The sequence below is a fragment of the Rattus norvegicus genome, chromosome 4, assembly GCF_021556685.1.
Source record: "Rattus norvegicus strain SHRSP/BbbUtx chromosome 4, alternate assembly SHRSP_T2T, whole genome shotgun sequence".
Classification (NCBI taxonomy): domain Eukaryota; kingdom Metazoa; phylum Chordata; class Mammalia; order Rodentia; family Muridae; genus Rattus; species Rattus norvegicus.
In genome coordinates this window covers 181,781,197-181,833,503 of record NC_141537.1, presented here as the reverse complement: position 1 = coordinate 181,833,503, position 52,307 = coordinate 181,781,197, and the positions used below count along the sequence as shown (strand labels likewise).

Here is a 52,307-nt window from a genome sequence, read left to right as displayed (position 1 = left end):
CACCAGACCTGATTATAGATGGTTGTAAGCCACCATGTGGTTGCTGGGAATTGAACTCAGGATCTCTGGAAGAGCAGTCAGTGCTCTTAACCTCTGAGCCATCTCTCCAGCCCAACTACTGGATTCTTAGACTTTCTGTTTACAGCCAGTCTGTAAGTCATTCTAATAAATCCCCCACCTCTCTTTCTCTTTCTCTTTCTCTCTCTATATATTTACACATATCATAATATATTATATTACACTACATGTTATATATAATATTATAATATATTAAATGATATGTAGTAATTATATGATAAAATTATACATTTCATATACATTATATATGCTATATGTTATTTATTCTAAAAAGTTCTGTTACTCCAGAGAAACTCTGACTAATACAGACAGGGTGCTAAATACATTGAAACCACTCCTAGGAGCAACCCAGTGTAGTTAACTGAAATGTCATATTATGTAACTTAAGAAAATGAAGCTTACAAAGCCACCACTTCTTGTTTTTATATTTTATAAAGAAGGACCTACAAACAAATTATAAATTTTAAAAAAGTTCCAGAAAGAAGAGATAAGAAATCACAACATCATGGCTCAGTGGGAAACCCAGCATCAAATTCTCCTCTAAATGGTCAGGCACTGACCAGTACATGAATGTGGACAGATGCTGTGCACTGCTTGCCCAGAGATTCAGATGCCGACCCTTTCCTCAGTCTTGTTCCTACATTAGAAACTAGTTCACAGGGGCTAGAGAGATAGCTCAGTGGTTAAGAGCACTGACTGTTCTTCCAAAGGTCCTGAGTTCAAATCCCAGCAACCACATGGTGGCTCACAACCATCTGTAATGAGATCTGATGCCCTCTTCTGGTGTGTCTGAGACAGCTTACCATGTACTTATATATAATAAATAAATTTAAAAAAATGAAACTAGTTCACAGCATCAAGTGGAGAAAGTCTATTAAATTAAAAAAAAACCCACATACTAGTAATTCATATAAATATAATTTAATTTTACCTCTTCATTATTTGCCAGAGATACTTAAAAATAGCAATATATACAAACAAGAAAGTCAGAAAGGGCAGGAAATGAATACAAATCCTCACTCAAGAAGTTTGGGCAATGACAGCTTCTCAGAGGTCAGAGGGCACCAGCCTGCTAGGCTCTCTGAGGTTTGCACTTAACTGACATATCTGGGAAGTTCTCTGTACAGCGTGAGAAGAATCTTCAGGCTCCTTCGGCAAACATCTCTCACTCGACAGTCAAAGGGTCACTGCCTTTCAGACAGGGGGGCCACAAGTGCCTCTCCCAGGCCCCAGGGAGTGGGAATTAATCCAAGGAAAGCCCCTCAGAAAAGGGCGAGAGGTGCCTAGTAGCCACTCCAGCACTCTCTCTGCATTGTCTCTGGAGCATTCTAGACATCAGCCCTGTTCTAAGGCTGGGCACGTCAGCTCTCCATCTGGGTCTGACGTGGGCCCCAGGGACACAGTAGGCTCAGGAGATCCTGTCTGGCTCACGCCCCAGTGCTGAGCTTGCCGACTGGGACTGCCGGTTTGTTATTCATTCTGGTTTCAACAAGGCAGAGCCTCATCATGTTGCTCAGACCAGCCTCAAACTCACAGTGATCCTTCTGCCTCAGCTTCCTGAATTCTGGGACTGCAGGTACGGCTCTGTAAAGGAGACTATAAACAAACCCCTCCTCCTTATTCCACCAGCTCCCGCTTCTTCTATATTTCCTGATGTCTTCCTGTCTCTCAACAGGTTTCTGTATTTATCAGCCATATGGCGCCAGTATTGAACTAAAGCTTCATTTTGCTTCAGGCTATGATAAAATTCATGGCAACTTTGAAATCTCACTCTGCAGCTGGGGTTGGCCCAGAATTCTCAGAGATCTTTTTCACTCAGTCTCTGAGGACCAGAATCCCTCAGCCTTTCCTCTCTGTTTTTTTTTTTTTTTTTATAACATCCCTAGTAAAATGTCGTAGTGTGCTGCTGTCCAGGAGACACCACACTTAAAAAAATTAAAGAGGGCAAGGTATGGATGTGATCCCAAGACCTGGGAGAAGGAGCCAGGGCTGTGAGTTAGAGCCAAAAATAACATAATGGCTAAAGACTACACATACAATTAATTTTTTTTTTACTTAATCCTGTATATTCCAAGCACTCGGACAGTTGAACCTGAACTTGTTAGTATATTTCATGCCTTTTGGTGATACCCTGCTTGAGCACCAGCGTCAGCCACAGGTACAGGTACAAAACCCACACATGGCAAATGGCTGCAGGAATGGAGCCTGTGTCTACCACGGGCTCCACACTGTGGGTCAGAGTCATAAGATCGAAGCCAGGACCATGAGGAAGCAGGCACAAGGATTCTCCAGACAGAAGTTGATGGGATGTTCTGCCCAGGCTCTTCCCCAACTCTGCTATGTTGTTATAGTTGTAATTCTTAGGGTCGACAAATCCAAACCTGAGCCATTGCTCAATGTGTAATCCTCGAACCAGCAGCTGGGGCAGGAAGATTGCAGAAAGTTTAGGCTACCCTGGGATAGAGGCTGAGTCCAAATCTAGCCTGGGATACATTGTAAGGCCTTGTCTCAAAAACTCCATATGTACACACACACACACACACACACACACACACACACACACACACACAGAGACAGACACACCAAACTACAGTGCTGTCTTATGACACTTTAACACAATTTTTGGACAATTATTTCTTACTAAAATTTTATCAAACACGGGAGAAAGAAAGTAATATTGTGTAAGCTATGAAAACCTGTCCCACCAATGCAATGGAATCGACCAAACAGACACAGACACACTGGAAGAGGACACTAAACATCGGAGGTCGGAGTATCACAGGGCATGGGGGTGGGGCTGGGGAGGGTGGACTCTGGGCCCGGGCTAGTGGGATTTGTAGGAAAGCATTTCAGTGGACTGAAAAGGGGCGAGGATATCCACAGAGCTTGAACACAGCCATCTGCTCACGAGTCTCAGGAGTCGTCTGTCCTCTGGCTGAGAGAGGAACTGCCATTGTGAAAGGTGGTCCTGGCCCCCGAATCCCCTCTCAGACAGTGAAGGCTGTTCCACCTGCTTTTGTTTTGAGACAAGGATTCACACTATAGTCCAGGATGACCTAGACAGGCAGATTTCAGACTCACAGGTCCTCTTACCTCAGACTCCTGGTGCTGGGATTACAGATGTGCAACATCAGGCCTACTTCCTCTTTAGGACACATCACCAAGACATATTTTCCTCTAACACGAGATTCTAGAAACCTGCCTGACTATGTGCTGTCCCCTCATGAAGTATGAGGGCAGACCCTCTGCTGGACTCGGGAGAATGGTATCCTTCATGCTTCTTCAAGGTTGAGGCCTCCAAATCCCCTGACCCTCGGGCAGGGCTTCTTCAGCTTATGCTGAACCTGGATGTCTCGAGTGGAGTCCAGGAGGGGTGCTGGCCCCTCAACACCAAGGACATGTGTCATCTCAAGCAGTGTGCCGACACACCCTTAGGCACCCAGTCATTGCAAAACTGCACACCAGGACCCCAGCATGCTGGTGACACTTGTCAATCACAGGTCTGACAGAAGTTCTGCTTGATCTTCTATAGCCTGAGTAGTTGGCACAATGCCATTCCAGGGGCAGGGGAGGAGGGCAGATGTAACACCACAAAGGAGAGAGAGTGGGTTTGAACCTGTGTTGGACCAAGGGCTTCCCCTTTCTATCCTAGCTTATCTAGCTTGCATTTGTAAAGCACAGAAGAGAGCCTGTGCATGTGTACTCGCCAAAGGCAATTAAATTAAAATACAAGGTAATCGGTGTGACTTGGGGGCCAGAGGAAGGACCCCGTGGTTAAGAGCACTAGCTTCTCCAGCTTCTCTTCCAGAAGTCCACACTGCAACTCCCAACTGTCTGTAATTCCAGTTCCAGGGGATCTGATGCCCTCTTGTGGCCTTTTCAGGTACAGGCATGTAAGTGGTGGTACACAGATATGCATGAAGGGAAAAACCACTGGCACACAAAATAAAATAACGAATGACTCTTCAGGCAAATAGGTAGAAATTTAAATAATCTTTTTATTTTATTTATTTTTTTAAAGACAGGGTTTTGTGAATCCCAGGCTGGGCTCCAATTTGCTATGTAGTCAAGGCTGGCCTTGAACTTACGAGCCTCCTGCGTGCTAGGATTACAAGTGTGCACCCCCACATCTGGTTTATAGTGCTAGGAACTGAGCCTGGGGTTTTGTGCATGCTAATGTCAACTGAGCTGCATTCCTCGGCTGGAATTTTAAATCATCCTGACTCTTACACTCCGTTTGAGCTATCGCTGGGTTAGTTGCTGTCTTAAAACGCCTTCTACAATCTAAGTTATTACTAGAAGGTTGGCTCCTAAGTGATTTCTCATTGCCTCATGACTTCAGGGGCTGTACTTAAGCTGGAAATTGTGATGCATGGCTTTAATCTCAACACTTAGGAGGCAGAGGCAGGCAGGTCTCTAAATGAGAGAGGCCAGCATGGACTACAGAGTGAGGTACAGGTCAGCCAGGGCTGCACAGAGAAACTCTGTCTTGAAAAACAAAAACAGAAAATAAACTGAACAAAACAAAACAAAAGTCTCAAACTCAAAAACAAAAGTATACAAAAAAATGTTTGGTAGCAGTTTCTGGCCAGAATATTTTAGCAAAACAAATATGGCAGCCTGACCCCGAAGGTGCTTGTTCATTGTGTGAAGAGGGATTGATAAACTTGGCTGTTTCTCTTTGGAGAAAAATGTCTGACTCCTCCACATCTCTGTGAGAGTAAAGTGCAGATACATAAAAAATCAGTAGACTCTTAATAAGAGATACAAAGTATCAATCAATACAGTGCTCAAGAGTAAAGCATTTTGTAAATGAAACACTCTGGGGTTGATCAGCTCAGTGTTAGGGCGCTTGCCTAGCAAGCGCAAGGCCCTGGGTTTGGTTCCCAGCTCTGAAAAAAAATAAAAAAAACACTCTGAAATGATTCTCACATTAGAGTTCAAAGTCAAAATGCTAGAGTGTCCACTGGATGTCACTGAAGTCCCCAGGGTCACCCAGGCCACCCTCTGCTTCGAGGTAATTCATGAATGTAGCCATGGCTGTGTCGTCGCTGTCACACAGGGCATCAAAACCCAACTGGGTACTGTCACCTGTAAATTAAAACGCAGGGCTATGTAAGTACAGGGAGGTCGTTGATAAATGCCTGTGGTCAGTGAGGCTGGAAAGATGGTTCAGAAGTTAGAAGCACTGGCTGCTCTTACAGGGGCTCCACCGGTGGGGGAGGGGGGGCTCACAACCATCTGTAACCCCAGTTCCAGAGGATCGAGTGTCCTTTCTTGGCCTCTAGATGTAGGCACTAGACATGCGTGTGGTGTGCAGACATACATGTAGGCGGAACACTCGTGCACATAAAATTGATCTAAAAACTTAACTGTAGTTAAGAACAGCTAAGCCAATGGCAGGGTCCAAGGGTCTGTTAGTGAAGTGCTTGCCTAGCATGCACGAAGCCCTGAGTTTGATGCCTAGCACTGTATAAACCATGCACGGTGGTGTCCACCTGCCATCCCAGCATGAGGAGGGAGAAGTAGAAGGTCCAGTTGATCCTTAGCTACCTGTGTGAGCCCAACCTGGGATACAAGAGGTAAGCCTGAGCGAGGCTCAGCCTTTTATTTTATTTTATTTTATTTTATTTTATTATCTGCATTGGTGTTTTGCCTGCACATACGTCTGTGTGAGAGAGTCAAATATTGGAGTTACAGACAGTTGTGAGCTACCATGTGGGTGCTGGAGATTGAACCCAGACCCTCTTGGAAGAACAGTCTGTGCTCTTAGCCATTGAGACATTTCTCCAGCCCCCGAGTCTTAGCTTTAATTGTCAACTTGCTGCAACCTAGAATCTGGGAAGAGAGCCTCACTGGGATTGTCTGGACCTGTGGGAAGGTCTGCGAGGGAATTTTACAAAAGAGCCCCCTTAACTGTGGGTGTTAGCACTTCCTGGTCTGTGTCCTGAACTGTGTGAACCCACAAAAGCAAGACGAGCATGCGAGTGTGAGTCATCTCTGTCTGCTCTTGACCTTGGCTTGACTAACAGCTCCCCCTCGGTGATGGACCGTGACCCGGAACTGCAAGCTTTCTCCCCTTTCTCCTCTAAGCCGCCTCTCGCTTCATCACGGTGACAGGAACTCAGAACGGTCTTTAAACAGTCTTTAACATCAGGTAAAGCCAAGGAGAGGCCACATGGTGCAGTTCGGGAAGGTGAGATACATGTCTTAAATTGCAGAAGTGGGTTTTTTTCAATATCATTTTATTGTACATGTATGTGTGTCTTGCCTGTATGTATGTCTGTGTGTCATGTACATCCAGTACCAGAGGAACTGCCATGTGGGTGCTAGGAATTGATCTTGGGTCCTCTGCAAGAGCAGCCAGTGTCTTAACCACTGAGCCACCTCTCCAGGGCCCTGACAGGTTCTAAATGAGCTAGTCTTATGTATTTCCTACATACCACATTGCTGAATGAAGGGCAGACCCCCCCGCCCCCAGACTATTCTGAGTTGGAGCCGAGAAGACATTTGCCTGCCTACACTGTGGACAAAGATCTCAAGTGGAGCCCTCGACAGAGCAACAAATTCCAAAACTCCGAGAAGCCAGAGATTGACAAAGGAAATGAGGGACCGGAAAGATTGCTCAGTGGTTAGAGGCACTGTCTGCTCTCCTAGAGGTCCTGAGGTCAATTCCCAGCAGGGTTTGATACCCTGGAACTGGAGCTACAGATGGTTATGAGCCAGCATCTGGATGTTGGGAACTGCACCAGAGTCCTCTGCAAGAGCAGTAAGTTCTCCTAACCACTGAGCCATCTCTCCGGTACTCCTACACTTTTACTTCATTTTATTTTACTTTTTAGCAAGAGTCTTTTAGAGTTTCTTGGTGGTTCTTAAAAATGGACTTTTTTTTTCCTAGATGGAAATACTTTCAAAGTTTTATTTGAATTATGCGTACTCAGCAAAAGCCCAAACTGGCTCAACGGATGGTGCCTGACTCCTTTGTGACAGGTTTAGTGAGTGACACGCATCTTAGTAACAAGAATAACTGACTGGGGCAGGAGAGAGCTCGGCAGTTAAGAGTTCTTCCAGAGGAGCCCTGTTTGATTCCCAGCACCCACGTGGCACCTCAGGTTCTAGGGGAGACAATGACCTTTCTGAGAATACTGCACGCATGTGGGGCACAGACAGGCATGTAGGAGAAAACACTCATACACATACAATAAAAATAAGATAACCATAAAAAGACAGTGACCACTGACCATTGTATTAGGACCCCAGGTGCTGAAATCCTAGGGATGTTTTGGGAGGAGGCTTTTTGAGACAGGGTCTTTCTATTAGCCCTGGCTGGCCTAGTGGTCACTACGTAGCCCAAGATAGCCTTGAACTCACAGTAGCGCTCTGCCTCAACTCCAAATGTTGTGATTACAGGAATGCACTCGCTGATGGGGAAAAAAAATTTGTTTTAAAAACAACTTGCTTCTTCCAAAGCCCCCTGTGTTTAAGAATACAGTGTCAAAGACGGAGGCTTTGGGAATGTCTGGTGACAGGGACCACTTACTGAGGAGTGGTTTGTGACAGTGGGCGGGCTCAGAACTCTGGTGTTGCCTGGCAGCCTCCAGGCCCTCTGTTTCAGGACTCAGTGCAAAGAGCTCCCCAGTGGACACCTGAAAAGACAGGACAGAGAGGTCCTACCTGAGCACAGTGAGACCCATTGGGTGCTGTCAGAGAGGCCAGCACCAGTACCTCCATTAGCCGTGGGTGAGTACTCTGGTACCGCACACCCTGCGCTCCACTCTGAGTGTATGTGCATGCCTGTGTGTATGTGTGTGTGTGTGTGTATGTGTGTGTATGTGTATGTGTGTATGTGTATGTGTATGTATGTGTGTATGTGTATGTATGTGTGTATGTGTATGTATGTATGTGTATGTGTGTATGTGTGTGTATGTGTGTGTGTAGATGTGTCTGTGCGCGTGCGCACATGCATACACATGGGTGTATATCACAGCTACGCACATGTGGAGGCCATAAGATTTTATTACAATGGCTTATATGTCCATTCCTATGAGATTTCTGTATTTGCTAAATGAATAAATAATAAGATAGGAAGACGTTATATTTCCATTCAAGTTTTATCCATATCATGTGATGTTTGTATTTTCCAGCCTGTATTCCCCATCACGTCTCCTCCTCCCCTCCTCCCTCCTCTCCCCCTCCCCCTCCTCCCCTCCCCTTCCCCTCCTCCTCCCCCTCTTCCTTCCCCCATTCCCCCTCCCCCTCTCCCATTTCCTCTCCCCCTCCCTCTCCTGTTCCTCCCCTCCCCTCCCCCTCCCCCTTCCCCCTCCCCTCCCCCTCCTCCTCCCCCCTCCCCCTCCCCCTCCTATACTTTCAGAGCTGACTGGCCACCTCATGCTGTTTACACTAGGATTGTCATGCATCTTAGACTTCCAGACAGCACTAGGCTTAGTGTCCTTGACCCCACACGGGGATCAAACCCAGGTCCTCCCATGTGCCAGCCAAGAGCTCTACTACTAAGCTATCCATCCATCCCTTTACACTTCTTAATTTTTAAACCCTTTTCATTTTGAGACCGGGTCTCAGTAAGTTGCCTACGGTAGCTTTGAGGTTACTCTTTATGCCTGAAGGGTCCTGATTTCGCCAGTCTCCACCTCTCGAGCTGCTGTACGGCAGTGTGGCCCACCAGCCCGTGGCATAATTACTACACATACGATGAGCATTTCAGTTAGCTGTGTTTATCCATCTGACCAGGTGGCCTCCGGTACTTGTTCCATGGCCTATTTAAATCTTTCAAACTACATGAGTACTCTTAAGCCACCAAGTTAGCATCTGTGATGATCTTAAAAGCTCCCACTCTCTGAGCACCTGGCAGACACCATTTGGAGAGTTTTGGTTTTAAGAGGTATGGTGGGAATGCCTGTGATCCCGGCACAAGGTAATCCTCAGTACACAGTGAGTTGGTGGTCAGCCTGGGCTACATGGGACCCTACCTCAAAAAAATGTTTTTGGTTTACATTGATCATCTAATCTATGCTATTACCACACCTGCCTCGCAAGTGAGGAAACTGAGGCAGAGCTCAAATTCTGAGCCCACTGTTACAAAGACTAAGTTTTCGAGCCCCGCTCTGGAGCCCTTTCGTGTGCCTCTGACCATGTCTCCTGTGACCACTGACCTATACTGCCCCTTAAGATGGCCAAGTCAGCAGAAAGGTCCGTATATCTTTATAGAATGGCCTGACAGTGCAAATGAAAGTTTGCTTCACTCACGGGCACAGGGGCGCTCCCGAAGTTTACACTGTGCTTATCTCTCACTACTCCTGAAGGGTTTGCGTCTTCTGGGGATGAAGAGTGTGACCTGAAAAGGGGGAGACAAGCGATATTTATTCTTCAGACAGGATTTTAGAAAGAAATTCTCTCCTCTGAATGCATCATATGTCATCCATAAGCAATGACAAGGAACCTCAGACTGAATACTCAGTGTTCAGTACTCAAGACTTCTTAACAAGGCACTTATTTTTGACCCTGGAGTGCTGAAAACACATGCATGCTGTTCATGCACTGACTCACACATACAAACAGTGTATGCACTGACACACACATGCATGTTTTGTATGCACTCACACCACACATGAATGATGTGTGTGCACTGACCCACACATGTAAGCTGTGTATGTACTGAGACACACACATGCATGTTATGTATGTACTCACCCACACACATGCATGATGTGTATGCAATGACACACACATGCATGATGTGTGTGCAATGACACACACAAGTATGCTGTGTATGCACTGACACATACATGCATGCTGTGGCATGTACTCACCCTCACACATGCATGCTATCTACACACTGACACATATGTATGCACTGACACACACATATACATGCTATGTACACATGGACACACACGAGCATGCTGTGGCATGTGCTTACCCACATATAAGTACATACACAAAGTAAGTAAACGAGATGTAATAATTTTTTTAGTAAGATACACAAGCAGACCCCTGGCTGCAAACCACCACTGGAGGAAATTCAGAAACTCAGCTGAGGCCAAGATGCCAAGCAAGCAAGGTGTGGGCTAGCTCTGACTACCTTGTTCGCTATTTCTCCACTTCTGCCTTTTTCTATACCATAAATATAGACTAATGTGTGAGTTTCTCCTTGCATATATGTCTGAGCACCATGTGCATGCCTGGTGCCTTTGGAGCCCCCGAGAGGGAGTCAGATATCCCAGGACTGGAAGAACGAATGGTTCTGAGCTGCCATGTGGGTGCTGGGAATTGAACCTGAGTCCTCCTAACTGCTGAACAATCACTCCAGCCCCTCTGTACATGGCAAAGTTTTCTATGTGGTTGCATTAGAGGGAATCACTTGGTAATTTAAAACCCTCTTCAGCAGCACAGCCAACACAGTATATATATGTGTGTGTGTGTGTGTGTGTGTGTGTGTGTGTGTGTGTGTGTATATGTATGTATGTATGTAGTATGTATGTATGTATGCATGTATGTGTGTATATATATGTGTGTGTATTATGTGTATGCATATATGTGCATATTGAGACAAGGTCAACTGTGTAGCCCAGGCTGGCCTGGACCTTATTATGTAGATCAGGCTATCTTTGAACTCATTGAGCTCCTCCCGCCTGTATCTCTCAAGAGCTGGAATTAATGGAGTGCACTACTATGTCCCACCTAAATATATCTTGTTTTTATAGATAAGGCCTCTGAATGTAGCCCAGGCTGGCCTCAGGCTCAGAAGGTTCATCGTCCTGCCTGAGCACCAGGATGACAGATGTGCACCACACCTGGTTTTTTCTTATTCTTATGCATTGTGTCTAATTTCCATCCAAAGTTATTTCACTAATTTATACTTTCTAAAGAACTGAGGGATCTGTTTTTTTTCACTCTCTTCAACATAGAGGATTATCAACATAGAGGATTATCAAACTTTCAAATCTTTCATACTCTCCTAAGTGAAAAAGATCTGGACTCATTGACTAATTGTGTGTACATCCGTTTAAATATGGAGATGAACAATTTCTAACGTTTCTTGGCCATTCTCTCTATATTTGTCGTGCCCACAATTTAGCATCAAAACAATTCAGCTATTCTAAGAAATTGTTTTATTTTATTTATTTTAATTTTATAGCTATGAGTGTTTGCCTGCACTCATGTATGTGCACATGTATGAAGTGCCTTCAGAGACCAGAAGGAGTTGGTTCTCCTGGAGCTAGAGTTACAGACTGTGAGCCATTGTGTGGGTGCTGGAAGGTAGGTTTCCTACAAGAGCAACAAGTGCTCTTAACTGCAGAGTCATCTCTCTGGCCACCCACAAAACTATTCAATAACTCTTCTCTATGCTTTACACGAAGTTTAAAGTCTAAGTATATAAAATTTAATGTACTTGTGATGTAAAATTCTTTATCCGTTAAAGATGGTTATTCTACAAAGCACACACCTTCTGGTTCATGTCTATTTATTTTAACTTTATTGTAATAGTGTAGTTTATGTTTCAGTTTTGAACTTTTGTGCAACTGAATTTATCACTTTTCTTTTCCTGAATTCTGGATTTCATATGATGTTTAGAAATAACTTGTCAAAAATAAGATTATAAAAGTCCTGTTGGGGATTTAGCTCAGTGGTAGAGCACTTGCCTACCAAGCACAAGGCCATGAGTTCAGTCCCCAGCTCCGAAAAAAAAGGAAAAAAAAAAAAAAAGATCTAAAAGTCCTTATCTGGGTGGCCCGCAACTACTTGTAACGCCAGTTCCTGCGATCTGATGCCTCTGCCCCTGCAAGCAAGCTACTCACAGGCACATCCCCAGCCACCCCGTTCTGTGCTACCACATGCTGGTACATTTACACACACACACATTCACACACACACACACATGCATACACACACACATACACACACACATATACACACACAGACATACACACACAAACAGACAGACAGACAGACACACAGACACACGCATACACACAGACACACACACAGACACACACATTCACACACACACATGCATACACACACATACACACACAGAGACAGGCACACACAAGCATACACACAGACACACACACAAACACAGACACACACAGGCACACACAGGCACACAGACACACAGACACACTTATACACATACAGACATACACACACAGACACACACATACACACAGACACAGACACAGACACACACACAGGCACACAGACACACTTATACACACACAGACATACACACACACATACACACAGACACACACACATACACACATACACATACACATACAGAGACGCACACATACACAGAGACACACACACACAGAGACATACACAGACATACACACACATACACACACACACACACACACACACACACAGGAGAATGACTGATCTATGTGCTGGTTTGTAACTACAGCAGCCATTTATACGAGAATATTTGCAGTAATAAAACTTTACCTCTGTAAACTCAGAACCTCATTTGCAATATCTGTTCCAATACTCCCAGTGCCAAGTAAGGTCCCTGTGGATATGCCCGGCACACTGACGCAGGGTTGTCTAAATGAGTCTAGGCAAAAGCACAAGAGAAAAGTCAGTGGAGGGCACTAAGGAGTGCACAGACCTAGTTAATGGCTTTCTTTCTATGCAGATAATTTCCTAGTCTTCTCCTGAAAAGAAATAGATGGTCCCATACCTTAAAATACCAGAAAACATGTGACCTTTCATTCCACAATTCCCAAAGCTTGAGACACTGTGAGCGGCGATCACAGATGTGTGCAGAGTCACCAAGGGCACAGCCGCGACCTGTGACCTCCAGCCTGGCCAGGGAAATGCCACCTCATATTTCATAGTTCCTCTTGTGTTGTTGTTTATGTTTATTTTGTTGTACGTGTATGAGTGCTTGTCTGTATGTATGTAGGTAGATCAAATGCATATGGTGCCCGTGAAGGTCAGAAAAGGGCATGGAATCATTCAGGGTTACAGGTAACTTGAGCCAAGATGTGTGGAGAACCAACCTCAGGTCCTCTCCAAAAGCAGCCAGTGCTCTGGACCCCTGAGCCATCTCTCCTGCCCCAGGCGTGTGTTTGTCTACCCGTTTGTCTCAGGGTTTCTCTGTCTATCCCTGGCTCTCCTGGAACTCTGCAGACCAGGCTGGCCTCAGACTCAGAGATCTGCCTGCTTCTGCCTCCTGGTTTTCGCTTTGTTTTATTTAGACAGTGTCTCAAGCAGCTGAGGCTGGCCTCTTACTCCTAATCTTCCTGACTCCGCCTCCCAAGTGCTGGGATTACATCCATATGTCACCACCATATTCAGATACAACATACATTTTGCATACAAAGCATGAACAGATCTCTGTAGCTTTAAAAAAACAAACCCTGAGATGGAAAAACAGGCCGTTTGTGACAGTCTCTCATTTGTCTAGTGGTAAGCCATGAACACCGTGGATAAGGCTGGAGGGCCGGTCTGTTTGCGAGGAACTCTGTCCTGTGGGGAACCATCAGGTGAGCAGCAACTTGTGTGTGGTGCCATGTTACTCTACAGTAGAGACATGGACCAGGGGCTCTGACACCTCAAGGGAATATTGTTCCCGGAAATTTCCTATGGGGTCTCTGCACCTTCTGAACATGGTCTCTTGCTCACGATTGTGTGTGTGAATGAAGTATGTGGCTGCCTGCATGCTACAGCATACACTTGGAGGTCAAAGGACCATGTGTGGAAGTCTGTCCTCTCCCACCTGTTAGTCCTGGAGATTGAACTCAGGTTGTCAGTTTGGAGGCAAACACCTTTACCTGCTGTGCCACCCCACAGGCCCTCAGTTTTTAGTGTATGTGAGTGTATGATATGTATATATAATATGTATGTGGTGTGTATATGTGTGTATATGTGTATGTGTTTACATGTATGATACATGCATTTGTATGCATGTCATGTGTGTTTGTGTTTACATGTGTGTATGATGTGTGTATATACCTATGTGTATATGATGTGTGTGTATACATGTGTAGGTATATAAGTATGTTTTGATGTTTATGTGTATAGTGTGTATGTGTTTTTGATGTGTATGATGTATGTGATATATGTATATATGACATGTGTATAATATATGTGTTTTATGTATATATATGATGTATGTATGTGTATCTGATATCCATGTGTATGATATGCATATGTATGATATGTGTGATGTATATATGTATGTATATATGAGATATATGTGTATAATATATGCATGTATGAAGTGCGTATGATATATGCATGATGTGTGTATGATATATATGATGTATGTATGTGTGTATATGTATATGATATGTGTGTATACACTATATGTATGTGTGATGTGTGTGTGATATATGTATGTGTGATGTGTGTATGATGTATGTGTGTAGTGGTGGAGGACAGAAGAAACACTGTAATGTCCGTCCTTTCCTTCCACCTTCATGTGTGTCTTGGGAATTGAACTCGGGTCATCTGTACACAAGAAGTGCCTGGACTTCCTGAGCCACCTCTCCTGCCCGATCTCCTTCTATAGCCAAATGCACAGAGCCTGTCCAGTCAAAATGTTTTCTAACATGCACTGAAAATTGTCTCCTTTCTTAGACAGAAAAGCGTATCTTCATAAAATCCACACTGGATGGTGCATCTGAGTTATAACCCCTGACCGGAAGCTCCAGTTTACCTTCAGAGGACTGGCTGCTGCGGCACTGAGGCACGGATACTGCGGTCTCACTGCGCCCCCTGGAGGTCAGAAAAGCACATGAAATTCCCTGAGGGGCAGGAAATCTGTTAATGCATCCACACTGGCTCCAAGTATTTGATTTGCCAGTTTTCCACTCATTTATATTTTATTGTTCACGTCAGCTAAGATTGGGATCTGTGGCAAATGCCCTACTGGTCTCACTTCCACAGTGATGGTTCACCTAATCGAAGGTCCACAGTTGTATGGGAATGGCTGACAGGGAACATGATGGTACATGCCTCCTAGTACTGTGTAAATAAGCATAAGACAGGAAAAAGTAGCTGGCCAGACAAAACCTTACACCAACTCAAAAACAGCAGGACAACAAAGCTCAGGCCAGGCTGAACGGGCAGTGAGCACCAGGCTAGAGGAGAGTATCCCCTGAGGACGCTGGCGGATATCTACTCGCTCTTGGCTGTACTGGGCACAGCTCCTTTTCACACAGAGGCACAGAAAATAAACTGTTTCTTTTATGTTTTGTTTTTTGTTTCAAGACAAGGTCTTTCCTGGCTACATCCTGGAACATTTTCCCTCAAACTCAGAGAACTACCTGCCTTTTATCCTTAGTACTGGTGTTAAATGCATGTGCCCAGCCTTCCCTTCTCCCTACCAATGCTGGGGACTGAACTAAGGGTCCTGTACATGTTAAGCAAGCATGCTACCACTGAGCTATATCACACCTACCACCCCTCCCGCTTTCTCCTCCTCCTCCTCCTCCTTTTACTCCCCCTCTTCCTCCTCCTCCTTCTCTTCCTCCTTCCTTCTCCCCTTTCTCTTCCTTTCTTTCTAGCTTTCTTTCTTTCTCTTTTTGTTTTTTGTTTTTTTTTTTTCTGAAACAAGGTCTCATACAGTCTAGGCTGGCCTCAAACTCCCGATGTAGCCAAAAATGACTTTGAATTTCTCATCTTTCTGCCTCTGTCTCCTAAGTGCAAAGAACATAAGTGTGCGTGACTATGCTTACCTTTCCCACCAGGGATTATACTAAGTGTGAAGGGTAGATTACAAAAGGCCACAGCTAGTGTTAATGGAGAGTAAAGGAAGTTCTCAGACTGCAGCCACTGCAGCCTCTGGCTCTGTTCTGTGGACTGACAATACCTGGGGAATCCTGCATTTTCCCCAAACACAGAGGCTTTTTTTGCTGTTGTTATTCCTAAATTACCTGGAACAATCACCATTTTCATGGTTTTACATTGTATCAGGGATGGTAACTAATGTAGCCATGATGACTTTACATTGTATCAGGGACTGTAATTAATGTAGCCATGATGACTTTACATTGTATCAGGGGCTGTAATTAATGTAGCCATGATGACTTTACATTGTATCAGGGACTGTAATTAATGTAGCCATGATCAGGGGATGGATATGGGAGAAGCCCACATCGGGTATCTGTGCCCCATCCGGAGAAACTGAGCTGTCATGTAGACAGAAGGCCAAGCAGTTGTAAAGGCTTCCTAAGAGAAGCAGAGCTACTCATATGAAATTAGGTCAGAGGTCTTAAGAGCACAGAAAGCTACTCACAAAACCAGCGTGTTGACAGACACGATGTACTCCAGCTTTTTGGTCCAAGGGTTAGTGAAGCTGAACCACTTGCTCTTCAGAGTCACAAAGGAGCCATCCTTCACTCTGAATTTGTATGAATCTGTAAGTATTTTCTCCTTACTCTGCAGAACTTCACAGGAAAAGCTGCAGTCAGTGGAATAGCCTACATAATAAAGTCTTCAAGCCAGGAGTAGTGGGGTCATGCCCGTAATCCCATCACCAGAGGCTGGAGAGGGTACATGCCGGTTCCAGGGGGCCATGCTGAAACCCAGACCAAAACCAAACACCAAACCCAGACCAGGGCCTTGAGAATCAATTCAAGTTTTAGATTTCATAAGGAATGAGAAATTCAGAGTTGATGGTATAATAATTTCTTTCTTTAGACAGGGGTTTGCTGTGTAGCCCAGGCTAGCCTGGGACTCCTGATTCTCTTCTGTCACCTCTCAAATACTGAGATTTCTGAGTGTGACCCATCACACCTGGCTGAAGTCATCATTTTTAATTACCCTCAAAGCACCTCATCAACGAATCACCTACCTGCTTTGTGCTTGTCACTCAAATTACTGTGGTCATCCTGATGAAAATATTCATAACACGAAGTTCCCAAAAGTTCCTGAGGCAGGTATCCTAAAATTGCTGTTGCCCTGGTTTTGAAACAGAAAAAAACATCATGGCAGTTGCTGACGGTGATGCCTCCCAGAACACTGCAGGACCAGCACAGGTGGGACTGCAAGGAAGCAGCCTGGGAAAAGAGCTAGTCTGGGCTCTTACAGGCTGCCCTGGCCCTCCCCATCCACAGACAGCCTGCAAACAGGACCCCAGGTAAGGTCCCATGATGTCCTGCTGATGCCTGTACAGGGAACCATCGGTACCACCAAACCCGTGGCCATGGAGCAGGGCAGACTCAATACCACTTCTAGGAAACACTTTCTCAAGTTTGCCCTCCAGCCCTACCAAAATCACCAACATCACCATCTCCGTACTTCACTTAAATTATATTTCCTCTTCTCAAACCCTAATTAGGAAAAGACTGCAGTAGAGCTACCAAGCCACACTTCTGCTGCCCCAGTGACCTCTGGGAAGCAAAGCATTGAGCGTTTACCTTTGGTCGACGTAGACGAATTTCCCGTTCATTGCGAATCGGGTTATGAACTCAGCCGGTCTCACGTTGATCTTGCCATTCTTCGGGGGGACAGTATATGGCTGTAACCGTCCCATAGCCACAAGGCAGGTAAGAGGACCACTGTCTTTCCCACTGCCCATCTCTTTCTCCGTGCCCACAACATTCGGTGGCCAGCTTCTCAAGTATCCAGTGCAATGGATGGTGTGGAATTTTCTCTGGTCTAATGAAAAATCATAGCAAGACACTTGGGTCTCTGTGGATGCTGATGTTACCCCCACATCCTCCTCCCTCTTCCCTTTTCCTTCCTTCTCCCTCCTCCTTCTTCCTCCTCTTCCCCCTCCTCTTCTCTCTTTCTCCTCTTCTTCTCCTTCTTTGTCCACCTCCTCCCTCTTTCTCTGCTTTTTTTTGGGGGGGTTCTTTTTTTTCGGAGCTGGGGACCGAACCCAGGGCCTTGCGCTTCCTAGGTAAGCGTTCTACCACTGAGCTAAATCCCCAGCGCCTTTCTATGCTTTTTTCTTTTCTTTTTTCTTTTCTTTTTTTGAGACAAATGTATTCTGAAGCCCAGGCTAGCCTCTAACTAGCTCCCTATATACACCAGGCTATCCTCTAATCCATGATACTATTGCCTCAGCCCCCCTAAGTGATTACCTATTCCATTCTGTCTGTCTGCTAGGAAACTTGCAAATCTCTTACTGTTGTTTGTGATGGTGACAGATTGACATATATGGTTATAGTAGGGCCGCAGAAATATTTGGTGAGCAATTGGAAACACAATAAAAGGTATATATGAAAAAAGAAAAATTCCAAGCAATTAACTCCCATGAAACAGCCTGTCAGACTGGCCCACCAAAATAAAAAAGGAGAAGAAATCCTATGTTCAAGCACAGGAAAGACCAGGAAAACAAAGAGCTAGCGCACAGGCTCAGAAGATACATGGCGCACACACGACACAAGCCTCATAAAAAGTGACTGAGAGGTTAAAGAAGAGCGAAAATCCTATTACAGGTTATTTAAAATGTCCATTTGTGGCTGGACTTGCAGAAGACCAGAACGGCCTTGGCACTATTCAGAAAGGCTGATAGCATACTAGCAGACTTCATTATTAGTGTGACTGAGTGTCCGATATGTGTGGGGCACACGTGCCATGGCCTCCATGTGGAGCTCAGGGGACAACGTTGAAAACTTGTCCTCTTCGGCCTTCATGTGGGATTAGACTCAGGTGGCCAGGCTTGTGGGACAAAGGCCTCTACCCATCACACCATCTTGTTGGTCCTCAGCAACAAGGCTTTTTAACAAAATGGTTTTTTTGAACATAAAAGGATGCAAACCATTACAAGGAGCAAGCCATGAGGAGCAAGCCAGTAAGCAGCACTCCTCCATGGCCTCTGCATCAGCTCCTGACTCCAGCCTAGCCTGCCTGACTTCCTGTCCTGGCTTCCTTCAATGACGGACTGCAATGTGGAAGCGTAAGCCAAATAAACCCTTTTCTTCCCCAGCTTGCTTTTTGGTCATAGAATTTCACTATAGCAACAGAAACCTTCACCGAGACACTGCCCGGAAGAAGAAATACAAATGGCCCCCATGCATCACAACAATTGCTATCAGCCATTAGGGGAAAGCAAATCCAAAGGATGAGTTACTACTCTGTCCCAGTTAAAACAGCTGTAGTCAAAAGGACAAGTAGCAGACCATGAGGACTCTGTGGAGAAAGAGGGAGTCGCTCAGACAGTCCCAGGGAAGCATTGTTAATAGCCTCACGGAAAACAGTATAGAAATTCTTCAAAGAGCTACGGTATCATGAGATCCAGCTACCCCACTTCTGGGTGTATATCCAAAGAGACAAAGTCAAGGTACAAAGAGATACCCAAATGCCCATGTTTAAAGCACACACGCAGACTTATAGCTACGAGGGGAATCAGCACAGGGACCTGTCAGCAGACACACAGATAAAGAGCAGATGTGGGAGCAGAGGAACAATGGAATGCTGCTCACATGAAGGAAAAGAGCTAAGGACACTGTGTTACACAAAGTCAGAAGGACAAGCACCATGTATTCACTCACTCTCATACACAGACAACTGGTCTACCTGTGGTTAAAATAGCAATTACTGGGGAACAGCTCTGCATCACACAGAGCCAAGGGCAGTAGGGAGACGCATGGGCATTTACTAAACCTCTCTGTGTCTCCTTGATTGTAAGACAGAGATACGGAGAACGCTTTCAGAGCAAATGCTAAGTGTGTGAGCATGGGTGATTTTCTTCATGCATGGTTAAAAAGTGGATTTTGGACCAAAATCTGTAAATAAATAGAGTCATGCAGTCCTGTATACAAGACTCCTTTAAGCCAGGTGAGGTGGTCCAGCACTGGGGAGGCTGAGGCAGGAGGATGAAGACTGGATGATGCACTATATCCCCTACCCACTGAACTACATAGTAAGATGTCTCAAAAAGAAGCAAGCCGGAGGCTGGAGGGTTGGTTCAGCAGTTAGGAGTGTCTGGTTCTTTCAGAGGACTCCGGTTCAGTTCCCAGAATGTGCATCAGGCAGCCTACAGCTGACCGTAATATCAGCTCTAGGGAATCTGGTGGCCTCTGTAGGCACTGGACTCACATGTGTGGGTGTGGGTTCTCTCTCTCTCTCTCTCTCTCTCTCTCTCTCTCTCTCTCTCTCACACACACACACACACACACACACACACACTTGAAAAGTAAGGTAAAAAATTATTTTAGTGCTGAGTCTAGTATCATGCACCTTTCATCCCAGCACTCAGGAGGCAGAGGTAGATGGAGCTGTGCATCGGAGGCTAGCCTGGTCTACATAGTGAGTTCCTGGGTAAGGCTACAAAGTCAGACCTTGTCTCAAAACAAAAACAAAACACAAAAAGTTCTTTTTTTTTTTTAGAGAGGTTGAACTTTGTTGTTGTTTGAGTTTTTATTTTACTATTTTATTTTTGAGATAGGGATCTTACTATGTAGCCCTGCTGGCCTTGAATTCACAGAAGCCGCCTCTGTTTCCTGAGTGCTAAGCTCCCATCATGACTGGCCCCAAATCTAACTTAAGCTCTCTCTGCTACAGGTTCAGGTTCAGCAGCGCAACAGGTTTGTGTACCTGGTGGTGAGCCAGTGTAAATAATTTTGGTTTAAAAACCATCTTGCTTAGATGCTTTGAATCCTATTTCTTGCCTTGACTACGGAATTTACTTTTTCCTGGATAGAAACTACTTAGGACCTTGAGTTTGCACCAGCTCTTAATCGAGGGCTCTCCCGGGTGTCCCACCTTTCTTCTTTGAACAGGACGAGCATCGTTGCTCTTCTTTGACGGGGACTGTACAGCTGCTCTTCATTCTAAAGAAGAAAGATCGTCTGGAGCCAGAATGCACGCGTGATCGCCCAATATGGGAGTGACTGTGAACCTGAGGAGAGGCTTTCACAGCAGCAGGAATGAGAACAGAATAATCACAGACGTGCTTACAGCACTGCCCCCCGCACCCCGCCCTCAGTTCCTTTCACTCTTCTTCCCTTCTCTCTCTCTCTCTCTCTCTCTCTCTCTCTCTCTCTCTCTCTCTCTCTCTCTCTCTCTCTCTCTCTCTCTCTCTCTCTCTCTTTTCTTTCTCTTTTTTTCGGAGCTGGGGACTGAACCCAGGGCCTTGCGCTTGCTAGGCAAGCACTCTACCACTGAGCTAAATCCCCAACCCCCTTTCTTCCCTTCTCTTAATTCATCTTTGCGCATGCTCGTGTGCATGCTCGAGCGTCTTATGACTGGCCTGATGTGGGTTCTGGGAACCAGTTCCGGTCTTCCGGAAGAGCAGCAAGCCTTGTTAGCTCTCCAGTGCCTTCTAGTGTTTTAACATCATCAGGTATATTCGGTTTGTGTTTGCCTGGCAGTGTTTCGTTTTCGAGACGAGAGTGTAGTTCCGCTGGCCTCAAACCTCAGTATTCCCCAATGTACCTCTACTTTAGAGTGTTGGAGTCGCAGGCACGCATCACCGCACTCGACAACTTAAAACGCTTGCAATTTATCTTACTACTTCCTTCAGGGAGTGGACAATACAGTTTACAGGAAATGAAAATTTAAAAACGGAGAGAAACTCAAGTACAACAATGATCTGTAGCTCGGCCCACTCCTGTTGTTTTGTGGGTAGGGTTGTTTGTTTTGTCTTTGTTATTGAGAAAGGTTCTTACTTTTAGCCCAGGATGGCCTTGAATTCATCATTCTCCTGCCTCAGCCTCCCTGAACACTGGGATGGTAGAATGTACCAAAAACTATGCCTTCAATTCCAGTACCTGTGAGTTCAAGGCCAGCCTGGTCTACAAAGGGAGCTGCAGACCCGCAAAGACTACACAGTAAACCCTGTCTCAAACAAAAATTAAAGACTGGCTAGATCATCCTTCCTTTAATTTTTAAAAACTATTTTTTTTATTTTATGTATGCTGTGTTCCTCCAAGAGAATGTCTGTGCACGAAGCGCATGCCTGTGCGTGCCCATGGAGGCCACTAGAGGGCATCAGATCATCCGGAGCTAGAGTTCCAGGCAGGTCTGAGGGCACCGTGAGCGCTGGGTACAGAACCCGGCCCATCTGCAAGAGCTGCGACTGACCTTATCGCTGCTTCTATATCATAAGCAGTCACTCAGCACTAAACATTTTCCTGAGTCAAGTATCTTTGGATCATGAATACTTCTTAAGCCCAAGTATGTAAGATCTTTCATACCAGGGAAATCTAGGCCATATACAAAGAGAATACAATTCCAGCAACCTTTTAACATCAAGTAATACTGTCTTACGAAAGTTTTATTTGGATTGAAACTATAAGCAATCATATATTCCCACATGGTGATCTTTATGTGAATACATTTAGTGTATATGTCTATAAAATAAAGGAATTCTCCTCCCTCTTCCTTCCCTCCCCCTCTCCTTCCCTCCCTCTCTCCCTCCTTCTTTCCCTCCCTCCCTCTCCCCTCCCTCCTTCCCTCCCTCTTTCCTTCCCTCCCTCTCTCCCTCCTTCTTTCCCTCCCTCCCTCTCCCCTCCCTCCTTCCCTCCCTCCATCCCTCTCCTCTCCCTCCATCCCTCTCCCCTCCCTCCATCCCTCCCTCTCCCCTCCCTCCTTCCCTCCCTCCATCCCTCTCCCCTCCCTCCATCCCTCCCTCCATCCCTCCCTCTCTCCTCCCTCCATCCCTCCCTCTCTCCTCCCTCCCTCTCCCCTCCCTCCATCCCTCCCTCTCTCCTCCCTCCCTCTCCCCTCCCTCTCTCCCTCCCTCCCTCTCCCCTCCCTCCATCCCTCCTTCCCTCCCTCTACTTCCTATATGTGGATAAACTTTTAATCAGCCAGCTCTCTCTGTCCCAGCTTCCATGCTATCTCTTCCCCACAGTGATAGTTTCTATTCTCTGGAAGAGTAGGCTTTAAAAGCAGCCCTTCGTCCGTAGGTTGCTTTTGCCTTGGTAATTTGTCATAATAACAGAAAAGAAGCCGGTACCTAGGCTCTGAAGGAAGAACTCACTTTTGGTGCCTATGGGTTTCTCTCTCAGTGAAACATCACAAGAAAGTTGTTCCTTTACTTTGGCGACATCTTTTGGGTGTAAGAAGTCAAACAAGTTCTGTCCCATCAAACTAGCCTGTTGAGACAGACAGCAGACATACAATCAACATTGGTTACATCACTTTTGGGCACTCCTTCACACACACGTAAGATCAATACCCTTTCCCCACCTCCCCACAACCCCTGCCAGTGCTGAGGATCAAACCCAGGGCCCTGTGCCTGCCAGGAAAACGCTCTGTCACTGAGCTACATTTCTAGCCCCAAAAGGTGGATTTTTCTTAACCTCGAATACATTGCACCACGTGACATTAACTTGGGATTCTGTTTGTAAGTGCAAACAAAAATGCATTCGGAGGGGCTGGAAAGGTGGCTCCGCACTCTGGTTGAGAAGCACTTGCTGCTCTTCCAGAGGACTCAGGCATCAAGGGGTAGCTCACAGCTTTTGGTATTCTAGTCCCAGAAAGGCTCAGACACTCCTCTGGCCCCCGTGGTACGCAGACATACAAGCAGGCAAAGCACCCATACACATAAAATGAAATCTAAAGAATGCATTTGAAATCAAACCGGGATAGTTACATATAAACTGCATGCAAACGGCAATTTCTGATTTTCTTTTAAATCTTGCTACTGTGAGAGTTTCCTTGCTATCTCTCCATTTATATGATTGCTTCTAAAGCATTAGGATTTAAATCTCATCATTTTCTGCATATGCGTGTGGAAATGCATATCCATGTGTCTATCCATGTGTGTCTGCCCCCCTTCCTGTGTATGTGTGTGTGTGTCTGTGTGTCTGTATGTGTGTCCGTGTCTGTGTGTCTGTGTGTGTGTATGTGTCTGTGTCCATGTGTGTGTGTATGTGTCTGTGTCCATGTGTTTGTGTGTGTATGTGTCTGTGTGTCCATGTGTGTCTGTGTCCATGTGTGTGTGTATGTGTGTCCATGTGTGTATGTGTATATGTGTGTCCGTGTGTCTGTGTGTCTGTGTCTCTGTGTGTGTGTCCGTGTCTGTGTGTCCATGTGTGTGTGTATGTGTCTGTGTTCATGTGTGTGTGTATGTGTCTGTGTCCATGTGTTTGTGTGTATGTATGTGTCTGTGTGTCCATGTGTGTGTGTATGTGTCCGTGTGTCTGTATGTGTGTGTCTGTGTGTCCATGTGTGTGTGTGGGTCCACATGTCCATGTCTCTGTGTGTGTATGTGTCTGTGTGTCTGTGTGTGTGTATGTGTCTGTGTCCGTGTGTGTGTGTGTATGTGTCTGTGTGTCCATGTGTGTGTGTCCGTGTGTGTGTGTGTATGTGTATGTGTGTGTATGTGTGTCCGTGTGTTTGTGTGTATGTGTGTATGTGTGTGTATGTGTGTCCGTGTGTTTGTGTGTATGTGTGTCTGTGTGTGTATGTGTGTGTGTATGTGTGTCCGTGTGTGCGTGTGTGTGTATGTGTGTGTGTATGTGTATCTGTGTGTGTATGTGTGTCCGTGTGTGTGTATATGTGTATGTGTGTCCGTGTGTGTGTCCGTGTGTGTATGTGTGTCCGTGTGTGCGTGTGTGTATGTGTGTGTGTCCGTGTGTGCGTGTGTGTATGTGTGTGTATGTGTGTGTGTGTTTGTGTGTATGTGTGTCTGTGTGTGTATGTGTGTGTGTGTGTGTGTGTGTGTCTGTGTGTGTCTGTGTGTGCACCTGGACAGCCTAGTCATCCTTTCCAAGAACCCATTGGCTGTGGGTCCACGTTTAGCCTTGCTGCTGGGGTGTGTGAATTCCACTCAGACTGACAAAATGCAGGAGCACTAGGCTACATTCCAGCTTTGTCACCATTGGGGTCACATGGCTCAGGGGAGGCAAGATGAGGACCCCAGCCCCTGTCTCTCCAGTGAGAAATGGCACAGGCTGAGGCTGAGGCTGTGGTTCTCAAATTCCCAGACACCCATATGTGAATGGGAGCTGAGATGGGCCTGGGGCTGGGGAGAGGGACTCGGGCTTGGCTCAGAGGGGAGTGTCAGGAGCTTGGAGGGGCCTTCTGCAGGAGACTTAGGTGGCATGGCTTTACAAGGAAGGCTTCTCACCACAGCTGTTCTTTACAAGAGAAAGTCCTGGCTTATCCAAACTGTTTATCCAGGCAGACCAGAGATTAAATACCTTTTCCAGAAAGGAACGTCCGGGAAGGGAAGCTTACTGGCTAAGCCCTCTGCATGGAGAACTCTGGGCTCTATGCTATGTGACCAGTTGTCACCGTCCTCATGTAGGGTGTTGTGGTCATGTGCTCCAGGACAGGAACTGGGTCTGGGGCAAGTTCTCAATTATGAGAATTGCCAGGGTTCCTTAATCTGCTCAGTTGTCCCTGTTTTTTGTCTGGTGACACGTTTCTACTATTGGCTACTTTACTGAGTTCTTATATCTACCACCCTTCTCTACCTCAATTCCTTCCGACCCCCCCCCCCAACACTAGGTAGCAAGAAACAAAGGTTAGAGGGGAAGAGGGCATAGATCTCTTTCGTCCACTTCCTGCTGATTAGAGCATCGAGTTCCTTGGGGCAAATCCAGGCTTCATGGTCATGATTTCTCTAACCAGCACTCCAATCAGCAAGCAGCAAAACCAACAGCCACCATGGCCTCTCGGAGCTCTGGCCTATCTATACCCTCTTAAGAGTCCCCAGAATTCCAAACATAAACTATCTTCAGCTGGCAGAATCGCACCCCTGCCAGAGCACAGGACAAATCACAGTCAGCTGCTGTGTCAATCTTTAGCAGGTCCATATCCCACACTGGGGGGGGGGGGGTTAAAATTGCAAGTAAATGACATTGAAATACAGGGTTTGGTGGGTACAGGAGCTGACATGACTATAGTTTCCCCCAAAGCCTGGGATTCAGAGTGGACACTTCAGCTGGCTTATACACAACTTCTAGGAATTGGTAAATCATCTCAAATAAAACAAAGAATCTAATGGATTGCCTGTGTGGGACCAGAAGGATAAACATGGAAGTTGAGACCTTGGTCCACCCTCTCTCACCTTGGTCCCCAGTAGATGTTCTACAGAAGACAGAATGGGTGGAACACCCAGTTATGCAGCTCATACTAAGAAGCCCAGCCATCCACCTTTTGTATCAGTCTACCGTATGCTCTGTTCATATATGCTCATGCAGCAGTGTCGGGTTTCTGATCCTGGACAGCCGAGAACTGTATGGTTATAATGGTTTGTAACCACTGGACCCAACATGATCCAGAGCAGACAGGGAGTGTCATCAATGGTTGCAGATATGCATGTATGTATGTGTGATATGTTCCAATTAGAAGATGGATCATCTATTCTTACACCCAGCTGTCTCCAGCTTTGGGTTCTTTGGTCTTGAGCCCCCCCCCCAACAGAAGTTCAGACTTCCCCTTCTGCCCTCTGTCCCTTTACCTGATAACCCTAAAACCAAACACCGTAGAAGGCAGAAGGAGGTAGTCGCCATCAAAGCTGTGCTCCACCTGGGTTCTCCAGCCACACATGTGCTCTGTGGGACTGCTTTGGGGACAAGCTTCCCAGTAGCTCCCTGAAGCAAGTGGAGTTTAGCATAAGGAGATGATTAGCAGGCTGGTTCCATGAACAGCATGGATTGAGTGTATCACCAGCAGTTGGATCAAAACTATTATTCAGGGGTTGGGGATTTAGCTCAGTGGTAGAGCACATGCCTAGCAAGCGCAAGGTCCTGAGTTTGGTCCTCAGCTCCGAGAAAAAAAAAAGAAAAAGAAAAAGAAAAAAGAAAAAAACCTATTATTCAATGCATATAATTTAGTAACAAGCAATGATGTGACTGCTGGAAGGGCCCCACGCTTTTCAGAGACTTGAATATGGCATCTTATTGGGTCATTACATCCTGACTGCAGGCACCACTCGTGACACTGTACAAAGCTAGGGTCCAGAAAATGATGTCATCCCTCAATGTCTGATGGAGACACCAGTTATGGTCACATGACATCATCCCTCAATGTTTGATGGAGATGCCAGTGATGGTCACATGACATCATCCCTCAATGTTTGATGGAGATGCCAGTGATGGTCACATGACATTGTCCCTCAATGTCTGATAGAGATGCCAGTGATGGTCATATGATATTGTCCCTCAATGTCTGATGGAGACACCAGTGATGGTCACATGACATCACTCCTCAATGTCTAAGGGAGACACCAGTGATGGTCATAATAATTCAGTCTCCCTGCCATCATCCACCTCTCTCCAAGCTCTAACATAGTAGCAAAGGGAAGGAGGGACCAGACCCAGCTTCAACGTAGAATTTGTTAAAAAAGAAACCAGTACTGTGTGAAAAACAGCAGCTTGATACCTGATCATAATGCAGCGTTTTGGAGACAGACTTAGAAACGAAAAGAATTCTCCCTCCTTCACATCCAACCACAAGTAGGAAGCCTTCTGCTGCCTAGGATTAAAACAGAGCCAAGATTGAGTAGTTTCTCTCATATTCACTCAGCATTCAAGGAAATTACTGTGGCACTGAAACTCACCAAGCCTTTAGAGAGCTGGCAGATTTCAGCCTAATGTTTTCATACGATGTTTAAATAACCTCAAATTGAATTCTAGTCTAAAGGTTTTGACATGAAAATTTAGTTATAGATTATTAGTTGAGATATCTTTTATTACCAAACTACTTTACCAGGTGTGTAGGGGTCATGGAAGTAGGAAGAGACCAGGAGAGGAGAAGAGCAGGGTTGAGGGAAGGGTGAAGGGAGAAAAAGTCGTAGCTGGACATTGTGGCAAGAAAGCACCATTCCGGTGAGCAAGAGGGAACAGGACAGGGTAGGAGAAGCTAAATGGACAAAGTATAAACATGTGTATGTGACAATGTTTCAGTAAAGTCCGTTACTTTGTATGACAGTATCTTAAAATAAAACCACTCTTGCCAAATTCCACTTTGCTATACAAAGAAACCCTGTAAAGTTCTCAAAACGTATCACTTGCGGCAGCTGCTATGGGCATGTTGAGCAAAGCAGGAGAGGAAGGACTAAACATTGTGCGTGCATGTATGTAAGTGTGTGTGCATGTGTGCATGTGTGCTTATGCATGTGTGTGGGTGTGCATGTAAGTCTCTGTGCACCACATACTTATTTAGTGGCCATGGAAGCAGAAGAGGGCGTCAGACCCCATGGAACTTAAATTAAAGACAGTTGTAAGTTACATGTGGATCCTGGGAATCGAACCTGGATCCTCTGGAAGAAAGGCCAGTGCTCTTAACCTGTGAGCCATGTCTCCAGACTGGATACTCTTTTTTTTTTTTTTTTTTTTTTTTTTTTTTGGTTCTTTTTTTCGGAGCTGGGGACCGAACCCAGGGCCTTGCGCTTCCTAGGTAAGCGCTCTACCACTGAGCTAAATCCCCAGCCCCCAGACTGGATACTCTTGATAGCAACCCTTTCTATGCCTTTTGAATTATGGTGTCACATATATTAATAATACATTTTAAATATTCTAATATATTTTCTATTTCTGTGTTGTTCAGCCAGCTAATCACCCTGGGTAAGCCACCTGCACAGAAAGGGGTAGAGCTGGACAGGGCTCAGGTATGCTATTACATAGGGTAGTGTTCCCTCTCTTTTGAAATAGTCTCCTGTGGTTCAGGCTGGACTCAAAGTTGCCATGTCATTCCAGACAACTTTGAACTCCTGATGCCCCTGTCTGCACCAAGTGCAAGGACTCCAAGCATACACCACACTTAAATGTCTGCAGAGCTGGAGCTCAAACCCAGGGCTGTGTACGTGGTAGGCAGGAATTCTACCAACTGAGTTATATGCCTTGTGCTCTGACTCATGCTCGAATGCAACAACCGGGAGAAGACTTAGACAGACACATGCTGAGGGAGAGACGGGTAACTGAAGTGGTGAGTGGGAAAAGCCTCCATGAGAGTGGCTGGGCTTCCTAAGCACTTTGTATGATTATCTAACCTAAAGATTGCTTTGTATCCACAGATTTCACTGTCCAGGGCCAGCAAGATGGCTCAGTGGGTAAAGGCACTTGCTGCCAAGTCTGATGGCCTGAGTTTGAATCCTCGGACCTACATGATGGGGAGAACCCACTTCCACAGGTTGTTCTCTGATCTACACACACACACACACACACACACACACACACACACACACACACACACACACACAGGGACATGCATTCCCCTCCCCTGACAAACCAATATAATAAAATGTTTTAAATAAACCAGGAACTGGGAGACACAGTTCAGCTAAGGGCACTTGCTATTCCTTTAGAGGACCATAGTTTGGTTTCCAACACCCACATCAGGTGCTCTGAACTGCCTGTAACCCTGCTCCAAGAGAACCTCTGTCCTTTGAGTGCACCCTACCCCCACGTACACACAGAGAGACACAAACACATGCATGAATAAAAAAAAAATAAATCTTCAAGGTCAAGTTAAAATAAGAGTAACGTTTTTAAAAAGTTAAAGAAAATGAAAAAAATATACATGCACATTCTAGTTAGCAAGATGTCATAGCACTTGGCAAGACTGTCAATCAAATTCTATGCTGTGGAGTCTGCAAAGCCTGAAAGGGACTGGGCCAAGACAGCAGATCTGCAAATGATTCATCCCCAATCTTCAGACGACAGATCCCCAGGAACTGGGCTCCGGGTGGTGGCTCTGAGTAGGTAGCAGCCTTGGCTGATCCTTGGCGCAAGGGGAGTGTTTCCAGGTATAAGGGGTCTGTTGTGGACAAGTCCAAGGGTCTGCTGTGAACAAGTTCGCTACTCCTCCTTATAGGAAGTGTGCGTTCTCCCCAACAAATAGGGCATTAGCTCCTTGTCTTCCTGTGTAAGTTAAAGAGATGTGTGACACAGGCTCTCTGATGTCTACACCAGGGTGGACTCAAGAAAACCCAACCCCATCCAAATTCAGCTATTACCACTTACCTTGAGGATTAAGTGGCTGAGTTCCTTATCCTGAATAAATGAAGGTTTAGCATTTTCTCCTAAATAAAACTCTGTCATGCCTAAAAAAATGAACAAGCCAGAGTTACTGAAAAAACAGAGGAAGAAATTTAGTAATTGCTTGGTGACTACTGGCCGTGCCCTGCTACTGTTGCTACAGTCTCCTAAGGTGGAATTTACAATGTCTTGGGACTTTAGTGGCCATTCACTCCCTCTCCCCTCCTTCCTTTCTGTCTCTTCTTTTTGTGAGATAGGGCCTTGTGTATCCTGGGCTGGCCTTGAACTCACTCTGTAGCCCATGATGTCCACTTCCCAAGTGCTTAGAATATAGGTAGGTGCCAGCACATCAGGATGCAACCTAGAGCTTCATGTATGCTCAACAAGCATTCTACCGACTGAGCTACATGAGACAGAATCTCTCTCTACAGCCCAGGCTGTCCTTGAACTCATGACAATCCTCTTGCTTCAGACTACAGTTCTGGAGCATTTAACAAAAAATTATAGACTCATAGATTTAAAAAAAGAAAGAAAGAAAAAAGTCCTTCTAAAGATCATATAGAGACGTCTGATAATGACCGGCACTAAATAAAATGTACCTGACAATCATTTGAGATCTTATTTCAGAATTTATTATATTAAAATGGAAGTCTCTGAACAACTAGACAGTCAGCAAAAAGCTAAAGAGTTTATCAAGGCAAAGCTTGGGTCATGGTTGGCTTGCGACAAGAAAAGGACAGAACCCCATTCTCAAAACATCCAACTCAAACATGTGGTTACAAGGGGACACAGTGGTCTGACCACAAAGTCAAGACGCCCCAGAACACAGGCCATTCTGAAGACGAGGAACAAGCAGTCCTTTATAAACCAAGGTGCCCCAGCCCCAGCCCCAGCCCCTCCTGCTGGGGATGATAGGAGGGGCTACATCCAGAGACACTTGAACCACAAGTTGCCCTTGGCTAGGTTTGCAGGTCACATTTAGCTACAGATTAAATGCTGTACTGATGACCCAGAAGCTCCATGATGATGTGGAAGCCCACTCCAGAAACAAGGAGGCCTCCTATGATTCGTGAGATTCCTTGGAGCAGCAGCACCAGAAAACCCTGGCATAAGAAGACAAACTCCTGGGAATCTGCCTGTGCCCTGAATTTTCTATGATGTTTTCCCTGGTCACTGCCATATAGAAGCCCTGGGGCTGACACTAGGGATCTGGGGGTTGGGGTGGGGTAAGGATATAGCCCCAGGGACAGCATAGGGCTTGGGCATTGAAACGTGTTTGCAGAATTCACTGCAGAAGTCAGCTAGGGAAACCAAAAATGGAACCCTCAACCAGGAGAGTGAGGGAGGGCATCCCTAAGAGACAGAACCAGGGCTGTGTAACTAGGCCTGAAGCTATGGGGAGCCTGGTCAAGCACATGCATACTGGTAACTTAAGAAAAAAAGCTATTAACTCCATGAAGAATTGAGTAGGAATTTTGATGGGGATTGCACTGAATCTGTAGACTGGTTTTGACAAAATGTCCATTTTTACTATATTAATCCTGCCAATCCATGAGCATGGGAGGTCTTTCCATCTTCTGAGATCTTCTTCAATTTCTTCCTTCAGAGACTTGAAGTTCTTTTCATATGGATCTTTCACTTGCTTGGTTAGAATCACACAGAGGCATATCATACTATTTGTAACTATTGTGAAGGATGTTGTTTCCCTAATTTCTTTCTCAGCCTGTTTATCCTTTGAGTAGAGGAAGGCTACTGATTTGTTTGAGTTAATTTTATACCCAGCCACTTCACTGAAGGTGTTTATCAGGTTTAGTAGTTCTCTGGTGGAACATTTGGGATCACTTAAATATACTATCATATCATCTGCAGATAGTGATATTTTGATTTCTTCCTTTCCAATTTGTATCCCTTTGACCTCTTTTTGTTGTCTGATTGCTCTGGCTAGGACTTCAAGTACTATACTGAATAGATAGGGAGAGAGTGGGCAGCCTTGTCTAGTTAGTGGGATTGCTTCAAGTTTCTCTCATTTAGTTTGACATTGGCTACTAGTTTGCCAAATGTTGCTTTTACTATGTTTAGGTACGGGCCTTGAATTCCTGATCTTTCCAGGACTTTTATCATGAAGGGGTGTTGAATTTTGTCAAATGTTTTCTCAGCATCTAATGAGATAATCCTGTGGGGTTTTTTTTTCCTTTGAGTTTGTTTATATAGTGGATTACATTGAGGGATTTTCATATATTGAACCATCCCTGCATCCCTGGGATGAAGCCTACTTGATCATGGTGGATGATCGTTTTGATGTGTTCTTGGATTCAGTTTGCGAGAATCTTATTGAGTATTTTGGCATCGATATTCATAAGGGAAATTGGTCTGAAGTTCTCTTCGTTGGTTCTTTGTGTGGTTTAGGTATAAGCATAATTGTGGCTTCATAGAAGGAATTGCATAGTGCTTCTTCTGTTTCTATTTTGTAGAATAGTTTGGAGAGTATTGGTATTAGGTCTTCTAGGAATGTCTGATAGAATTCTGCACTAAACCCCTCTGGTCCTGGCCTTTTATTGGTTGGGAGACTTTTAATGGCTGCTCCTATTTCTTTAGGGGTTATGGGACTGTTTGGATGGTTTATCTGATCCTGATTTAACCTTGGTACCTGGTATCTATCTAGAAAATTGTCCATTTCATCCAAATTTTCCAGTTTTGTTTAGTATAGGCTTTTGTAGTAGGAGCTGATGATTTCTGAAAATTTCCTCAGTTTCTGTTATGTCTTCCTTTTCCTTTTTGATTTTGTTAATTTGGTTACTGTTTGTGCCCTCTGGTTAGTCTGGCTAAGGATTTATCTATCTTGTTGATTTTCTCAAAGAACCAGCTCCTGGTTTTGTTGATTCTTTGTATAATTCTTTTTGTTTTTACATGGTTGATTTCAGCCCCGAGTTTGATTATTTCCTGCCATCTACTCCTCTTGGGTGTACTTGCTTCTTTTTGTTCTAGAGTTTTCAGGTGTACTCTCAAACTGCTAGTGTTTGCTCTCTCCAGTTTCTTTTTGGAGGCACTCAGAGCTATAAAATTTCCTCTTACCACTGCTTTCACTGTGTCCTATAAGTTTGAGTATGTTGTGCCTTCATTTTCATTAAATTCTAAAAAGTCTTTCCTTTCTTTCTTTGTTTCTTTGCTTCTTTTCTTCTTTCTTCCTTTCTTCCTTCCTTCCTTTCTTTCTTTCTTTCTTTCTTTCTTTCTTTCTTTCTTTGCCAAGTTATCATTGAGTAGAGCATTGTTCAGCTTCCATGTGTATGTGGGCTTTCTGTAGTTTTTGTTGTTATTGAAGACCAAACTTAGTCTATGGTGATGTGATAGGATGCATGGGACCATTTCTATCTTTTTGTGTCTGTTGAGGCCTGTTTTGTGACTGATTATATGGTCTATTTTGGAACAGGTACCATGAGGTGCTGAGAAGAACGTATATCCTTTTGTTTTAGGATGAAATGTTCCACAGATATCTGTTAAGTCCATTTGGTTCATAACTTCTGTTAATTTCTCTGTGTCTCTGTTTAGTTTCTGTTTCCATGATCTGACCATTGATGAGAGTGGAGTGTTGAAGTCTCCCACTATTATTGTGTGAGGTGCATTGTATGCTATGAACATTAGTAAAGTTTCTTTTATGAATGTGCCCTTGCATTTGGAGCATAGATATTCAGAATTGAGAGTTCATCTTGGTGGATTTTTCCTTTGACGAGTATGAAGTGTCCTTCCTTCTTTTTTGATAACTTTTGGTTGAAAATTTATTTTATTCGATATTAGAATGGCTACTCCAGCTTTTTTCTGGGGGGGGGGGGACATTTGCTTGGAAATTTTTTTCCCAGCCTTTTACTCTTAGGTAGTGTCTGTCTTTGTCACTGAGGTGTGTTTCCTGTATGCAGCAAAATGCTGGGTCCTGTTTGTATATCCAGTCTGTTAGTCTACCTCTTTTTATTGGGGAATTGAGTCCATTTATGTTGAGAGATATTAGGGACCAATGATTGTTGTTTCTTATTATTTTTGTTGTTAGAGGTGGAATTATGTTTGTGTGGCTCTCTTCTTTTGGGTTTGTTGTAAGAAGTTGGGTTTGTTCACAATAGTCACAAATTATATAAAGTACCTTTGTGTGATTCTAACCAAGCAAGTGAAAGATCCATATGACAAGAACTTCCAGTCTCTGAAGAAAGAAATTGAAGATCTCAGAAGATGGAAAGACCTCCCATGCTCATGGATTGGCAGGATTAATATAGTAAAAATGGCCATCTTGACGAAAGCAATCTACAGATTCAATCCATCAAAATTCCAACTCAATTCTTCATAGAGTTAGAAAGAGCAATTTGCAAGTTCATTTGGAATAACAAAAAAAAAACAGGATAGCAAAAAACTATTCTCAACAATAAAAGAACTTCTAGGGGAATCACCATCCCTGACCTCCAACTGTATTACAGAGCAATAGTGATAAAAAAAACTGTATGATATTGGTACAGAGACAGGCAGACAGATCAATGGAATAGAATTGAAGACCCAGAAATGAACCACATACCTATGATCACTTGATCTTTGACAAAGGAGCTAAAACCATCCAGTGGATAAAAGACAGCATTTTCAACAAATGGTGCTGGTTGAACTGGAGATCAGCAAGTAGAAGAATGCAAATCAATCCATTCTTATCACCCTGTACAAAGTTCAAGTCCAAGTGGATCAAGGACCTCCACATCAAACCAGATACACTCAAACTAATAGAAGAAAAAGTGGGGAAGAGTCTAGAACACATGGGCACTGGGGGAAATTTCCTGAACAAAACACAAATGGCTTGTGCTCTAAGATCAAGAATCGACAAATGGGATCTCATAAAACTACAAAGCTTCTGTAAGGCAAAGGACACTGTCATTAGGACAAAATGATAACCAACAGATTGGGGGAAAGATCTTTCCCAATCCTACATCTGATAGAGGATAATATCCAGTATATACAAAGAACTCAAGAAGTTAGACTCCAGAGAATAACTCTATTAAAAATGGGGTACAGAGCTAAACAAAAAATTCTCAACTGATCAATATCGAATGGCTGAGAAGCACCAAAAGAAATGTTCAACATCCTTAGTCATCAGGGAATTGCAAATCAAAACAACCCTGAGATTCCACCTCACACCAGTTGAAATGGCTAAGATCAAAAAACTCAGGTGACAGCAGATGCTGGTGAGGATGTGGAGAAAGAGGAACACTTCTCCATTGTTGGTGGGATTGCAAACTGGAAAGCCACTCTGGAAATCAGTCTGGAGGTTCCTCAGAAAATTGTACTACCTGAGGACCCAGCTATACCTCTCTTGGGCATATACTCAAAAGATGCTCTGTTCATAGCAGCCTTACTTATAATAGCCAGAAGCTGAAAGGAACCCATACACTTACACAATGGAGTACTACTCAGGTATTAAAAACAATGACTTCATGAAATTCTTAGGCAAATGGATGGAACTAGAAAATGTCATCTTGAGTGAGGTAACCCAGTCACAAAAGAACACATGCTATGCACTCACTGAGAAGTGGATATTAGCCCAAAAGCTCGAAATACCCAAGCACAGAACATATGAAGCTCAAGAAGAAGGAAGACCAAAGTGTAGATGTTTACTCCTTAGAATGGGGAACAAAAATACTCACAGGAGGAAATATGGAGACAAAGTGTGGAGTAGATATGGAAGGAAAGGCCATCCAGAGACTGCCCCACTTGGGGATCCAGCCCATATACAGACACCAAACCCAAACAATATTACTGATGCCAAGAAGTGCATGCTGATAGGAACCTGATATAGCTGTCTCCTGAGAGGCTCTGCCAGAGCCTGACGAATACAGAGAATGGGGTCCCAATGGAGGAGTTGGAGAAAGAACTGAAGAAGCTGAAGGGGTTTGCAACCCCACAGGAAGAACAACAATATCAACCAACTAGATCCTCCAGAGCTTTCAGGGACTAAACCACCATCCCAAGAATGCACAGGGATGAACCTATGTCTCCAGCCACACATGTAGCAGAACATGGCCTTGTTGGGCATCAGTGGGAGGAGAGGCCCTTGGTCCTGTGAAGGTTCAATCTCCAGTATAGGGAATGTCAGGGCAGGGAGGTAGGAGGGAGTGGGTGGGTGGGTAAGGGAGCACTCTCATAGAAGCAGGGGGGAAATAGTGGGTTTTGGGAGGAGAAACCAGGAAAGGGGATAACATTTGAACTGTAAATAAAAAATATCCAAGTGAAAAAAATTCATAAACCAATAACCAACATATTAGAAAAGTAAAAAGTTGGGGTTGGGGATTTAGCTCAGTGGTAGAGCGCTTGCCTAGGAAGCGCAAGGCCTTGGGTTCGGTCCCCAGCTCCGAAAAATAGAACCAAAAAAAAAAAAAAAAAAAAAAAAGAAAAGTAAAAAGTTAATAAGATGCTATATTTCCAAATTTATGCATTATGTTGCATTTAGTATGTGTTATGACACGAAAAAAGCCCTAAGAACTGCCACCAAGTCACCACTCAGAGCTGGAGGAACTGGGCAGAGATGTAAATGAGGAGACTGATAACTTACAGGTGCCATGACAGAGAACCAAAAACAAACAAACAAACAAAAGAACAAGCTATTAGAGGCTGGAGAGATGGCTCAGTGGCCAAGAGTATAGGCTACTCTTGCAAAGGACCCAAGTTCCGTCCCCAGCAAGTACATTAGTTGGTGTACATTAGGTGGCTCAGAACTGTCTGTAACTTTAGCTCCAGGGGATCCAACCATTTCTACTGGACTTTGCTAACACTTGAGCACTTGTACACACACACACACACACACACACACACACACACACACATGGACAAAGGCAGGTGTGGTGGCAAACGCCTTTAATTCCAGTACTTGGGAGGCAGAGACAAACGGATCTCTGAGTTTGAGGCCAGCCTGGTCTACAGAGAGAGTTCTGGAACAGCCAGGGCCACACAGAGAAATCCTGTATTGAAGAGCCAAAGAGTATCAGGAGTTCAAAGAGTATCAGGAGTTGTCTGTTGGAGCTGGGTACAAGGAAGGATACATACTTGCATATACTCTTAGCACTCTCCATAAAAAAACAAAAACAGTTTTTAAAATGTTTGTGGGAGTGAAAAAACCAAGCCTTTGATTAATTTTCCAGTGGCTGGTGTATTTTACCAGGCATTGAACTGGGGTGGGGACGGGCGGGCATTGGTTCTTGGCCCACTTAGTTTGAAAGCAACCCCTGGAACAGTAGGGGCAAAACCATCTCACCTTCCCTTGCAGTGATTCTTCTGTGGACCCAAATAGCACCATCCTCTGAGGGGTGCTGTCTAAACTTTTGCAGAATGATCTGGCTATGCCGGGCCAAGCACACTGGAGCACAGAACCAAATGCCTTAACCAATCTCATATGAGTGCTGTGCTGACTCAGGCTTGCTCAGGCTGTGTGGACCAGCAGCTGACCCCATGTCAGCTGAGAAGGACCAGGGCGTCTGCTCCAGGAGACTGTATGGGTTTAGAGTGTCACCCCAATGAGCCCCTCCCTGCACACACCTCTGCTGGGACACAGACTCCTCCCCCTCCCTCCTTCCCTCCGTGTGTGTGTGTGTGTGTGTGTGTGTGTGTGTGTGTGTGTGTGTGTGTGTGTTGTGTGTGTGTGTGTCTGTGTGTGTGTCTGTGTGTGTCTGTGTGTGTGTTTCTGTGTGTGTCTGTGTGTGTGCGTGTGTCTGTGTGTGCGTGTGTCTCTGTGTGTGTGTGTGTGTGTGTGTGTGTGTGTGTGTGTGTGTGTGTGTAGGGGATGGTCAGTTCCCTTCTACCACGTGGTCCTAGGGATTAAATTCAGGTTGTCTGGCTGGTTGACAAGATCCTTTACCTGCTGAGCTATCTCTCCAGCCCTGCACTGGGTGACAATGACCTTGCTATGGGTCTGCCCCCTTGTCAACACAACAGAGACTTTGCCTTCACGCCCCACCCCCACCCCTCTCTCTCTTCAACCCCAGGACAGAATAGGTTTGCAGCTGGTGCCAGACTCATGAGTGCTGAATCACCAGTGCCTACCAACTCGTGGCTTTGCTTCTCCTCACACTGGGACAAGGCTAATGGGAAGGTACTTGGGTAATCTCTGGGATGGTATCAAATGACCTCCAAAGAGCCTGAGATTTTCATTGCTAAAGACTCTAGGGAAACACAAGTGACTTGCCCAACCCTCAGGAGTGGATAAAGACAGGTATTTCCCAACAGACTGGTGAAAACCAGATCTCCAAGCGCTCTAAAAGGACGGCCAGAGAGCTCTGCAGTGGCAGCCCCAGCCCAGCCAGGTGGCCGCAGGTGTTCACACAACAACCTCATCTCTGAGATCCTTGCTCTGTATTCGGCTTCACAGGCAGAGATCTCTAAATAGGACACAAGGCTGCCAGTGCGTTTATACGTTTGTTTGCTTGCTTTGAGACAACATCTCATGTAGCCCAGGTTGGCCCTGAGCTCCTAATCTGCCTACCTCCACCTCCTGGTGCTGGGATTTTGGTGTCTGACACCCTACCTTCTCACATAAAGACAAGGTCACCACTCAGTGTGTGTGTGGGTGAGGTGGACAGACATGTTTGTACCAGCCAGTGAGTGTTCTGGTGGAGAGTCAATGCCTGGTCCGGAGCAGTGTCGGTCTGGCTTACCTCTCTGAGACCTCAAGTACTGCACTGCCCTCCTCAGGACGCTCAGTTTGTCCAGTTTGTGGGCTGTGGGGATGTGTGGAGGGATCATAGATGACAGTTTCCAAATCAGATGGTTCATCTTGTCTCTCCGACGCTTTTCTGTCTGGCTGTGAGCTTCCCTGGAAAGAAGGAAGGAAGGAGGGAGGGAAGGAGGGAGGAGGGAGAGAAGGAAGGACGGAAGGACGGAAGGACAGAAGGACGGAAGAAAGAACCTCCTTGGCTAATGTTCACCATCCAGAGGTTGCATCCGGCCAACCACACTCAGAATGCTCTTCCTCCCTGCTGCATTTATGTGAGAAGCCAGAGCTTCTGGGAAAAGTGCTCATAAAACCATCTTACCTCCACCATATGCAATGCCTTTGACCATGACCTGTGTTCTGGGGCCCTGGCTTCCTTCCTCCCTCCTGAGGAAGAGCAGGCGGCCTCTTCTGCTTGAAGATGACTTGATATGTGCACAGCTGTCACCCATACCCACTCCATTCTCGTCTGGCTCCTGACTTTATCTAGAAAGTGCTTGAGCCCCTACTCCAAACAGCGCCGGCACTAACTCTAGCATTATCGGTGTCGTGATATTTGACCTCAAGTCTTCTGTTTCCAGCTAGATCCCGGAAAGCACACAGTCTCCGCTGGAGCCGTCACTCCCTGGCCCTTCTCCATGTTTAAGATCATGGCAGCTGAAGCCCACAGCCTCTGCCTTTGGAGACCGATGCAGAAAAACCACCAAGAGTTCGAGGCCAGCCTGGTCTATGCAAATAAGCCCTGTCTCAAGAGTAGCAACCCAATGATAAGTCCACACCCTGCCCACCATCCTAGAAAGTATTTTACAACTTGTATTTCATTTACTACTGCTATCTATCATAATGATCATCACCACCGCCACCATCATCATCATTGTGGGTTGATGTCTGTATGCAGGTGAGGGCAGACACAGGATAAGGCAAGGCCTGTGATTGGGCAGTGAAAAAGCAAGGCAGGCACAGAATTTTGGAGAGAGGAGAGAAAGAGAAAGGAGAAGAAAATATGGAGGAGAAGAAGGGTGACCCACTCCCATGTGGCTTTAAATAGCCACAGGTAGCTATGAGTATCTTATAAGGGATGGATTACTATAGGACAATTTGTCTTATCTAGGTGGGCAGTTTATATCGATATCAATTGGCTCTGAGTTTATTGTGTGGATGTTTTGCCGACTGAGAATTTACTGATATAAATCTGATTGATAAATCACAAGCTTCTAGGGTTTTGATTTTTACTGGGATACTAGAAATTGTGACAATAACCACTGGAGTGGGGGCGGGGGGAGCTGGGAATGTGAGCAGAGTTCACAGCAGAGTCCTAAGAGGGTGGCTGCTGCTAGGGCCAGAGAGTAGCCAGCGCCAATGTAGGGCTAGCCAGGGAAGCAGGGACCGCCGGAGACGGACAGAGAGTAACAGGAGGTATCCTGGCATGGCACCTGGTGCACCGTATCTTTTATCATTATCATCATCATCATCATCATCATCATTATTATTATTATTATTATTATTATTATTACTAACCGCGACAGTCACCATCAGGGAGTATACATTACAGCACGTAGACGGAGTTCGGGCAACAGCCTGTGGAGCTGGGCCTCTTCGCACTTCTCATGTGTTCTAAGGCTTGAAGTCGGGTTATGAAGCTGAGGGGACCTTTGCCCTCTGAGCCCTTGGCTTCCATGACTCCTCCCCCTCCTCAGCCTCCTTGGTTCTCCTTGCTCAACTCAGTACCTTCGACAATTTACACAGCTTCCCTTCGCCTTGAATACCGATGTCCCCACGATCCCCTGCTTGGCGCCTATCTCTCTACTCTGCAGAGCACGGAAGAGAATGCACCCTTCCTATGGCTCGCCATGGCTCCCTGGCTACGGACTATGAATCTGTCATAATTCCTTCTCCAGCCTTTGGAAGCAGTTCTGCCCCCAGATGCCTCCCGAGAAATCTGCAACTAAAAATATTCCAAACTAAATGCGTTCCCTGCATCTTCCCTCCCACTTCGGATCTCCTCTCTCTCTCCCCTCGTTCCCCTTCCTCGATATGGTGTACTTTGGATGGCGGCCGCAGATATCCATTCTCAACCCTCCCTCTTCTTTCCCTCAAAGGGTCTAACTGTCACGAAGCTCAGTAGAGTCTGGTTTTTACAATATTCCACAATTAGGTCTCCGAGTCTCCAGCATCAGGCACCATCAGCCTCACCCTGGGGCCGCACATTTAAATCAAGCTTTCTTCTGTTCTGCCCGACCTGACCCACGCTTCCAGAACCACCACTCGACAATCCTCACCCAATGGATTCAGCTCTCCATTTGAAACGCAGTGTGCTTTACTCTACCAGATGCCACACAGTAGGTTCTTTGATTTTTTAATTGAGGGGTAAAGAAATGACTCATTGCTTAAGAGCATGGCCGTTCTTGTAGAAGACCTGGGTTCTGTCTCTACAGCCACAGGTGACTCACAACTGCCTGTAAGTCCAGTTCCGGGGATCTAACGCCCTCTTCTAGCCGCTGTGGGCACTGCACACACGTGGTGCACAGACATGCAGGCCAGCACTCAGATACATAAATCTTTTTTAAAAAAGATTGATTTTATTATTTTTCTCCGTGTGTGTGTGTGTGTGTGTGTGTGTGTGTGTGCGCGCGCGCGCACACGCATGTGTGTATGCCTGTGCTTGTGCCTGTGCCTGTGCGTGTTTGAGGGGGTGTCCATGGATGCCAGAAGAGGGTAGCAGGTTCCTTGGAGCTGGAGTTGCAGACATTTGTAAGTTTGTGGGTGCTGGAATCCAGACTCGGGTCCTCTGCAAGAGCAAGCGCTCTTAACTACCGAGACATTGCTTTCTCCTGGAAACAATATGGAGAAAACTATGGAGACATAGTAGATTCTCGATAAATGTCGGATGACTACATGCCCCAGAATCTGATCAGTCTCTCTGAGAGGATCAACTATCTACCCAACGCCAATAGGACCCCAAGAAAGTGGCCATTCTCACAGGATCTCCTTTGCAAGCATTAAAAACTCTGGGGCTACGGGCACAAAAACGCGCATATGTCCATGACTGCCTTTCTTACCCCGAGTGCAATATCACAGACATCCAGCATCCGGCAAGGACCATATTTTGAAAAATCATGGAAAATGGTGGGAGCAGAGGAGGACCAGGCCAAGGTGAACCTCTGAGGAGCACAGAGTGCTTCCTCACACGTATCTTCCATGGCAGGGTGAGCAGCAGGGGAACTTACCTGATGCCATTGGGCACTGCTACTCCTGTTCTTGTTGAAAGAACAGAGGTAAAGGGACTCCGGGGAAGGTTTTCCACCATTGCATCTGTCCTGAATTCTGACCTGGAAGGGAGGAGGTCTGGGGTCACCCCTGGGATGGTGAGTCTCCATCTTAACCTTGATGAGATCTGCAGTCTTCTAGGAGACACACCTCTGGGCATTTCTAAGAGGGTATTCCTAGAGAGGTTTAACCAGGAAGGAAGGCCTGCCCTGAATGTATGGAGTTCTAGGCCAGCCCGAGCTACATAGTGCTACGAAGTGAGTTCCAGCATAGGTATGCTTACATACTGAAGTTGTGTCTCAAAACAACAACAACAACAACAACAAAAATGACAAAACCAAAAAAATCCATAAAATAATAAAAATAAAAACAACCAAAAAAACCAAAATCCTGGTGGGAAGGGACTATCATTTGTTATCAATTGATAGCTCAGGATGAAGGGATGTGCTCTTGGGCCTGTGGCCATCCACCTGACCGTGTTAACAGGAGAAAGGTGGAGTGCAGGCCGGAAGAACAGGGAGAGACCTCCCAATCACGTGAAACTGGCCTGGGAAGTGTTTGGGGCTGATGGTTGTCTTGGGGATCAGAGCTAAGAGATGAAGGATCCTGGTAGGAACTGAGTTAAAAAGACCCAGGATGTCCACCTGCATCCTCCTCTCCGACTCAGAGCCTGGGCCTTCCCGTAAGGCGGGAAACTCCCTGGCTCTGCCACTCACGTGCAGTGCCAGCCTAAGATTTGTCCCTAATGCTTTTACTATATATCCTCCATTTGAGAGCGTAATTAAAGACAATCTCGGGCTACAAGCTGCAGGAGAGAGGGGGAGAGACAGAGGGGAACAGACGACAGACAGACAGAAAGACAGAAAGAGAGACAGCGAGAGACTGAGAAAGAGTAACAGAGAGCGATGGAGAAAGAGAGAGTGGGGGGTGTGTATAGTGGGTTTGGGCTAATGCTGCTTGTAGTATAATGTCAGTTTTGGTCCCCAAACTACAAGCAGTGTCTGCGGGTAAGACACTGAGGGACCCTGTCCCCAGTTGGTTCTGATTGGTAAATAAAGATTCCGGCAGCTCATGGTTGGGCAGGGCAGACAGAGGCGGGACTTTTAGGATTCCCAGGCTTGGAGTAGGGAGAAGGGGAGCAGGAGATCCACCATGCCACCATGCCAGAAGAAGGAGAGGAGAGCCACCATGCCTGAGGAGAGTGGGGGGCAGGAAGGTGAAGCCGGCATGTGAAAAGCCAGGACAGTGTGGCCCAGTTGGGCAGCCCTCTGGGTCCAGGGCAACCAGGGTAGACTATAGAGTTTAGTAAGTCATAACTCGAGATTATCAGCCGGAGGTAAATTAACCATGTGGAGGTTAGGAAGTGTCTCAGCTGTTGCACTGCTTAAGGCGTATCAAAAATATAAAGGCTGTATGAGGAATATTCAGGAATGCAAGCTGTTGGGGAGCGTAGCAGGAACCCCTACTGGAATTTATATATATAAAAAATCACTACAAGGGCAGGCTGAAGCGTGGCTCAGTGGTGGAGCTCCTGCCTAGAATCCTCCAGTAAGGAGCTAGGGTGCGGCTCAGAAATTCAAACCTTGCCTAGCACCTGTGAGATCCTGGGTTTATCTCCAGCAACACAAACGCAAACAAACAAGGAACCACAGACTGGCCATTCTCTATATCGTCCATCAGCCTAACTTAGTAAACATAGAAACAAGAATTTTATATGATCAAACTGATCACAGATCACCAGGGCCAGGTTAGTGGGTGGCCAGGGAAGTGAGAATTACATCCTTAAGCCAAACATGCAAGGATATTTTGCTCCTGGTGGAGTATTCTGCTGAGGAAGGAGGGGAGTTAGCCGTGACCGTGAGCACTATGCATTGATTATAGCTCCAACATCTCCTTCAGATTCTAGCTGACCCTCCCGGCTGTCACATTGTCACCAGCACTAGGAGGAAAGGCCAGCGGTAGGCGTTGACCCGCTGCCATGCTGCCACAGACTCAGAAATAATGATGCAAGCACGGTTCCCTTTTTCTGATTGAAAAATCTCATGGAGTTAGGACAGCATACACTTACTGGAGCAGCTCTGAATCACTTCTTCTACGTTTCCTTGGAAACTCCATTGCAAGAGAGCTGACAGGTCCAGGAGCTGTGAGCTTTGTCCCCGGGCTCGTGTGACTAGACACCATGAGAGCGAGGCTCTGGCTTTCTAGAAGCCCTTTCCCTGTAAGTGAGAAGGCACAGGAAGACACGCTTTAGACACTGACTTTCGTGGTCCGTATTGTCACGTTCCGCGACGTAAGCGGCAGTTCCGACTTGATATCTAGAAACTCGGCCAAGAAAAGCCGTGACATGACAGGATGAGAAGTTATCCAGAGAATTCAAGTATTAGTTTGAAATACGCGTTCATCCATCTTCGAGAGTTTCTTGTCCTCACCTGACTGCAAAAGACAGTCAGACAGGCAGGCGTAGGGAGGGCACGCAGCACATGGGCAGCTGGACGGAAGGCCGTTAGGTGACAGTAACACAGTCATATAAATGGCGGCCTCACTTCCTGGCTCTGAAACACATGAATGTAACCAGCACATCTGTGGTCACCTAAGGGCTGACTATTATGAGAACAAGACCTAACACTGGGGTATAGCTCAGTGTAGAGCACTTACCTAGCACACACAGGCCATGGACCCCCACCCTCAGTATCCCCACAATAAAAACAGACATAGGTTTTATATTGTGGTAATACCCACCCATCAGTGAATGCTAAAAAAATACAGACCAAGGTGCTTAGGGAGGGACAGGAGCCAGCCGCATCATTTCCCACAGCTTTGATAGGAATGAAAATTGTTGTAGATTTTTGGAAGGCGGTCTGGGACACGGTATCAGGGACCGTGGCACATGCTGCGCCTGAGCCAGCTTCTATCCCTTTGACCAACCCTGGAATACCACAAATGCATTAAAGGCTTTCCTCCGACAAAGTCAATGACAAAGTCAAGACAATGGCTGAGTGTGACAGGCAAACCTGTAGCCCTAGCATTCAGGAAGCCGAGGCACAGAAAGGGTGGGTTTGAGGCTAGCCTAGGTTACAGGAGATCCCATTTACCAATCGGCTATGAGATCAGATCCTCTAGCATCCTCAGATAAACTGCAGGACCAAAGGAAAAGTCTGAATCTGTCAAGGTTCAGCTGTCATATCCTGGAGTCAAGACCAGGAGGGGAGACAGAAGGCAGACCCTCACTTGGGCAGTGGCTTAGGTATTGATCGTCACAGAGGACAGGACTGGGACTGAACAGCAGAATCTCCCTCACTAATCTCGCATCTCAGTGGTTTGGGTGTTCCCTACCTCCCGTTCCACCACAGCACCAGCGCAGTGCACAAGATCACCAGCCAGTGAGGTCAGAAACACACCAGGGAGCTTCATGTACCCTAGATTTGATCAGCGCTTCTGAGGAGACCAGACCTGCCTTGCCCGATTGTTTTGTTAGGGACAGGGACCTAACTGGTGGCTTCCTGGCAAATCTTCATGGAAATCTTTGTCAGCAACTTCAGTTACATTAGAGGTGCAACATTTTCCTTCCTGCAATTCCCAACAAGCCTGGTTAGTACACTCCTCGGCCTCGAGCTTTGTGTAACTCAGTCTTTCCTAGGCAGGCTTCGTGGATCCTGTGTAGATCACTTTATCAGCCTCAGTCTCTCCTCAATCAACCCCCAGGTGCTCACTGCCTCTGCCACAGGAGAACTGTCTGAGAGGTGACTGGTTCCCACCATTGGTATACTCTCAGGTATGCTCTCAGGCAGACTGGAAGGGCCTGGTGTAATCCATCAAAAGGCCTGAGACATAGCTAAGACACACCCAAGGCTTCTTTCCTAGAGACAACACTTCTGGTGGGCAGCTGCGGCAAAGACCCTTAGCCCCGCCTGCTGACAGCCCACCCTGAGGTTCCAGACCAGCCTAGCTAGCCCCACTATTTTGTATACCAACTCTGCTGATCATCTTGTAGTATTTGCCTCCCACACTCCACTCCTCTGGCTGACGCTTGCATCTGCTAACGCCATTCGGTTGTTAGGCGAAAGAACTCAGAATCCCTCAAAGCCATGAAGGCCAGGACCTCCCTCTTCCTGCCAACAGACAGGTTCCATTTCGGATGCCAGCAGGTCACAGACATGGCCCAAGTTCTCAGCTCCTTGTCTAGGCATCTGGAACACAGAGTAAAACAGCACCGTTCTTGCCCACCTGCTGGGGGGCCTGAGTTACAGCATGGAAGGTGTTCAGAGCTCACACAGAAAGAGGTAAAGGGTGGGCCGTCAACGTCCCACCACTGAGGTCCATACACTGAATGATCTGAGGGGGAGATGCGGGGCCAAGCACCCGTGGTGACTGTAAGGAAACTGAGTCACCAGAAGCCACGCGGTCATGATGCAGAGCACAGTCAGAGTGACACAAGCCCAGAGAACATCTCTCTGATGATCACTTTTAAAAAACGCGTTCCCTATAATCCCAAGGTAGACAAGAGCATGTCAAAGCAGTTCTTCAGAACTTCAGAGCCTCCTCCAACTGGTTCCGGACCTGCTGGGCTCCACCTAGGCTGAGGCAGGGTTTTCCGAAAGGCTTGGGGCAGGTCTTGGTTAAATGAGCCCCTCCTTCACTCACATGAGAAACCCAGCCCCACCAGTACAGCTCCCTCAGGTTCTGAGTAAATGGAAGACACTAGGCAGCCATCGGGATACTAATTAATGTTAGTGGGTAGGCCAAGGAAGATCACTCTACCATGCCAGTTAAACAACTTCCGAGGCAGATGACACCGGTGCTCAGAAATTATTTGCATGCCCTTTCAAAAGTGTCAATCATTGTAGCAAGATAAAGGAATCTTTTTCTTTTTTTTTTTGTTTTGTTTTGTTTTGCTTTGCTTTGAGACAAGAACTCGTGTTTATTGAAACTTAACCTTGAAATCCTCCTGCCTCAGCCTCCTGAGTCCTGCGACTGCAGGTGTGTGTTTGCAGGCTTATGTGACCAAACTCAGCATAAAAAAAAAATACTTAAAAGACAATAAAATAACCCTATCATTTATACCCTTAATACCACTGTTACCATAGTAACAGTGATGCCCAGAATCTAAAATTGCTGTCAGCCCCTAGAGAAATCTAACTCTTTCTCTGAATAGCTTGCCCTCACGGCACTTTAAATTCTGAGATGTGGATTTGATGCCCCCTCTCCATCAGCCATTTAGCCTCCTGTCACATGACCCAGAGGTGACTGTGGTGATTGTGTAAGGGAAGCAATAAGGGCAGGGCATGAAGCACTCACTGAGCCAGCCTGAAGCTCAGGCTCCATTCCTGGAACCATCAGGGGAGGGAGAGAATTGACTCTCGAAAGTTATCCCCTGACCTCCACAAGTGTGCCTCGGCATGCACACACGTGCACACATGCACACTCATGTGCTCATGTATATGCACGTGCACAGATGCACGCACAGATAAATAAATTAATTAAAATATCTTTAAAGAAGGGATAAGCCAGAAGTGCTAACATTTAGGAAAACTGGAAGTGCAATGGCACCAGGTCTTGCCTCTCTTCAGGAAGTCAGTGGTGTTGCTTAGGAGACCCATTAAAGCAGTGGTAGCTGGCTAGAACGCAGTCCTGTGTGTCTCCATGGTAATACAAGGGCAGCTGGCCTCTGTGCAGACTCAGGCAGGACGTTTAATTCTCCAATCAGGGAGCTGGTACACATTCAGAGAGTGAAAGCTGACCCGGGGGTTCACATTTAATATTTCATCAGAGCATCCCCTCCTCTCTGACAATCTTCTGTCCCATTAGACTTCTGTCTACAGAGAATTCGCTCAATGTCAGCTGCACTTAATGCTTCAAACACCTGTATTGCCAGATGTGGCGGTGGTGAATGCCTGTAAACACAGTTGGGGAGGCTGGGTCTGAGGAATCAGAAGTTCAGGGTGAAGCTGGACTACACCATGAGTTCCAGGACAGCTTAAGACATGTAGAGGGAGAGTTCTGAATAAGAAGAAAAGGTGGGTGGGTGGGGTCTGTGTCTAGTTTGTATGTGTGTTCAGGTGCGATAGTGTGGGGGGAGGAGCTCAGGTGACGCTGTCTCCTCTTGAGACAGTGTCTCTGCCCTGGAACTCACCAACCCACGAGGCTGGTTGACCAAGCCCCTTCTCAGCACCTCAGGCCTGGATTTCCTTACCCTGAGTTCTGAGGAGCAAACCCAGGTTCTTGTGCTGTCAAGCACTTTATCGGCTGAGCCTCTCCTCAGCCCCAAGACCTGTGTCTCCAAGAAGAACACCAGAACCTGGATGTTTCTCTGAGTGCTGCCTACAGGGCCCCTTACAGCCTCCAACTATAACAACTAGATGAAGGCCACTCTGTTCATCAATACCCCTACCCCCTCTTTGGAGCTTTTGGGTTTGTTTCCTGTTTGAGAAAGGATCTCTCTGGAGCTTCTGAAACCACCGAGTAACCTAGCTTAGACTCAAATTTGTAGTAATCCCCCTGCCTTACGATGGCTGAGATCACAGACCAATTATTTTGCTATATCCACCGCTCTGAAACCACAGCACCTCTGGCCCTCAATTAGTCGATATGGGAACATCTGATGTGGCAGAAGAGGGATTCCACAAGCCTGGGGAGAAGCCCAATGGTAAGGCATGAGCTTGACATGCACAAGGTCCTGCCTGGGCTTGATCCCCAGCACCACCAAAACACACACACACACACACACACACACACACTCACACACTCACACACAGACACACACACTCACATACACACACTCACACACTCTCACTCATACACTCTCATATACACTCACACACTCACACACAGATACACACACTCACACACACTCACACACACACACTCTCACTCACACACTCTCATATACACTCACACACACAGATACACACTCACACACTCACACACTCACACACACTCACACACAGACACACTCACACACTCACACACACATACATACTCTCACACACACAGACACACACACATACATACACACTCACTCACACACTCACATACACACACTCACACACTCTCACTCACACACTCTCACTCACACACTCTTATACACTCACACACTCACACACACAAATACACACACACACACACACACACACACACCTGACTTAACCAACAGAGTCCTGTGTATGAGTGTCTTGGCTGTATGTATATATAATGTACCAAACGTGTGCCCTCTAAGCCCACAGAAGCCTGAAGAAGGCATCAAACGACTGGGATTTGGAGTTAGAGACAGTTGTGAGCCATCACGTGGTTGCTTTTGCAAGAGCAGGCAGTGCTCTTAACCACCGAGCCATCCCTCCAGCCCCTCAAATGCACCTCAGTCTCACCTAGTCCTAGGGATCCCATAAAGCAGAAGGTGCATGGTCCCCATTTTACAGAGAAGCAAGATACTGAGAGCTGGGAGGAGCAGGGGACAGATTGGCAAACCTACAGGGCAAGCAGATGGCTCAGGCCCCCTGGGGCCTTGCAGGCTGACACCTCTGGGCTGACCGGTGACGGAGATCCCATGCACCAGAGCAAGTCCGGCCCTGAGCCCTTCCTGGATTAACTTGTGTGATGCACTTCCTGGAAGCAACTCTTAGGGCACGGGCCAGGAACAACAGTTTATGCAAAGCAGAGTGGGATGCCTTCTGAGTCAGGAGCATGAACTGAAGCCACTGCCGTTGCAAAACCAACTAGAAAGAGCTCGGTCTGACAACATCACAGAAGAGAGGAGCGGCTGAGAAGGGGAGGAGGTGAGAAGCTGTTTCAGAGGCTGCCCCCTGCAGGCAGTTCTGGACAGTGCACGGCTTTCTGGTAGGGGGTTCTGGAGCCATCTTCCAAGAGGCTGCTCAGCCCCTGGGCAGCCGGTTCAGTCTCCGTGTTTAACCCATAGAATGTTGAGTGAGCAGGCGATTATGTCTGGCCCACCTAACTTCTACCTTCCAAGCAGCCCTGAAGTTGTAAGGGTTTGTTTTGTTTTGTTTTGCTGCTGCTCTCATATAAGCCAAACTGTGGGTTGCCCCACTTGCGACAGCGGCAGCAGTCTTTTTCAGATCTTGTTTTCCCATGAGCACCCCAGTATCAAGTGGAAGGACTTGTGGGTAGATATAGCATGGCCCTGCTGTCTGATATAAGGACCATTTTGTTTTGGGATTTAGTTATCAATTTTCACTTTCTTGTAACCAAAGAAGTCCACAATTTCAGCAGTGTAGCCAAGCTGTAGCCATGCTGGAAAGGGCAGAAGTCCTTACACTCAAAGTCTTGTTTAGCAGATGCTCACGGAGCTTCCCGAGACTTGGGCTATGTATGCCAAATGCATTCGTAGCTTACTAGTCCTTACAGCTGCAGAATGTAGAGGCCACCGTAGTCATTGCCCCCATTTTACAGGGAGGAAAACTGAGGCACCCAGAGGATCACGAAACAGAGCTCTGAGCAAGAAGGGACCTCCCTTTTAACAAAGTGGCTTTGAGCACCATGCAGGGAAATCATAGGAACCTCTGAAAGGTCACAGGCAGAAATTTCCCACCATTTATTAAATTTACACCAGAAAGTTGAGACAAGCCTGTAGCCAGCTCTTGGGATGCAAGTCCAGGTCAAGTTGGTCATACAAGTTCCAGCTAGCCAAGGACTACACAGCAAGAAATCAATCGATCGATTAATCACCAATCAATCTCAGCCAGCCAGCTACCCCGTCAAACTAACTGCGACCTTGACTTCCGTGGCTGTTTTTTTTACTGGTATTTTTTTTTATCCTCCTGACTCCCGCCTGCCATAAATAACAGCTTTTCGTGATTATCCTCTGTGAAATAATGGTGATGATGTTCCAGAGGAGACACGTTTTACCACTGAGAGCGAGCGACAGAGGACCCGTGAGGCAAAACTCCCAATGAGACTCACAAAATAAAGGGAGCTGAAGTTACAGCTCTGGCCTGAAGTCCTGGGTGCAATCCCCAGTCCTGGAAGATAAGAATTTTTCCTCCACTCCCATCCCAAGTCCACTACGCTTTACAGAGGCTTTGATAAGAGGGTGTTTGCGCTCCTCTGCACTCCCCAGGCAGTCAGGACCCAGCACAGTGTGGCCTCCTGCCAGCACCCTGGAACCGGCTGCTTCTTCCAGAGAGGAACAAATTCGAGCGGCAGGCTGCAGAGCACACAGACTCTGGATTGTGCCTGCAGCTCGCCCACTACAGGACCCAGCTGGGACCTGACCCACACCCCGGACTGGGTCACAGAGGCGATACACCCGCGCTGAGGCTGCAGGGACCCAATGCCTTGACCCGCAGCCATCAGATGAGACCCTGGCATAGACATGCAGAGACCTCTCTCCCCAAGCGTGGGGTGGGGTCCTAGCTCACCGTCGTGGATCCCGGACACAGTGCGGGGTCTCCGCAAGCCACTCACCTGGCGCCGCCATTGCGCGTCGCACAGTCTCGCGACTCTCTGCATGCAGCCAGAGCACACCGGCTCGGCCACCGCAGCCCCCGCACCCCTAGCCAGCCCCGGGCGGGACCAGGCACCCGCACAGGCGGAGCCTTAGCCAAGCCCGGCGCGCAGAGGCTGGCGAGCTGGGCTGAGATCCACCCTGAGCCAACAGGCACGCCCTCGTTGGCGCTGAGAAGGCTTGCAAGAGGTGGAAGACAGGGAGACAGACCCTTGCATGGTTAAGAAAGCCTTGTCCTTGTGCTTGGCCCTTTTCTGTCAACACCGCCCTAGGGACCCCTGAAATAGGAACACATGCAATCAAGACTCCTTGGAGCTCCCGATCTCCCGTCATCCTACAGTGACACTTCTAGAACACACAGACTGGCTCCAGACTGGTCGCGAGGGGGATTCCTCGGTTATACTCGGCCCACGTAAAGCAACAGGACTGGAAACGCTGGGGTTTTGACATGAGCCACTGGATCTCCAAGGACTGGGTCTCACACTCTTCTTGTTAAGTCCAGAGGGCAGAGGGTGTGGACCTTTTTAGCTAATACAGTGTAGCAAGTGGGTTCCCAAATGCTCCGATCACAGGCAAAGACAGGGCTCCATCAAAACCACTCAAAGTCCCGAATGCTAACAGGACAGCTCAGGAAAAACAAAAACAAAAACAAAAACAAAACAAAAGACAAAAAAACTCACAGGCTCTGGTGGATAGTCTGGAGATCCACCCAAAACTTGCTTAGACTCTAGCTTTCTAGACAGTGGTCGTTGTTCAGAGAGGGACCATGCCTCCTGGACAGGAGCTTGATAGAAATTCCACTCCAACAGTGAGGCAGAGTTGTCCTGTCCTGACTGCAGGATGCTGTTTTTACCTGTGTCATCCAGCCATTCCCTCAGCCACCACCAGAGCTGGATGAACCACCCACCCATTTACTTCTGTTTTC

At 46.3% G+C, this 52,307-nt stretch overlaps 1 protein-coding gene across 5 annotated transcripts; it reads right to left on the bottom strand.

Annotated features, from left to right (window-relative positions):
• Window positions 1–4,056: 4,056 nt before the first annotated feature.
• Bmal2 (basic helix-loop-helix ARNT like 2) lies at window positions 4,057–51,497 on the bottom strand. Of its 5 annotated transcripts, none has more exon segments than NM_001446390.1 (16): window positions 4,057–5,169; window positions 7,619–7,724; window positions 9,343–9,430; window positions 12,547–12,655; window positions 14,765–14,823; window positions 16,346–16,496; window positions 16,904–17,010; window positions 17,469–17,709; window positions 20,764–20,910; window positions 22,985–23,099; window positions 27,340–27,432; window positions 29,922–30,001; window positions 38,603–38,760; window positions 41,886–41,987; window positions 43,994–44,141; window positions 51,343–51,497. In NM_001446390.1, coding segments are annotated over 16 exon segments (1,854 nt in total). In that variant the 5' UTR covers window positions 51,356–51,497; the 3' UTR covers window positions 4,057–5,032.
• Window positions 51,498–52,307: the final 810 nt, after the last annotated feature.

What these genes read in the sequence shown, in the direction of transcription:
- Bmal2 (XM_087658352.1), bottom strand. Translation starts at nt 20,830, where the DNA reads ATGAAGAGCAGCTGTACAGTCCCCGTCAAAGAAGAGCAACGATGCTCG. An exon ending in CAGCAGCCAGTCCTCTGAAG is followed by an intron (nt 12,656 to 14,764) that starts GTAAACTGGAGC and finishes GCTTTTGCCTAG; the next exon opens with ACTCATTTAGACAACCCTGC. An exon ending in GAGGTTCTGAGTTTACAGAG is followed by an intron (nt 9,431 to 12,546) that starts GTAAAGTTTTAT and finishes CCCCCTTTTCAG; the next exon opens with GTCACACTCTTCATCCCCAG.